Source organism: Penicillium canescens (genome assembly GCF_028828765.1).
Source record: "Penicillium canescens strain IBT 15451 chromosome Unknown utg000009l_segment0_segment0, whole genome shotgun sequence".
NCBI classification, from domain to species: Eukaryota; Fungi; Ascomycota; class Eurotiomycetes; order Eurotiales; family Aspergillaceae; genus Penicillium; species Penicillium canescens.
Genome location: NW_026703971.1, coordinates 1078536 through 1149750, shown reverse-complemented (window position 1 = coordinate 1149750; position 71215 = coordinate 1078536). Strand labels below are relative to the sequence as shown.

General features: G+C 48.4%; 9 protein-coding genes across 9 annotated transcripts; 2 read left to right on the top strand and 7 right to left on the bottom strand.

Annotated features, from left to right (window-relative positions):
* Positions 1 to 6636: 6636 nt before the first annotated feature.
* On the bottom strand, positions 6637 to 8277 carry N7446_011917 (Zn(II)2Cys6 transcription factor; the record flags this gene model as incomplete). The annotated part of the gene is made up of 5 exons (XM_058520659.1): positions 6637 to 6774; positions 6827 to 7252; positions 7301 to 7617; positions 7678 to 8173; positions 8233 to 8277. 5 exons carry the CDS (start codon positions 8275 to 8277, stop codon positions 6637 to 6639), a joined length of 1422 nt encoding a protein of 473 aa, XP_058366945.1.
* A 3344-nt stretch (positions 8278 to 11621) lies between these two features.
* N7446_011916 (uncharacterized protein) lies at positions 11622 to 16129 on the bottom strand (the record flags this gene model as incomplete). Its single annotated transcript, XM_058520658.1, has 2 exons — positions 11622 to 12196; positions 12298 to 16129. The coding sequence occupies 2 exons, from the start codon at positions 16127 to 16129 to the stop codon at positions 11622 to 11624; spliced, it is 4407 nt and encodes a 1468-aa protein (XP_058366944.1).
* A 4146-nt stretch (positions 16130 to 20275) lies between these two features.
* N7446_011915 (uncharacterized protein) lies at positions 20276 to 20563 on the bottom strand (the record flags this gene model as incomplete). The annotated part of the gene is made up of 1 exon (XM_058520657.1): positions 20276 to 20563. The coding sequence occupies one exon, from the start codon at positions 20561 to 20563 to the stop codon at positions 20276 to 20278; it is 288 nt and encodes a 95-aa protein (XP_058366943.1).
* A 10097-nt stretch (positions 20564 to 30660) lies between these two features.
* Positions 30661 to 32118, bottom strand: N7446_011914 (Endochitinase B1; the record flags this gene model as incomplete). Its single annotated transcript, XM_058520656.1, has 4 exons — positions 30661 to 31487; positions 31580 to 31725; positions 31783 to 31883; positions 31954 to 32118. 4 exons carry the CDS (start codon positions 32116 to 32118, stop codon positions 30661 to 30663), a joined length of 1239 nt encoding a protein of 412 aa, XP_058366942.1.
* Positions 32119 to 38844: 6726 nt separating this feature from the next.
* Positions 38845 to 39213, top strand: N7446_011913 (uncharacterized protein; the record flags this gene model as incomplete). Its single annotated transcript, XM_058520655.1, has 1 exon — positions 38845 to 39213. The coding sequence occupies one exon, from the start codon at positions 38845 to 38847 to the stop codon at positions 39211 to 39213; it is 369 nt and encodes a 122-aa protein (XP_058366941.1).
* An 11968-nt stretch (positions 39214 to 51181) lies between these two features.
* Positions 51182 to 51856, bottom strand: N7446_011912 (uncharacterized protein; the record flags this gene model as incomplete). The annotated part of the gene is made up of 2 exons (XM_058520654.1): positions 51182 to 51672; positions 51721 to 51856. 2 exons carry the CDS (start codon positions 51854 to 51856, stop codon positions 51182 to 51184), a joined length of 627 nt encoding a protein of 208 aa, XP_058366940.1.
* Positions 51857 to 53048: 1192 nt separating this feature from the next.
* Positions 53049 to 53954, bottom strand: N7446_011911 (uncharacterized protein; the record flags this gene model as incomplete). The annotated part of the gene is made up of 1 exon (XM_058520653.1): positions 53049 to 53954. The coding sequence occupies one exon, from the start codon at positions 53952 to 53954 to the stop codon at positions 53049 to 53051; it is 906 nt and encodes a 301-aa protein (XP_058366939.1).
* A 1565-nt stretch (positions 53955 to 55519) lies between these two features.
* On the top strand, positions 55520 to 57832 carry N7446_011910 (uncharacterized protein; the record flags this gene model as incomplete). The annotated part of the gene is made up of 4 exons (XM_058520652.1): positions 55520 to 56408; positions 56457 to 56637; positions 56687 to 56853; positions 56904 to 57832. The coding sequence occupies 4 exons, from the start codon at positions 55520 to 55522 to the stop codon at positions 57830 to 57832; spliced, it is 2166 nt and encodes a 721-aa protein (XP_058366938.1).
* A 2329-nt stretch (positions 57833 to 60161) lies between these two features.
* On the bottom strand, positions 60162 to 61055 carry N7446_011909 (uncharacterized protein; the record flags this gene model as incomplete). Its single annotated transcript, XM_058520651.1, has 1 exon — positions 60162 to 61055. The coding sequence occupies one exon, from the start codon at positions 61053 to 61055 to the stop codon at positions 60162 to 60164; it is 894 nt and encodes a 297-aa protein (XP_058366937.1).
* Positions 61056 to 71215: the final 10160 nt, after the last annotated feature.

Below are 71215 nucleotides of genomic sequence, written 5' to 3'. Positions count from 1 at the left end.
CCAGAAGAAAAGTGCCCGAGGTGTGTTGCTGCGGATGAGGAGCGGTTATATGATTGAGAAGCCCCTCGTTCTTCTTAGCTAACGTGATAACGTATTGCCCGAGCGACCGAATTGACCGAGCGACCCCACCAAAAATCAAAAAACCTTCAATCTATTCTAACCATTGCTACACTGGCACAAATGGAGACGGATGAGATATTTTGGCCCGCACGGGGCACCTGCGGTCTGAACACTGGCGATGTAGGCCTCGTTGACGGAGGGCTACAGCGCCGTGAGGGCTGCAGGCGGGCCCGTGGCACTCCGTATATTCTAGGAGGAAAAATAGCTATGCGGGAGCATACGTGGAATATACATGAGGGGGTTCCGCGGTGGGCGGGAAGAAACCGTCGCGGAGAGAGCCCGGCTCTCCCTCGAAACGGCGATATTCTTTTCGAGGGAGGGGAAGGCCAGGCGATATTTGTGTGCGATGTCCAGCACGGGATATCGTGGGCCCGACGCAAGGGGCTCTCACGCAACAGTCCCAAATAGAACCTATCATTTTTCACCACGACTAATACCACAAAAATAACTCAAATTTTGCTATTTAATACGTGTAGGGCATTTAACATAGGTATGACCTTTAATCCCACATCCAGAGCAGGTGACCTGCCGCCTAACCATAGGCATAGAGGGTAAAGCAGGTTCTGCAGGTGGTTCTTCAGGCACCTCTGGCAAAGATATATCTTCACTATCACTATCATCCTCAACAACCACATCATCCTGACCATCCTCCCGACTCCCGAAAATGCCCCTCTGGCTAGTAGACTTATGCCTGACTGCTCGTTTTTTGATCTGTTTCTTATTAGAAGCCTCCAATTGGTCGCAGCGATTCTGAAGGAAAATATGATGATGGACCACTTTTATGGTCATTTCATAGGTCCTCTCAATCTCCCGTTTGGTTGGTGAAGAAAGGATTGAAGAAGAAGATTCTAGACCTTTTTTGATCCGAGATTGCGATTTTGAGAATTTTGAGAGAGTCCAGAGAGTATTTGGATCACTATCACTGCCAGAAGAGAGTGGTCGCTTAGGAAGGATCTCAAGAGGAGGAAGTTCATCCAGGCATACATTAAGCTTTTCCAAGACTCTATTAGCATCAAATGGTGCTAATCCAGTAGCTGAAAAGCTATTCTGGATAGTAAAGGTCTTAAAAGCTCCCTTTCTTGCATCTGCAATCAATTCAAGGAAATCTTCCTTATCAATAGAATTGACTCCATTCCGCATCATGGTTGAAACCGCTCCTCCATAAAGCCTCTTTAAAACTGAAAAACAACCCACATCTAAAGGTTGTAAAAGATGAGAGGCATAAGAAGGCATACAGATCGCAATAATATCATTTTCTTCACAAATTCGATCGAATTTAGGGGTTAAATGACTCCCATGACCATCAAGGACTAAGAGGCAGTATTTCCCTACTCTTTTCCCAATATTTGGGATAAAATGAGATTTCAACCACCATAAACCAATTTCATTGGTAGTCCAGCCATTTTTGCTCACAGTCAGACGAGATCCAGGTTGATTTGAATCAAGGGGGATGCGTAGATGTTCAGGAAAGAATTTCCCCTTGAAAACGAAGAGTGGAGGGTGGACACTTCCATCAGCTCTAATACACTCAATTGAAGTCACCCACTCGCGATTTCCAGCTTGTAAGAGAGCTCTTTTTCCGTGGTATTCAGCTGAGGTAATAATCCTTTGTGTGGTACCAACTCCCATAGCAAAACCAGACTCATCAAAGTTGAAAATATCATCCGAAGTGATACCCCACTTTTCAACGGTATTTTGGACCAAATCAAACCATGGTTTGATAATTCGAGGGTCCTCTGAAAGAGCCCTCTGATAGTCGTATTTTCGAGATAATCGTGTGGACAAATTTGGATGTCGTTTGACAAAGTGAGATGCCCAATCTCTACCAACGATCAAGTCCAAGCCTCGGATCTCTCCCAACCGGGCGTATGCCTGTTTGTGTCTAAAAGGCTTGACCCGAGCACTTGGTCGTGTCAACTCGTCTCACAGGACTACCAGTTACTGAAACTTAGAAAGGCTCATCAGGGCAGAGACTGGACAGATCTATTCATACACAACATATACAATAGGCCGGGCAGCAATACTCTTAGACATCTAAGAAATGAGCTGTCAAAACGACCTCATGGAGAACACATCATCCTTGGAGATATGAACCCGCATCACCCGAGATGGGGAGGAACAGGGACCAGGCCCGATCAGGAGGCCGAGCAACTCCTAGAAATCGCCAATGAATGGGGACTCGAGTTGACGACCCAACAAGGCAGACCTACCTGGTCTCGAAACGATCAGTCGTCGGTGATTGACCTCACCTTCATCACATTCAACCTGGTCAACAGGCTTATCAATTGCGAGAGGGCGGATGACATCGAGCACGCATCCGACCATTTCCCGATCAGGACTGTGCTTGATATTATTACACCCATTGCAGTACAACAGAAGAGAAGAAACTGGAACGCAACTGATGATCAGAAACTCATCCAGAAGATCGAAGGAGGTCTACAGGCAGGAGGCCTATACCAGGCAGATCCGCAGAGGATAGAAGCCAAATGCCAGGAGCTAATGGGTGTGATCCAGTCAGCAATCGAGGAACCAACACCATGGGCAAAACCATCCGCGTGGTCGAACCCCGACTTTGACGACGAGTGTAAAGTTGCGGTCAAAGAAGTTCGTCGCCTCCGTCGCAGACACACGAGAACCAAAGACCCCTACGACTGGATGTGCTACTCGGAAGCACGCAACAAGAAAACGCGACTCGTCAAGAAAACCTTGTCAAGAGCGCACCGGCGCCGAGTCCAGCAGGTCGTTGAAGATGGCCCACAGGGTATGTGGCGATTGGCTAAATGGGCAAGAAACCGAGACGGGGCATATGAGAAGGGTATCACCCCTTCGCTGAAAATACAAGATCCCCAAATGCCTGGAACTCTCGCGGAAACAGTTGAGCAAAAGGCAGAGGCATTCCGGACTGCCTTCTTCCCAAAACCACCGCCAGCCGATCTATCCGACACAGATTCATTCCTGTACCCACAGCAAATCGAGTTTCCAGCAGTCACCGCTCAAGAGATACAGGAGGCGGCGCGAGGAGCGAAAGCAGGGAAAGCACCCGGAGAAGACGGTATACCAAACTCTCTCTGGCACAAGCTTGGTGATTCTAGAAACAGTGGTCCAGTTATTCAACGCATGCATAAACACGGGGTACAACCCGTCACATTTCCAGCGCTCAATCACGGTGGTGCTCCGGAAGCAAGGCAAAAGTGACTACCAGCTCGCAAAATCCTACAGACCCGTGGCGTTGCTGAACACGCTCGGAAAGTTTCTGGAGGCAGTTGTCGCGCGATGGATCAGCTATGCAGCAGAAACCAACGGTTTACTCCCACGAACCCATCTAGGCGGACGAAAGGGTATATCCACCGATCATGCTATCCACATTATCATCGACCGAATCAAAACTGCATGGGGAAAGGGCAAGCCAGTGGTATCTCTGCTGATGCTGGACGTGTCCGGAGCGTACGACAATGTCTCCCATGAACGTCTACTACACAACGCCATGAAACGACGTCTGGGACACTTCGTTCCCTGGGTGAGGGCCTTCTTGACCAACCGAAGCACACGGATCCGCATGCCCGAGGGCCCATCTGATCGAATCCCGACACCTACAGGCATCCCTCAAGGATCACCTATCTCACCCATTCTATATCTCATCTATAACGCAGACCTCGTTGAGAACTGCGGTAACGGTGTGACTAGCAACGGGTGGGTCGACGATGTTTGCTTCATGACAAAGGGAGACAGCGAACGCGAAACCATCAAGAAACTCAGAGCGGCATGCCGCAAAGCCGACCAATGGGCCGAGAAACATGCATCAGTTTTTGACCCGAAGAAGTATGCACTCGTGCATTTTGTAAACACCAGGGAAGTCGACCCACAATACACATCGCTTTCTCTACGAGGACACACGGTGACAGCGACGAGGACGGCTGAGCGGTACCTAGGCTATTGGCTGGATCCGGGTCTGGAATTCCACCATCACCGCGAGAAAGCGGTGGCCAAGGCCGGTGTCTCTCTCCACGCACTACGAAGCCTGGCAGGATCAACGTGGGGAGCCTCACTCTATGCAATGCGAAAGATCTACCAAGCGGTGATAATCCCGCAGATGCTCTTTGGGGTTTCCGCGTGGTATCAACCTATGCTCATCAGTAAATACAAGGCACGCACAATCAGTAAGCCGTTCGCAGCAATACAAAAACAGGCAGCATGCCTCATTAGCGGAGCTTTCAAAACTACGGCAGCGGAGGCACTGAATGCAGAGCTTCACCTACCTCCTATCTCTGTTCACATGAATCGAATGGTGAAGGAAACGGCCCTTCGACTACGAACAGGACCGGAATTTGCGATCCCGCCCACGATGTTACGACGCCGACCGGCAGACGAGAGAGACTGGGCTGGATGGACACCAATGGAGGCGCAGGCCTGGAAGACGGACGGATGCCTCACGACTCTCCCGGGAACTTTCGCGAGGAACTGGGAGAATCGAAAGGCATTCGTCCAGGCACCATGGCAAGCGCCGCCGGAGGTAATCATCGAGGAAAGAGAGGTTGCGGTCAACCACCACAACCAGATCCTGACCAAAGACCCAAGAGAAAGACCCTTGATACTGTACACCGACGGGAGCGGGATTGATGCAAGGATCGGAGCGGCAGCGGTCGTGGACCTTGAGGATCAACATGCTCATAGCCAGATGGGAGATGATAATACGTCCACCGTATATGCGGCAGAGCTTCGAGCCATTGAGATGGCACTTGAAATGATTCTGGACAGCACAGAGCCATGGGCTAAGCAGGCGAAGAACGGGGTAGTCATCTTTGTAGACAGCCAAGCAGCGCTGAAGGCGCTGAGGCGACCGCGGATGCCGTCAGGACAGGTCTATCTAGCAGGATGCCTCAACCTGATCCGACAACTTGCGGGCAGAAGCATTCGGACAGAACTCAGATGGATTCCTGCGCACCAAGGAGTCATTGGCAACGAGATCGTGGATCAACACGCAAAAGAAGCGGCGCAGGAACCGGACGGGCTGCATAACCCTCTCAACCGAGACATACGTCTCGCAGCCGCAGCGAGACGACGAATTCGCAGAGAAGCGAAGCTGGAGTGGGACAGAACGTGGGCGAAGGAAACGACCAGTCGTCCGACGAAACGCTTGATTGAAGCACCAACAAAGAAGACGCTAGAATACTGGACGGGCTTGCGCAAAGCGACGACATCGATTCTGATGCAGCTTCGAACTGGGCGAATAGGCCTAGGGGCTTACCTGAATCGTATCAACCGACGCGAAACAGCGCGGTGTGATTGCGATCTTGGTAGCCAAACAGTGACACACGTCCTGCTGGAATGCCCCTTGCACCAGGACGAGCGAGACTGGATGAGAAGCGCTCTCTCATACCAGGGAGTCGCTCTCCACCGGGACGAACTCCTCACACGATCGGAGACCCGCACAGTTATGGCCGAATTCATGGTCAAGACCGGCCTTCTAGGCCAATTTCAGACAGTCGATCCCACGGCTCTAGGCGAGGAGCAGGGGGATGACAAAGGAGCGGAGAGAATGACCCCTTAGACAGTGTGACGGAAGAAGAAGGATGGCGCCCGTGAGGAGTGCAGTGCCAGGTCCTCTGCATTCCCTTGATCTAAGCGAGCGCGCAAGCGGCAGCCGACAAGACTGGACGGTTGGGGAGAAGTGGACGTCGGAACGGTGTGGTGAAGTGGCCAGGGCCTCCCACCCGCGATCAGGGGTAAATGACGTTCATTTTGGCTTTTTGTTTATCATGTTTGCATCCGTGCATTTCTTTTGTTCAATTTACATCTTTCCATTCGAGGGCGATTGACCAGAACTTCGTACGAGTTTCCAACGGTCGCCCAGTGGGCTGGCGACCACTTTTTCCAGCTGTCGGCAGGCCTGACAGCACCCCCGCATAGCAGCATATATATAGAGCGAGCTACATCGGGCAAATGAATACATCATCATCATCATCATCATACCAACAGTAGAGCGGGTTGTTTTTTGGGCATGAAGGAGTAAATTGGCCATATCTCTCAACATAGGCAGTGTAAGAGCAGCACCTCTGATATCCATATCCAATAGCCATTTTTCAATCGATTGCTCTTCAATTTCAGAGAAAATAAAGCGATTGTGCCGTTTTTCAGAAGCAGCTTCACGCCCATTAAGGCGGGCCTTCAAAGTTGAGACTGGTAAATCAAAAGACCGCGCAGCAGCTGCAGCAGAGGGATATTTACCATCTTTTATAGCTTTTATAGCTAATAAAAGACGGCCCTCCTGCTCTATTAATTTTTTTTTTCGATCAGACCGTTGGGGGGCATGATTATTGGGGTAAACAAGATATGTTATTTTTTGAGATGGGTTTTTAGTGGGGCCGCTCGGTCAATTCGGTCGCTCGGGCAATACGTTATCACGTTATTGGAAACACGGCTTACCAATGGATAAAGCCACCATGGATTGCTTTTCGGCGGATATATAGATCGAAACTAGTGAAGCCATACTTTGGTAGGCTGCTCCCAAAAACTGCTCTAGGGTATACCAGATTGGTTGTCTGCATTCTCCGTGATATGGAAGATGGCGGCCATAACCGAGTAGTAGGCGAATCGAACAGCCGATAATTCAGATTGAGCATCTAGCCCTTTCCATGCCGGATGCAGACGGGAGACCTATACAATCAGTTACTGACGCAAGTCAATTAAGACGCAGTATTTTCCTCACGTGCTCGATTCTCTCTTGAATCAGTTGCATATCCGCCAACCAATGTTCCCGGATTCCATGCAAAGTTGCTAAATCACCTCCTATCGACATTGATGACCGCCCCTTAAGATACGGCACGACAGCAGCCTGGACCCCAGCAAGTGCCATGTGAATCTGGAAGAGGTCCGCTATGGGACGCCGATAGCTGAATAGGCCTAAAGTGAAGTGACCAATATGAATGTCAAGTAAAGTTTTGAATCTCCCCATCTTGAAAGCAAAGTTTGTATCTAGCATATAACACCAGGCGAGACAGTAATACTGCTCTTCGCTCAGAGAGCCTCCTGTCTTCATGACAGTGTCAAGGCCCAGGCATACACACACCCTGCAGGCAGCTTTGGTAAGCTCCCAGCATATAGCGAGGTCTCCGGATCCTTGATGGAGAAAAATCTAATTTCATTAGATGCAATAATTTCTTCTGACTATTTGAATACTCACACCGGAGAGGAGTGCCTGCAAGAGTCCGAGCGAAGGTATCATCAAGAGAGCTGTGTTCTGAAGAGCTGCTTTGGCTGCCGTCTGGAATTGAACCAGGCTATTTGCCAGTTCGTGGATCAGTTCACTGTCAATTCCAGCGTGGATGATGGTGGTCAGAAATTTAGAGGCCATGGCATTGACACAAACAGTGCTAATGAGCAAGTCGTGAGGGGACCTAGACCTATGAAGGAGGGTAAGTGCCATTTGCTCGAGTGTTGCACCACAGATATGCCTGAAGTAATCCCCAACAAATGAGCCAAAGCTATCCTCCTTGATATCTAGTAATACCAAAATCAGCCTGTCACATTAGTCGAGCTCTACCAAGTATAAAGACGTACCCTTTATCATCCATGCTAATAATTCAATAGAAGGGGTTTCTGTTTGCTTCTCATTGACAGCGACTTCACTGGCAACGTGCGCGGAGCCCTCAAAGCTTTCTGAGGGTTGAAAAGCCCGCCTCAACCCCGATTCCAATTTCTGGCGGCTATTGACGGGGAGCCATTCCAGTTTGTCTCGGTGATATCGAATGGTGACATGAGAATCATGATGGGAGAGAGACTTATCGGAGCCGGGAGATGGCCCACGATATTGTTGATAGTCCGGCCTGGGATATCTGTTGGATGTGACTACAGAATTATCGTGTGGTCCTAATGATAGATTTTGCGCGTCTTGGGATCTTGAGGTTGGTCGAGATGACTTCGGACGTGTTTCACCGTTGCTTTCTATCACCGCAAGCCGAGTGGTTCTTTTGATTCTTTTTATGACTCGCTGACGTGAACATATGGCATTCCTGTCCTGGCAGTTACCACATGGGTTACCTCTGTCACAACGGACCTATGTTTAGTCAGTGAAAGTTTCCATACGAACTTATTGTAAAATAATTCAATCCATACCTTTCGAGTGAAGCACGAGTCGCACTGGGGTTTGTTTGTAGCCATTAGTATTGTTCGCGTGGCAATAATGGGAGACAAGTACCACTGGAAAAGGTGTAGAATGATTCTTTAGTAATTGTTCTGATGACATAGTGGTAGCTAACGAGAGAGATAGGCGCAAAGGAAAATAAAGAAAAATGTGTTTTCCATTCTGTATTTTCAAATTGAGGAAATCACTATATACAGTCAACTCTCGCTTATACCACGGTGGGATATTGCACATTCTTGATAATAACACATCCCTTGCTTGGATGGCCCCTTCATTCCAGTTTTTTCCATATAAATTGACAGAATATAACACATTTTGTTTTACCACACTTTCTTCCTCTCAAATCTGCTTAGTCAGCGCAATCAACCAATCAGAATGCCTCAATCTACAAGCTCTCCTACCCTCCCGACCCCACCCAAGCGCGTCAGAATGGGACCAAAGCGTACCAAATTGGGTATATCAGACGCGCAGAACCAGGCACTACGGGCATTTTGGTCTAATACTAGCCCAAAGCCCACGCAGACTGCATGTGCTAAGTGGTTTGAGGACCAATTCAAACAAGTGATTGACCGGTCAACCATATCAAGGATCCTTTCATCCAAATACAATTATCTTGATACGGGCCCTGCAGGGGCAAACAAACGATCTTCATCCTCTCATTGGCCATTATTGGACCAAAAGCTATATGACTGGGCAGATAACCAAATTGGCAATGGAATACCAATAAATGGCCCTTTGATCCAAACTAAAGCAGCTGAGCTTTGGAGACAAATACCGGAATACAAAGATCGGACCAAACCTCAATTCTCTGAGGGTTGGTTAACTCGCTTCAAACAACGCCACTCTCTTCAATATCATACTTTCCACGGAGAAGCTGCCTCAGTCCCATCCTCGGTACATGATCAGATCAAAAGCACCAAATCGATTTGCAATCAATTCAAACCGTCCGAAATCTACAATATGGATGAAACTGGCCTATTTTGGCGACGTATGCCAAATGGTGGTCTTTCAAAGGGAAAAATTGCTGGCAAAAAGCTTGATAAAACACGAATCACTATTGTTGTTGCATCAAATGCGGATGGTTCCGATCGAGTCCCTTTATGGTTGATTGGCACAGCAAAACCCCTCGCGCACTCCGGGGGGTTAATTTCCGAGCTCTGGGATGTGTTTGGCGTCACAACAAGGCAGCATGGATGCGTCATGACATTATGGAGGACTGGTTGCGATCTTTCTATGGGCGTATTCCCTTAGATAAGAAAGCTTTGCTCCTTTTAGACAATGCTTCACCACATGTTATTGGACTCCAGCGAGCGCCACCACCACCCCGGATTACGGTTGTTTTTTTGCCAGCAAACGCAACTTCAATTTATCAACCCTTGGACCAAGGTATTATCCAAAACTTGAAGCACCATTATCGGAAGAAATGGATGCGCTATATGATTGCTTTTCTTGATCGTGGGATAGACCCAAAACAAAGAATGAGCATTTATTATACTGTTACCTGGGTAACGCAAGTTTGGAGAACAAGTGTATCAGACCAAACGATTATCAATTGCTTTAAACAAAGTACTTTGATTAGTCCAAAGTCTATACCTATACCTGAGTCCGCGCCCGAGTCCGCACCTGAGTCTGCACTATTTTCCGAGCCCGGATTGAGTGATGAGATTGAAAGTCTATATAATCAAGCAATTGATAAGCTTGGTGATAAAGATATTGTGCCATTTGACGAGTTTTTGAACCCTTCGGACGAAGACATGTTAGAAGATGGGACTGAAGGGCGAGATGAGACCAATGAGCAAGATATATATATTGCCCCAACAACCTCAGAAATTCAGGATATTGACATTGATGGGCCCCCACCTGAGCTTCTGTCTAATTCTGCTATATTGGACAGCCTCCAGGATATCCTACTATGGGTTTGTAGCAAAGAAAAGGGTACCTCGGACCATATTAGACAAATTGAGAGCTTAATCAGCGACTTTGGCAGGATTCAGATTGATGAGAAACGTCAGGTGACTTTGGATCAGATGATGGGATGGAAGACTAAATAGGTATTAGGGCTTAGAGTTAGCTTGTCAAATATTATGTCATCCTCTCACCAAAACACAACTCAATTATACCACGTAATTTGGCTTGGATAGTATGCTGTGGTATAAGCGAGAGTTGACTGTATATGGATGCACCAACCTCTAGGTATCGCTATACTGCTGAACTTTTCTCGGGAAGAGGCCTGCATATAAATAACTGTAAAAAATATAAAATTACGTTGTTGCATGGAATCTAAACATTATTGGCTTCCTAGGTATTCCAGATTACGCTTCAGAAAGGCGCACTCTCTGAAAATGACCCGGAAAATGGCGTCATGTAACAGCTAATTAAAATTGCATTCTGCGTTGGCTAATCATGTGCTCCGCAGTGGTTTCTCGAAAAGTGTGTTAGATTGTCAGAGGAAAGTCCAGAACAACGCCAATGGCTTGCTGTACCGAAATTAGACGTTAAGCGGAGCGGAGAATTCTTCCATTATCTTAAGCTTTGGATTCATTTGATGAAAAGTCAATTCTATTTATTTTCATGAGCTGCCGGGTGTCCTGGTAAAAACCAGTGAACCTAATCCCGGTTAACGTATTTCCCTAGCGAGCTGCCCCCCCCCCCCGAGCTGGCCACCCCAAAACACCATAGTAAATGCGATAAATTACAACATAGTATCACAACAACGGCAGGTTATAGGGACTTTTCCTTAAAAGCTAATGCTTTTTAGGTGGTATTTAGTCTACAACGGGAGTTTAAAGAATTTCAATAACTTAGTAATTGAGATATAATCAGATATTTATTGGTGACCTCACGCAGTCAAGAGGAGCAAGAAGAGTGTAGTTTGGCCATAACGGGTCACCTGTCGCTGCGGTCGTAGACCGTAGCGTCAGATAGGGCCCGTTCGCGCTCCCTTGTGGGGAGGCAATATGTCTGTATTGTAGTGAATTCTATATACAGAGGGAAGGCGGGAGGGACAAAATCAAGACTTGACTGCGTGAGAGATGACGAGCTACCCGCAGAGGTAAGGAACTGACTCTCTTGAGGCAGTTGTAGGAGGAAGAGGCCCTCAGTAGTGTCGGTGTAGATATCACGTGAGGCCACGGGCATTGTGAGGCAACCCCAATAAAACTACTCCCTTTACGAGTCGCGTTGGCAGCGGCCTTCGGCCGCTGCTACGGGGCGCGGCGAGTAGGATGGTAGGGAGTTTCATTCTTGAAATATCGATGTTATCGGACTAAATAAAAGTTCTCAACGTAGGTTCTATATATGTGAATCTCGAACGTCGGCATGGTGGCTGCATAAAGGTCGAATTTCGCCCCATTATCTGCTGTCACAGAGGCAGTAGCAATTCGTGATAAACGACATTAATGGTGTCTTGCTCTATGTCATTTGGGTCTCGGAGAATACGGATGTCTACGGCAGAGCGGACGCGGGATAAGCTAGTGTAAAGTTGGCCATGGGCGAAGACCGGCAGGGTGAGATCTAGCACAACCCGGTCCAGGGTGAGTCCCTGGCAGCTGTTGAAGGTGGTGGCATAAGCTAGACGCAGCGGAAATTGCCGCCGTTGCACCGTCCAATTCGCGCGGTGAGGCCGAAACTCGAATGTGATCCGTGGCAGGTAGAACGTCGGCGACTCGGTGTCAGGCGTGCATGCTCGTTGCAGTAACCGTACCTGCACGACATTTGGTAGCAGGTTAACCACCTGGACCCTCACGTTTTTGACCAAGTTTTTCTCGATGGAGAGATTCCGCATCACGCTAGCAACGGCGCCAATCTTGAGTGAGAGCTCATGCGGGGGTATTCCGGGCTCGTTCAATACCGAGAGAAGATCCGCCTCTGCACCCGTGGGGAGATTGAAGGTGGAATCGTCTAGTTCTTTAATCGTATCATGACTGTAATAGGTTTCTGGCGCAGTGCAAGGTTAGCCAGAGGAGCGTGAAGGGTGAGTTGCGTCAAGCGATTAGAATCATGTTACAGGGAATAGTCATTAGCAAAAGTCGGAATACCTGCACGCCCCGGTAACCGTTCTAAGATGAGCTTATTAAACAGATCAACGCGCGCGTTAAACGGGCTAAGGAATGCGTGCTGGACAGCAGCGGCGGAGGTAGAGACGGAATCTTGTGGGAAGAGGAAGTCTGCCGCAGCGTCAAGGTCGTCAAGATGCTGCAAGTGATGCAGTGGCACACTTGTCTCATAGGGGTGTACACCATCTCCTACCTGGTCCACCCATCTTGCGTATACCGGATCCCCGGCCTGTCGGACCGGGGTAGTCAGCCGCAGGACCTTAAAGTGGTTCCAGAGCGTGGAGGTGCGGATAGAGCTGTTGAGAGTTGCTGTAGGCCCAGAACTTCCGCGGACGACTGGTGCCACCTGACGAAAGTCCCCTAGTCCGATGAAGAGTTTTCCTCCAAATGGCAGGTCATTCCTCATGATATCTTGAAGGAGCTGGTCTGCACACTCCACGACCGCCTTCTTCGCCATCGGCAGCTCCTCCCAGATCAGGAGCGAGGCCTGGCGTAGGAGCTCTGCACGACCTGACTGGGGACTGACCTTAGACACCAAGCCCATGTCAGACTCCTGAACAGGAATGCCAAAGGCCGAGTGGGCCGTCCGACCCCGCTCGTAATGGATCACACTGAGGGCGGTGGTTCCAGTCACGCATACGATGCGCTCGTCTGCCCTAATGCGATCACACATGGCGCTCATCAAAAATGTCTTCCCGCGACCCGCACGGCCGTCGATGAAGTAGCAGCCGCCAATGTCCGATTGGTCTAGGAGATGATCGAAGATGCCTTTCTGATCCGAGTTCATCCTACCGTAGGCCTCCTTATGCCTCCCGCGGATAGATACCAGTTGGGTCTGGAAGAAGGCAAGTTCCAAATCCACCTCCGCACAACGTTGAACGGGCTCCGGTAGGCCACACTGTGCCAAGGACGATCCCTGTGCTGAGAGATAGCGTGCCAGGTCCTGCAAGGCAAGGTCTGTGGCGTGGGCCGTAGGGTGACGTAGTCTATAGTCAGCATTGAGATTGCCGTGGAAGCGGGACCATAGTTCCACAGCTGGAAATGGAAGGTTAGACAGAAGCTGGGCAAAGAGAAAGCGGAGCTGGGACGGGCGGCTGTAGGCTGTGATCGCTTCATTCATCGCGTACACGGCCTCGTGGTTATCCTGGAAGAGTCCTAACTCAGTGGCAGCCTCCTGGTATGTGGGATAGCAGTGCCCCCGGATAGTGCGGACATCTTCGAAGCTGTTCGTAGGCCGCACCTGGAGTAGTGCGCGTAGGTAAAACGTTTCCTTCAGACGAAGTGGGACGGTCTGAAGTCGGGTGATAATAGGCTGGCGGACTCGACGGCGTAACACCTTTTGGCATGGTCCCTTTTCGGTGGTGACAGTAGCAATGAGGGTCTGACCTCGGTGTAGTGGAACATCCAGGGGCACCGTCTCTAGGTAGTAAAGGCTGAAGAACTCGGTATACTTCAAGCCTGAGAAGGTTTCTGTGGATGGGCGTTTGAAGTACCACAACAGGTCGCTCATCTCGGAGTGACCCGGTTGGTTTCGATCGTGCATCCTCCCTAAGTTCTTGCCTTCCAGATGGACAGAGAGGCAGCGGACGCCAGGACGTTTGGAGACAGTATGGAAGTTGAGGATGCGGTAGACAGCCTCGGACGAAGAGAGGTAACGGGCGTTCATATAGTCTCTGAACTCATCTATTTGGTCGTCCTCACCGTCTGCCCGGGCATCGTGGAGGGCCCGAATACCAAAGCGCGCCCGATCGGGTCCTTTGAAGAGGTACTTAAACAGGTAAAGGAAGATCGTCGCTGTAGAGCACACGTCCGCATAGATATGGCAGTCGAGCAGGTGCACTAGGGCGGGTACATGAGGAGTCACCCATCGATCTTCCTGCTTGCGTCGGCGGTAATGGACACGACCAAGATCATCCATGTAAGTCTGGTTGTTGATAGGTTGAGGGTACTCGTAAATGCAGCGGCCGTCTCGGTTGCAGCGTGACGTGGACCGGTCCAAGTGGTTCTGTGAGTGCATGTGGAATCTGCCGATCGCTGCATGTAGGGCAGGGTCCTCGTCCGGATCTGGTAACTCGGCGCAGATGAAGCCATCTAGTTGGCTCAAAGGTAATTCATGTTGGAGCTTAACGACCAGATGCGCGTGTGGTAGACCCCGTTTCTGGAACTCTGTAACGCATATCTCGTACAGGAGGCCTCCAAATTTCTCCCTCATAAAGGCCTTCAGCCCACAGAGTCGTCCGTGGAATGCACGGCACACCACCGCAGGGATGTCTGTGAAATGTTGGCCTGGGAGCAACTGGGACTGAATCTCGGGCCAGTTAGGGTTTGTCGTCATGGTGAGGAACAGTGACGGCGTGGCCAGCTGTCGCGCGATCGCGAGGGAGTCAGCCACCTGGTCCGAAGCCCAGGCCCGGGACCCCATGAAACCGGCAGGGATTTTGTTCTCGAAGAGATCGGGGATGTCAGGATTTGGAGCCTCATCCATGGCAGCAGCTTGCATGCGTCGGCCCCGTTTGAGATAGTGCAGGCGCTCCTCCTCCGTCCGCGAGAACATGTCCACAGCATATTCACACGCCAAACGGCCATAGATCCGCATGCGTGGCTCGCCCAGGAACAGGTGGCGGTACCATTGGATCTGCGTGCAAGGTATGTTTTTCTGGGACTCGTCGAGAAAGCCCCAACCTCGCGTGCCATGTGGAAAGAGAAGTGGATATTGCAGCGGCTCGTACTGGCAAGACAGGGTTGGAACGAACCGTGGCTGCTGGCCACCTTTTCTGTAAAAGACGACCTGTCGCGGGGCTACGCGGCGGAGATTTTCCGTAGTGATAACTGCAGCGAGCTCACCACCCGCAGGCGGGATAGAGAGCTCAACAGCGAGGGCGACTGTTTGGTCCGGGACCTGACTGACGGCGTGCCGCAAGGTCCGCACATAGGGATTAACCAGACCGAGAAACTCGCGTATCCCATGTAGAATGTCATTAGGGATGTCATGATCCCTTGCCCGTAGACCTCGTTCGGACTCGTCATAAAGAAACCAGTGCATGCTGTGACCCATATCCGCGACATCCAGCAAACGGTGGTAGATCCGGCCTTCTAGGACCACGTTCGCTTGACCTTGGAATCGAACGAATTGGCCAGTGGTGCCGATGGCGGAGAAGGCAAACAGGTTATTGAGCCGACGGCTCATGGCAGACACACTGCCTTGATACCGGTCCAGGAGAGACTGCACAGCTGGCGTGAATGGTGGTAGGTGAGGTAAGCGTCTGCGGCCTCGCCGACAGCACCAGCCATCAGCCTCAGTGGAAAGAAGGAGCACACCGCAGAAGGAGTAGTCCCTTGACCAGTCCTGAGAGAAGGGCCGGACTGCAGCCTGGGCAAGGAGTTTCCACCATACTGGTTGCACTGGAATAATAGGCGGTTGACGGATATAAGGAAGCGGGGGCTCCCCTTGCGCGTCAGGGTTAACCGAAGCATGTACAGGCAGCGGACGATGCCGCCGCCGCCGCATTCGAGCTTTATGGCGGCAGTCATCACAGACCCTATACCGAGCAGATTGCCAAGGTCGCGCACAGCCCGAACAGAGCACACGCTGTTCAGAAAGGGCGGCGTCTGTAAACGACGGACGAACAGTAGGAGCAGCAGGAAGCGAAGACGGCACCGCGGTGGGAGCTTGGATTTTGGACGTGGACAGCCGGTATCGTTGCAGCTCCCGACAGCGAGAGCAAGTTTTATATCGACTGGACTGCCAAGGACGGGCGCAGCGAGAACATAACACCCGCTCCCTGATGCAGACGCCATCCGCAGTCAGAAGCATGGCGGGTCAAAGGCGTAGAGGACCTTCCCGGACGGGCAGCGAAAGGGTCGTAGAAGCCAGGCGCGGCATGTTCTCTGTAGAAACGGTGAAACGGTGAAACGCTGGCGGGTGAGGCCCAACGGCACATGCGGCTCGTCGGGCCACAGGGCAGGGGAGGGATCCTTAGACACGACCACAGACCGCCCGCTCTACGCCCACCAGCAATGCGAGACGGCGGCAGTGGCATGAATCACCCATGGAGCAGCGCAACACGCCCCACGCGAACACGCGACGGAGGTGGAACGTCCTCACGTGAGGCGAACACTGCAGGTGGTCACATGGGGTCCAATAAGTTTCTTAAAGTTTCTTATATTTCTAGCTCCTAGCAACGTAATTCTCGACACCGTAACATGTAGGTTTCAGATTTCGTCAAAATTAACATATAGTGTTGAAAAGCCTTATCAATGGCTATCGGCAAATAATTAAATAAAATAAAAACGTGGTCGTTGAGATATCAGTGTAGAACATATCATATTTACTATGGTGTTTTGGGGTGGCCAGCTTGGGGGGTGGCCAGCTCGCTAGGGAAATACGTTATGGCGTGTTATTTTAGTCTGGGAAGGGGAAACTGAGTTTCCAGAGAAGGCTTCGCTGGATGATGGGATCCAAAAGTTGGCCAGCGCCCCTCTCTGCCCACCAAACCCCGAACACATTGAACAACGAGCAAGTTTAAGGAAAGCTTATATACGAATTATTCTTCAAAGAGGAGCAACCATTTGTTCCAAGACCCAGTTTCGAGTATTTAGGGGCTTTATCTGCGGGGTTTGACCCCTATCACTTAGTTAAAGCTTCACCGCTATCGCCACCTAATTTATCACGGGAAATAGCGGGATTTTAAGTTACCGGAGTACTCCCTACAGGTACGACGTCTCCTGACCATCCGATCCTTCTATAAAGGGATAAAAAAATCCACCTTTCATTAGGGACGAACATTTGTATCTCCTGGTCATCCTAAGAGTCCCAAAATCCACAATGAGGTTCACCTCTTCGATTGCACTCTTCTCTGTTTTCTCCGCCGCATTCGGCTATTGGGTATACACCCCTAACTTATCTTCATTTTCTATAGTCTCCCTACAGAAATAATGACTAACAAATTAATATTAGAACTGCGTGGTTGATCAACCAACGCCTTGTTCTGGGGCTGTTGATGCGGGACCTTCAGTCAGTATACTTCTTGTAATTAAAGTACTAGCTAACATACCCCGATTTAATAGGAATGTGTAACAATCGGTCCGGGAAGGTGCGTTGGAAATGGAGATGACCACGGATCATACGATTGCAAAGATGTATGTGTCATGACCTCTCTGCGCCCGACGGCGGAAGGGAAAAGACTCGGGCGATGACTTAGTTCGGAAGTTATACAGAATGGAGATACAGAATACTAATTGGCACAATAGGATCACCGTTGCATTACCCAGGGAAATGGATGTATTCCATTCCCGGGGAGCAATAATGCCAACTGTTCTTAGGTGCTTTGTCGATGCTATCTGGCCAAAGAACCGTATCCCCTCGTCCGTCCTTTTGTCACAATTAGCATGGTCCTTAGCGGCATAGACTAGCACAATCTACAATGCATAATAATTGGCCAATGGCGTCTAATTGCAGTACCCAGGTGTTATAGTGTAATAATCTAGATAGCATTTCTAACCTACCGGTGCAGTAGAGAAAAATTACCATGAGTAGCCATGGAGATATATATTTACGTCTCAAATGTCAAAATCATCTTGTATTTTATGCTAAAGTCTCCAAATAATAGTCCGAAATTGGGTTTCGATCGTTCCTCCCCTCCGCATGCTCTTTGAACACTTTCGGTGGGTCCACTGAGAGCGATTCCTCAAGATGGAGACGAGACGGGCTGACCCTCTGCGTACTAATCTTTCTCGCGCAAATCCTCAGACTAAATAAACCTGGTAATTTACAAGGTTTGGTTGGCACCGGCCCATCCAGTGAGCCCACTTGCGGACAACCCAACAGCAGGCCTCGACTACGTTTGTTGTTAGGTTGCCGTGACACCTGAAGTAACTTATGCTCGTAGTTATCCAAGGGATGAGCTTTACAATTACATCTGGTTACCGTTGTTGAAATCATTTTATAGCAGACTGTAGCGGTCTGAATTCTCAAGAACTACTACGGCTAAAATAGGTCCGAAGTCTAGGCACATTCCGCTGCGTATGACCTAATAAGCTGCCCAGGGCCAGCAGCGGGGCAGTAAACATTGCCCACACCCCCGGGGCAACCTGTGCATGTCTGCGTACCAGCACCATCCATGTCAGTTCCACGCCCCGGACAGTTTACGCACAACCCGCTGTCCTGAACATTGTATACACAATTGGTGCAGTCCTTTGCTGCAAGGGCTGAAAGTGACAGTCCCAAAAAAAGGGCGATTGAGGTCATCAGTCTCATAACGGCAACCTAGTAATCAGTTAGAACCTTTATTTATTGAGGTAAAGTCCTCAGTCCTACCTTAGAGCAAGGTAGAAATATCAGCTAAGGTATAGGCGGTCGCAGGATGAGACGTTAATAGAGATAAGTCACTTGAAAAAGTATGTTAGTCTGAATGGTGCTTCATATTTCGAAGGCAAGAAGTCCGAAATTTAGGGATACTCACAATACGTTCGTGAAAGCTCAAAGCTATTCTAAAATAACACGAACCAGAGAAGCAGTATGTGTCCGATTTGGTTAGGAGACCTGATTATATAGGGGCGAAGGTACCTACTTCGCTTATTTTTCTTCACCAGTCCCAATTTCTCATGTCTCACAATAGGAAGAAATGATTCCCAGTTGAAATCTAGATTAAAATTTGACTCCCTAAGCAGTACGCTATTCACTCCTTTCCAATGCCCCGGTATCAAGATAAAACTCTCGGTAGTGGGTCCTAAATTGAATATTTGGAGGGTCAAATGCGCTTTAAAACAGCAAGCTTGGTTAATGGTCTCTATCACCGAGTTGACGCCACAACGTTGCGTCGAAGATCTAGGCGATCTGTGCGCAAGACAAAACCGTCGAGCTACTATTATCGAAGAAATACCAACGTAGACGGATTCTTTAGAGTCAATTGCATAGAATTGAAGACTCATTTTCTAAAACTTGCGCAGTTCTACAGTAGGGTGCATTACCGTGGTGGGCTCCGTCATTGGGGGTGCAACTATACTGGGTGAAGTCTGCGCCCCGTTTAACAAAAGCAAGTGTCGGAGCAAGCTGAGAGAGTGGGCTAGTAATCCTATGACGGATAAGGGCGAGGATGAGGGCAAGCGGAACCAATTTTGGATGCAAAGGTTGATTGATTGAAGAAAGAATGAATATCATGGGGCAGGTCGAAATTCATGGATGGCTCAGGTACACGGTGTTACGACAACCGTAATATCAGGGAAACCGAATTACTCGATAGCGAAATACAAGGTCCCTGCGTTTTATCGAAGAGAGCAACGATACACATATTTGCACCGCTTATCACATATCTATTACCACCCATGACCTTCCCGGCCTGATTTTGAGAGCTTTCAAAGAGCCAGTAAATAGATACCTCAACTATTGACGCTCGACCTCACCTGTTGCTCACCCTAAATTACTCAGTGATATGCGAAACTGAATGACAGATGAACCTCGAAACAAAATATTGCAGAACCATCTAGTGTATTCTGGATACATTGGGTGCTAGTAGAGCTGATTGAAATTCTAGCGTGACGTTTTTGCGACTGTATACCATTTGAGGCACGGGAACGCGATAATTTGATTCCAAGTATTGCTATCAACTGATGTTGGGGTAGCAAATTTCGTGCCATATCACTCTAGCTACCTAAAGTGAATATCACTAGCTCGTACAGACCACCACCCATGCTTCTTCTTGGCGACGGCGCCACGGCGCCAAAAACGTTTGGCGGGAGTTGCGGTCTTCTATCCTGCTCCGAATGGCCTCGCGATGCTTTCTTATTGCAGTGGATTCACCAGCGAACGCTGGAGCCAGATCTGTCTTTCCCACAGCTAGCCTTTTCGTGAGACACCCCATCGTCTTGCCTACCAAGCCACGTCAGGCACCGCCATCTCTTGTTCTAGTTTAGCGGACTCGGATCTGGTTTAGTGGCCCCCAGAGCAGTTTGACGCCTCCGGCTATCCCCAAATTGGGATCTGCCACCTCCAACCGCCTGCTAGCCTCACCTTTGGACTATATAATTTCCAGTGCGTCGCTCGATCATCCTCCTCTCTTTGACTGACCATCCCTCTCTTTCCCATCACGCCCAGCGGTGATGTGATACCGTAACTCCGGATCGCACGGCATTCCGTTCCCGGGGCCTCCCGGTTCCAGCTGATTTCTTCGTCGTCGCCTAGACGTCTCCTCTTCTCTCGGTTGCCTGTAGATGGATCCATCCTATCCTTGCTCAGATTGGGCCGCTGCATTGCTGGTCCCAGTTTCCCGCGATATCGGTGGCGGAAGCGAGCCTGTCATAACCAGTCATAATCAGTGTGGTCCGGGGTATAAAGTGTAAAGCGAAAAAAAAGTTTGGATGGCGGGAGCCGGTCCACTTGCCTTTCGTAGTCCTCGGAGTCAATTTCGTTCGACGCCTGGCTAGATCATCCAATCTGCAGCCTTCGTCAAGCGTAGCGCTTCCGGTGCGGCTGCGGTTGTGGCCAGGAATCGCAGAGATATCCTTCCTTGTAAATCTAACTAGTGAAATATACAGATATACCTGGACGCTGTCTTCTGCTTGAACGGCAGTCGTTGACGGGCCACCTATTGCTGTGACATATCCTGCGGATGCAAGAGTGAGACGAAACGCTCTACTCAGGCGGGATCTTACCGAGAATTGCATAAGCACGGATCAACGAGGACTCCGTACACTCGTAAGGAGTGCATCGAAAGTTGAGGCGTTGTTGATTCTCAACGAACGTAGCGCATCAAAAAGTGAGGGCTTTTTGGTCTTCAGAACTTTGAAGTGGTGCGAGTAGTGAGAGTCTGATACCGGGTCACCAGGCTAGGCCAAAGCTCATAACACACAGTAGTCGGCTTTTACCTGCCACACACACCACACTATAACCTTTTAAACTCAACAACCTTACACCTTCCAAATCACTTTCTGCTGGTCTTGTTCGCTCGTTTCGGCCACTTTCGCAACTTGCCCGAGCATCACCATGCCCCCACGTAGCGCACACGGCTGGCCAGAATGGGAGGAGAAAAACCTTCTCCCATGATTGGATGCCCATCCGGAGCTGTCGTGGAAAGCCCTCTCCGACGCATATTATGAAGTTTCTTTTCACATGCCATCCACGTATAGTAGGGGGTTTGGAGGTACCCAAGGGTACATTTATGCGGCCCACGCGGCTGACTGCAAGGAAGAAGTCGAGATGGCGATGATGAAAAGCTCGATCTCTTGAGTGTCAGTACTGTTGACATAATGTGGGAAATTGTAATTACCTCGAGTGCAATCATCCATGATTTGCCTAGCATACCTATGATGGCAACCATGATGATGATGATGATGATGTATTCATTTGCCCGATGTAGCTCGCTCTATATATATGCTGCTATGCGGGAGTGCTGTCAGGCCTGCCGACAGCTGGAAGGTGGTCGCCAGCCCACTGGGCGACCGTCAGGGAACTCGCCTTGCGAATTTCTGATCAATCGCCCTCGAATCGAAAGACGTAAACTAAACAAAAGAAATGCACGGATGCAAACATGATAAACACAAAGCCAAAATGAACGTCATTTACCCCTGGTCGCGGGTAGGACCAGGGCCCCGCTTCAACACACCATTCCCACGCCCTCTTCTCTCCAACTGTCCAGTCTTGTCGGCTGCCGCTTGCGCGCTCGCTTGGATCAAGGGAGTACAGTGGACCTGGCACTGCACTCCTAATGGGCGCCATCCTTCTTCTTCCGTCACACTGTCTAAGGGATCATTGTCTCCGCTCCTTTGTCGTCCCCTTCCTCGCCCAGAGCCGTAGGGTCGACTGTCTGAAATTGGCCTAGGAGGCTGGTCTTGACCATGAATTCGGCCACAACTGTGCGGGCCTCCGGTCGTGTGAGGAGTTCGTCCCGGTGGAGAGCGACTCCCTGGTATGAGAGAGCGCTTCTCATCCAGTCTCGCTCGTCCTGGTGCAAGGGGCATTCCAGTAGGACGTGTGTTACTGTTTGGCTGCCAAGATCGCAATCACACCGCGCTGTTTCGCGTCGGTTGATACGATTCAGGTAAGCCCCTAGGCCAATTCGCCCAGTTCTAAGCTGCATCAGAATCGATGTCGTCGCTTTGCGCAAGCCCGTCCAGTATTCCAGCGTCTTCTTTGTTGGTGCTTCAATCAAGCGTTTCGTCGGACGACTGGTCGTTTCCTTGGCCCACGTTCTGTCCCACTCCAGCTTCGCTTCTCTGCGAATTCGTCGTCTCGCTGCGGCTGCGAGACGTATGTCTCGGTTGAGAGGGTTATGCAGCCCGTCCGGTTCCTGCGCCGCTTCTTTTGCGTGTTGGTCCACGATCTCGTTGCCAATGACTCCTTGGTGCGCAGGAATCCATCTGAGTTCTGTCCGAATACTTCTGCCGGCAAGTTGTAGGATCAGGTTGAGGCATCCTGCTAGATAGACCTGTCCTGACGGCATCCGCGGTCGCCTCAGCGCCTTCAGCGCTGCTTGGCTATCTACAAAGATGACTACACCGTTCTTCGCCTGCTTAGCCCATGGCTCTGTGCTTTCCAGAACCATTTCAAGTGCCATCTCAATGGCTCGAAGCTCTGCCGCATATACGGTGGACGTATCATCATCTCCCATCTGGCTATGAGCATGTTGATCCTCAAGGTCCACGACCGCTGCCGCTCCGATCCTTCCATCAATTCCGCTCCCGTCGGTGTACAGAATCAAGGGTCTTTCTTCTGGGTCTTTCATCAGGATCTGGTTGTGATTGTTGACCGCAGCTTCTCTGTCCTCGATGATTACCTCTGGTGGCGCTTGCCATGGTGCCAGGACGAATGCCTTTCGACTCTCCCATTTTCTTGCCAAAGTATCCGGGGGAGCCATAAGACATCCGTCCGCCTTCCAAGCTTGCGCCTCCATCGGTGACCATCCAGCCCAGTCTCTCTCATCTGCCGGTCGGCGACGTAACATCGTTGGCGGGACAGCGAACTCTGGTCCTGTCCGTAGTCGAAGGGCCGTTTCTTTCACCAGTCGATTCATGTGAACAGAAATAGGCGGTAGGTGAAGCTCTGCATTCAGTGCCTCTGCTGCCGTAGTTCTGAAAGCTCCACTGATGAGACATGCTGCCTGCTTTTGGATTGCCACGAAAGGCCGACTGATTATGCGTGCCTTGGAATGACTGATGAGCATAGGTTGATACCACGCGGAAACCCCAAAGAGCATCTGCGGGATGATCACCGCTTGGTAGATCTTTCGCATTGCATAGAGTGAGGCTCCCCACGTTGATCCTGCCAGGCTTCGTAGTGCGTGGAGAGAGACACCGGCCTTGGCCACCGCTTTCTCGCGGTGATGGTGGAATTCCAGACCCGGATCCAGCCAATAGCCTAGGTACCGCTCAGCCGTCCTCGTCGCTGTCACCGTGTGTCCTCGTAGAGAAAGCGATGTGTATTGTGGGTCGACTTCCCTGGTGTTTACAAAATGCATGAGTGCATACTTCTTCGGGTCAAAAACTGATGCATGTTTCTCGGCCCATTGGTCGGCTTTGCGGCATGCCGCTCTGAGTTTCTTGATGGTTTCGCGTTCGCTGTCTCCCTTTGTCATGAAGCAAACATCGTCGACCTACCCGTTGCTAGTCACACCGTTACCGCAGTTCTCAACGAGGTCTGCGTTGTAGATGAGATATAGAATGGGTGAGATCGGTGATCCTTGAGGGATGCCTGTAGGTGTCAGGATTCGATCAGATGAGCCCTCGGGCATGCGGATCCGTGTGCTTCGATTGCTCAGGAAGGCCCTCACCCAGGGAACGAAGTGTCCCAGACGTCGTTTCTTGAGGTTGTGTAGTAGACGTTCATGGGAGACATTGTCGTACGCTCCGGACACGTCCAGCATCAGCAGAGACACCACTGGCTTGCCCTTTCCCCATGCAGTTTTGATTCGGTCGATGATAATGTGGATAGCATGATCGGTGGATATGCCCTTTCGCCCGCCTAGATGGGTTCGTGGGAGTAAACCGTTGGTTTCTGCTGCGTAGCTGATCCGTCGCGCGACAACTGCCTCCAGAACTTTCCGAGCGTGTTCAGCAGCGCGACGGGTCTGTAGGATTTTGCGAGCTGGTAGTCACTTTTGCCTTGCTTCCGGAGCACCACCGTGATTGAGCGCTGGAAATGTGACGGGTTGTATCCCGTGTTTATGCATGCGTTGAATAACTGGACCACTGTTGCTAGAACCACCGGTATCTCGATAAGCTTGTGCCAGAGAGAGTTTGGTATACCGTCTTCTCCGGGTGCTTTCCCTGCTTTCGCCCCTCGCACCGCCTCCTGTATCTCTTGAGCGGTGACTGCTGGAAACTCGATTTGCTGTGGGTACTGGAATGAGTCCGTGTCGGATAGATCGGCTGGCGGCGGTTTGGGGAAGAAGGCAATCCGGAATGCCTCTGCCTTTTGATCAACTGTTTCTGCGAGAGTTCCAGGCATTTGGGGATCCTGTATTTTCAGCGAAGGGGTGATACCCTTCTCGTAGGCCCCATCTCGGTTTCTTGCCCATTTAGCCAATCGCCACATACCCTGTGGGCCATCTTCAATGACCTGCTGGACTCGGCGCCGGTGCGCCCTTGACAAGGTTCTCTTGACGAGTCGTGTTTTTCTGTTGCGTGCTTCAGAGTAGCACATCCAGTCGTAGGGGTCTTGAGTTCTCGTATGTTTGCGACGGAGGCGACGAACCTCTTTGACCGCAACTTTACACTCGTCGTCAAAGTCGGGGTTCGACCACGCGGATGGTTTTGCCCATGGGGTTGATTCCTCGATTGCTGTTTGGATCGCTCCCATCAGCTCCTGGCATTTGGCTTCTATCCTTTGCGGATTTGCCCGGTATAGGCCTCCTGTCCGTAGACCTCCTTCGATCTTCTGGATGAGTTTCTGATCATCAGTTGCGTTCCAGTTTCTTCTCTTCTGTTGTACTGCAATGGGTGTAATAATATCAAGCACAGTCCTGATCGGGAAATGGTCGGATGCGTGTTCGATGTCATCCGCCCTCTCGCAATTGATAAGCCTGTTGACAAGGTTGGATGTGATGAAGGTGAGGTCAATCACCGACGACTGATCGTTTCGAGACCAGGTAGGTCTGCCTTGTTGGGTCGTCAACTCGAGTCCCCATTCATTGGCGATTTCTAGGAGTTGCTCGGCCTCCTGATCGGGCCTGGTCCCTGTTCCTCCCCATCTCGGGTGATGCGGGTTCATATCTCCAAGGATGATGTGTTCTCCATGAGGTCGTTTTGACAGCTCATTTCTTAGATGTCTAAGAGTATTGCTGCCCGGCCTATTGTATATGTTGTGTATGAATAGATCTGTCCAGTCTCTGCCCTGATGAGCCTTTCTAAGTTTCAGTAGCTGGTAGTCCTGTGAGACGAGTTGACACGACCAATGGCTCGGGTCAAGCCTTTTAGACACAAACAGGCATACGCCCGGTTGGGAGAGATCCGAGGCTTGGACTTGATCGTCCTGGCCTTGGGTTGATCCATCAGCAGCTGCTTTTGGTGGGTAAATTAGCTGGAAAGTTGCCGTCGCTGGTTGGTGCGTTGTGTGTTGCATTTCGTTCTTCCATGGCCCCTGCACCGCGACGACGTCCGCCGCGAGGACATTTCTGTCTCTGAGGAACGTTGCCATCACTGGCCACGATTTGTGTACGTTGTATTGAAGAATCTCAAACGATTTCATTGATGAGTTTGTTCGTCATCGCTTCGTTCGCTGGCCTCGTGCCATACTTCATCATTTGGGTCTTCGATTGTTGGTGCATCCGTCGGAAAAAGCGGCGGAGATGATCCAATCGGTATCGCTTGCCGCTGCGTGTATTTCAGAATCACCAATTTGCGGTATTCGGGGCTCTCGGGGTCCAATTCCCCCTCGTCATCAGGCCCGGACGTGTTACCGGCCTCATTGACAGTGGTGACCTCGTTGATGAATTGGGTAAGTCGGTGTTCTAGGCTATCCTGCTGAGTGTCAGGTTGAGGGAGATTGGCCGGAGTGGGTTGAATGCTGAGCCATTCATTGTCGTCTGGTTGCTCGTCCATGGTGTCGTCCGGCTCGCCTGTGCGGCGCCTTTTCGAGGCCGCTTGGAACCTTGTTGACCCTTGGCATGCCAGCGGTATCACTGTTGGTTTGGGATTCTTTGGCCTCGTTCTTGAGCCCTTTGGGCGGCCAGGGCCTCTTTTGAGCTGAGTAGGCTGAGTCGGTTCAGTGACCTCCTCTGGTAATGTTTCTACTTCTATCGCTGCAGTCTCCACGTCCATTACAGCATCCTGGGGGTTCCGTGGGGGCTCTTCCCCCCGTTGCCCCTCCGGAGCGTGTATCGACGCTTCGAGTCCATTCGAAACCATGGGGTCTGCCCTAGTCGAAGGTGCTTCGTTGCCGGTGCTTGCCGTCACTCGGAGGTGCATAGGAACGCGGTGATATGCAGGGCAGTTGGCCAGCGCTTGCTCGGCTTCGTTCATCGCTTCAACCTTCACCGGACATTCCCGACTTGTAGGGCGATGCCCTTCACCACAATTGGCGCACTTGACTGGTATCGCTTGCCCCTTCGTCGACGGACACTCCCAGGTCGGGTGTCCGTTGGCGCAGTGACCGCATTTGAAGAAGTTGGAACAGTGTGACTGGATATGCCCCGGCTTTTGGCATTTTCTGCATAGCTTTATCCGCCCCTCACGACAGAATCGCGATGTATTGTGAATTTGCTTCCCCCACACGACTCCCGAGATGATCGCGCGATTAGCCACGACTGGGCTGGTGAACTCGATCAGGATGGAGCCCTCCGCCCTCTCCCCCGGACGGGTCAGCCATCCTAGATACTGGATCTTAGCGCCTTCGCCCCAATTGTTCTGCGCGAGCAGCTCAGCCGCAACGTCGGCCATCGTCTCCGGAGTAACCTTCATCGATTTCACGGGGATATGGTACGCCACCACTCCCCAGGACGGTTCTTGGATCACCGAGCCTGGTCCAAAGGCTCTCAGCCACGCAGCATGTTTGCGGAGGACCTCTGCCCCCGCAGCACTGCTGGCGATCATTGCCACATCCCCCGACGGCAATTTTCGAGCAGCGACAAATGAAGCCTGTCCGGCCAGTACCCCTGAATTCTTCTGACGGGCATTTGATACCCTCTGTCGTTCAGCCCTCTCGACCAAATCTTTTGGTGTTAATCCACGGACTTGCTCGCGGTTCGTTCCGACCTTGACGATGACCTCTCGGTCCTCGCGAAGTTCGATTTCCGGTACTCCTAGAGACGATGTGCCGCCGCTCCGGGTGATAGGAGCCGCAGCCGTAGCCAAGTCGCGCTGCCATTCTTTGGCCCGGAAGTTGCGCCACGCTGCTGCAGAGTTCGCCGCGGGGGTAGATAGTGCCGTCGATAATGTGTTCGTTGTCTTTTCAATAGTATTAATTCGCTGGTTCAGGCGTTCGGTGCCGGCGTTGATCTTGGTCAGCGCCTCAAGCACCTTGGCCATCCCCTGACCGTCTCCCCGTTGGGCGTTTAGTGCGTACTGGCGGACGGCACGAATATATCCAGTGACGTACCGGTCCTCTGTGCCATTGTTCTCGATGTGGTTAAGCACCCGGCGGGCCCCTTCCGCGATGTCGTCCATGGATCGGGGCGGATCCGCGAGGGCCGTGGTTTTTGGCGTTCCTCTCCTGTCAGGGGGCAAAATCTGTGCGTTCGCACCCGTCCCAACCATCGCTGCCATCTCCCCTATGAAAAGGGTATCAGGCCGTAGCGCTTGAGGTTACGATTACGATGAACTAATTCACGAGGCCGTGAGACCTCTGATTGGCTAGATATTTCAAGAAAACGTTTTTGCCAAGAAAGAGTTGTCCCAAGTGAGATCTACGTGGCCAGATACTGCCGACGAAGCCAAAATCTCGCCACAGGCTACCACACCACCTGCAGAGAGGCGTTCTCAAAGACCACGAAAAACATCATATGCCGATATACTTGCACAGTCAAAATACGATAGTTGACTAACATTACTGGGTTTCCTATTTTCCAAGATGTTGTGGTTATTAGTCAGATGATTTCTATCTCCTCATTGGTCAATGTTCCCTTGCCTTCCAAGTACTAGTCAAGCAAACCAATATGACTCTAACTTCTTGTACCTGCCTTTCCTTTTTGATCGTTTCAGGGCATTAGCGTGCGAAGCGCGCGTCACCAGTATTTTTGCACTTCTTGCCCTAGACCTGGGGGGCTGTCCAAGGTATTAGCAACTGCACGTGACATAAAGGGGTTGAAAAGGCAGTAGTGTTTGGCCTGCCGATCTTCGTCACCCGCTGTACCCCAGTATATGGTGGCACTGATACGGCATGCATTGGTGATACGCGATACTAACCGAATTCGGATGGGAGGCGGCCTGCCCGACAACTCCTCAAACCACCCCGCGGGCCGTGTGGTTCCATCTTGCGGCCTATTGATGGATAGGGTCTGGTGCTTTCGAGAGAAAGGAGATTATGTTGTTGGACCTAGATAGTTGTGAGAGACACGCTCGTACTATTGATGTCTAGGGTACGCGCTAGGTAAATTTGGGAAGCGATCGACAAGAGCGCTTACGGAGCTAGGAGAAGGTTCTTTTCTCATCGTCGATTGCCGCTGGGACCGCGTCAGTTGGAGCTATTGAGCCTACTCGTGACATAGCGGGATATTGCAAAGACTTTAGCTAGGAAGAAGAATTCAGTCGACGACGCGATTTGGCAAATGGAGGCTAAAATCAGAATAAGAGCGAGGTAGCCTCTGGTTCAAGATACTGCGCAGGATGCCAGTCAGGTGAAACCGTGTCTCGGTTGGGGCTAATCGCTCGGATAAGCTTTGGGACTCACTATCTTCCCGGTAGTCACGAACTGAGAAATCGATCTGTCCCGATTATACAAGCACATAATCGGACCCTCACCGCCCAAGGTAGCAACAAGCTTTTTTAAAGATGAAGATAGCTCAGGTTGTTAAACGTCGGAAGCGGACGGAAGAGTTCATTTAGTCATGGGCAGACCTGTCTCTGACCGCTAGTGCTAGAGACGGGTATAAAGACCCTCTCGCCATTCACCTAACATTTCTTGCCCTTCATACATTACACTTTTAGTATACAATTCTGCGACCAGACACTAGTTGTGAACGTCTTTTCAGATTTCTTCTGGTGAACTCCTTTTTCCTCGACAACACAACATCAAAATGGTCTCAATCAAGATTTCCTGTGCAACTGTCTTCGCCGTACTTGTTGCCCTAGTCCAATCCTCTCCCACTATCGTCTCTGCGGTTCTAGATGAACGCCAGTGCCTTGATTGTGGTTATGCTGGACCCGTATGTTATTAACCTTCCTATAGCCGAATGTTTTGTATTTCATCCTTTGCTGACGTTACATTTAGTGCTGCACTGCATGCAATTGGATCTGTCAAGATCCGAATAACTCAGACACTTGCGCATATGGCTGCAGTGTGGATGCGTGATTGGATTCATGGATAACGCCTAAGCCTCGCCGTGGCCCTTGGCTCGTCCACAGGCAGCCCGGCCCGGCTTGGACAGCACCCAGGTCGCCCGCCCACAGGATTTTTGGGCTTGCCCCTTTTTGGCTTCCTCGGCATAATTAGGAATTCAGGATGAATAGATCGCTAATTCTGCTTGATATACTCCTTTTTAATATTTGTTTCGCTTAGACGTTGACACGGCTCGCCAATACCACCCGGATACTCTGTACCTGCTTTCCGTATGGTTTTGTATGGTAAGAAGGGCCGGTTCGGGATATCGGCGTCGTAACACGCCCGACTAGCCCCGAAGGCTATGAGACGCCTTCAACAGCGACCTGGTAATTAATTCTTCAATAAAATCGTTTAATTGGCTCCTTCAGTACTAGCATGTACGAGAATCCTTCGACCTGCTAGAATCCACTAATTGCATGCTCTAAAAACAACGCTAAATGTGCCCCCCGAGCGGACGAGGGATAGGTGACAAAAAACACATGGGAAACAGCAAGGATTATGAAGAGAGCATGGAAAAGCCAAATTAACAAAGTTGATTGAGCAGTCTATTAGTAAGAAGAGACAATGGCGGCCATGGGGAAAGAAGGAGGGAAAGATCTGATAGGACCAGAAGGGCTTGTAAAAGGCCCGAAACTGGTTGTGACTGTGATTACCTTCAGGCACACGTACAAAAGAGAAAAGCAGAAAATGATAAATGGGAAAAAACCTCTCTGCAATGATTAACGAAAGGCTGGAAAGCGACTAGACGTCATTGAATCCAGGTCGAACAAGACGGAGAACACACAAGATCAGTAGGGTGGCTGGCCATGCCTGGTATTAGAAAACCTTGCAGTTAGTCAACCAAACCCATTTTGAAATTCCTCAACATGGTGGCTGATTTAATTGCCAGAGAAGCCATCCTTCAGATTAACATATGTGCTGGTGGGATAGTTCAAGTTGTTAAGAGACTGATCCAAAGAGCCAGCGCCTCCAAACAGAGAGACAGTGGTGCCGATGAGACTCAGAGTATCGTTTCGGTCCATGCTAACTTCCCACCAGGCGGTGCCAGCAAGACCCAAACACTGAACATACTCAGCCTTCAGGGCAGCTATCTCAGGAGTATCATAGCTAACCAGGTATTTCTGCTTGGCGTCGTAGCTGTAGCTTCCACCAACACGAGGAATGTTGACAACCTTAGCGTTGAATCCTGGTAGGGGAAGTGCGTTGTAATTCCAAAGCCCTGCGGTACCAAGACTGCCCTGTGTGCCGCCATTGGAGAACTTATCCCCCACGCCATTAGTGCCATTGAAGACACGACCGTACAGCGGGTTCTCCAAAACGAGCTTGTTGGGTGGAACATGACCGTTAAACATGTAAAACTCAAGGCTCGAGTTTGTATCATAATCAGTTGCACGTGGATTGCGGACATCCGGGAACAAGTTTGACAAGCAGCCAGAGTAATTGCTGAATCCGGGTCCCATGTAGTCCAAAGCCATAACAGTGTAGAAATCGAGATACGGGGTCATGCTAGTGAGGTCTAACATGACAGCCTTGTCCTTGTCCGCTGGAGAGGCATAGCTGATCTGGAATGGGGATGTAGCGGCGGTCTTCTCCGCTAATTGGTCCAGACTCTGGCGCAGACGCTTGAGCAAATCCACCATCTGAGCCGCTTGACTGTGATCTGCGACGTACTCATAGTCGATATCAATTCCATCGAAGCCGAGATCTGCGACAAATTGGACGGCCGTATCAACAAAATTCTGCCGCTTGGTGCTAGATACAAGCATAGGGGGAAATTCTCGCGGTAGCTCCAGCCACCGATGGAGAGCATAGTTTTGAGATGGCGGTGCTTCTTCTTCAACAGGAACATCTGCTTGATATTCCCATATACATTCTCTCCCGGTGTAGTGGTATTATCTCCAGGGTACGCATACTGGAGATCGGCCCAAGTGTCACTCAATATACTATGTATAACGTCTGTTAGCTAGGCCTACTCTCTAAAGACGTGGATGTGTTCATACACGCTGCCAGTAGTAGCGTTGACGTTGGCGAAAGCATAGACAAGATGGGTCAAGTTCTCTGCTGGAACATCGGTGATGAAGTATTTGGCTCCGTAGATATCCTGTATTGCGAAAGCACTATTAGCTAAAAGCTCGTCAGGGAATGAAAATTCAGCGTGAGTTCGCTCGTACCCAGTTGCCGAAGTAGGCAACGGCTTTCATCCCACCGTGGATTCCACCGCGGTTGCCGCAAGAGATTTCAAACTTGCCATCTCTATGATAATGTCTAGGCTTCTCATGCTGACCCAAGACACCGACAACAGCGACGAGAAAAGTGGAAAGGGAGCTGAGACGCATTTTGCAACAGTGATGTTCTAGGCGAGGTCTTCGGTTTGAAATGATCAGTTCAAGGAATGACTAAGGTAAGTATACAGGAACAAGGAATGAGTGGACGGTTCAACAAAAGTAACCGGGCGATACTGTCCTCGAAACTGGTGCAAATGCGACCCTTTCATAATTTAGTGAATATGGGGTTTCTTAAGATTACAGTCAACCTTGTATGCAATTCCCCTGTTGGATCCGGCAAAAGAAACACAGGTAGCAGCCATCGGACGCCCCGAAAGGCTCGATTCATCTTAAATAAAGTTCAGGAGCAAAGGTAAGCCCGGTTGACGCACCACTGGAGCTCCATGAAAGTGCGGAGCTAATTAGAGCAGATGATTTATCCAGCCGAAATTTCTCCATCGGCATAACATTGAGTTCTAGAGGAACTTCGGGTGGATATATGGGAATAAATTACTTCAGTTTTAGGTAACGGATCCGCAGATCTTGCGACCAAGACCAATGGGTGGCGCGATGAAAAATGAGGAAACGCAGATAAGGTATCTCTCTTACTTTTCGGTACGGAGAGACCTTTTGTGTGCCTTACTAGTCACCGCGTACGTACTCCGTAACCGTAAGCAAAATTGCCAAGAAGCCAACAGGTCCTACACACCTTATTCAAAATGCTCGCCATTCTATTGGCCGGCTATGGGCCTTTGATTCGAGTCGGAATGATGGCTAGTAAGCACGCGCCCCCACAGTTGTGGAGTAGCATCTGTACCTTGTGGTAGAAGTTTATTCATCGAGCGCTATACACCACAAGCAGCGCCACAATCCATGAGCGTAAGCCCCGACTCAGTTCATACCACCTCCGTACTCTGTCGGTATTATTCGAGTCTAGGATTGTCCTAGAACCTCGGGTTCCTTTTCCGCGCCCACTGCATTATCTACGGAGTGCCCAATTTTCCGACACTTAAGTAGAAGTCATCTGAGGGGTTGTCTCATTTATTAATACCCTACTGTTGCTATGACTTTCGCTAAAAGTATCTTTGTCTATCTTCCTCGTAGCTGTAGTGGAGCATTTACCAGCTACTTCCGGGTAGTTGCATCCAGTTGACAGCTGTTCTGTCTCTGCACTTGCCTGTGTTGTGATATGAGGCTGGTGCAGATCAGGAACCATGCCGAACCATCGGAATTAATCCCGAAGTATGTATACGAAGAACCAAGTTGATTTGGAAATCCTTCTCGTTATAGCCTCCCTCATGTTTCCCTCTGGATAAATGAAAATCCATCTTCCTTGGAACTACAACAAGACCAAGTGGCTCTTAAGAATTCTTAAGACTGCAAGCAGGTACAAAATAACGGCCCACTTCATCTTCGTGGTTTTTCGCGTTGAAAAGGCGCGCTGCGCTCCAGAAACAGTGGTGTTTAGAGTTCATGGCCAAACACGGCCAGAGGCGATCGAGAAATCCGCGTTCCAGAAACCGCGGGTTTTCGAGTTCACGACCAGCAGAACTCCGAAACGGTCACTCTACCAGGGGATGAACTTAAAATGTGCTTAACAAATTTATTGCCACGCCCATTTTGACGCCTGGCATGGAAGGGAGGGAGCTTGGTTCTTTCAAACAATTAATGGTGTCCGAGGAACGCATCAAGTCTTGGTCTGTTATGACAGGGAATTTCTGATTTTGAGGGCCAACAGAAAAAATGAATGTCTGCTTTGGGAAATTTGCCAAATGCACAGCGTAGCTAGCCTGAGCTTCTGGCCTCTAAAACTTTTTTATTTTCCTATTTTATTTTCACAGAATAATAAGCAAGGAACCTAGGACAGGAAGGGGACTTGAATTGGAGGCCTTAGGAATATGGCAAGAAAATGGGCACAGCTTGGTTGTCCAAGAGGATATCGTCCTTGACGGGCAGGTTGAAGTAACTTCTGCAACTGGGGGGTGCCTGGGTATTAGGAGATGCGCGTGATTTAGAGTGGAGACTGTTGTCTAGCCAATCTTGTTCAATGAATACCCTACTTCTTTCACTTTTGTTTACAGTCAACTCTCGCTTATACCACGGTGGGATATTGCACATTCTTGATAATAACACATCCCTTGCTTGGATGGCCCCTTCATTCCAGTTTTTTCCATATAAATTGACAGAATATAACACATTTTGTTTTACCACACTTTCTTCCTCTCAAATCTGCTTAGTCAGCGCAATCAACCAATCAGAATGCCTCAATCTACAAGCTCTCCTACCCTCCCGACCCCACCCAAGCGCGTCAGAATGGGACCAAAGCGTACCAATTTGGGTATATCAGACGCGCAGAAACAGGCACTACGGGCATTTTGGTCTAATACTAGCCCAAAGCCCACGCAGACTGCATGTGCTAAGTGGTTTGAGGACCAATTCAAACAAGTGATTGACCGGTCAACCATATCAAGGATCCTTTCATCCAAATACAATTATCTTGATACGGGCCCTGCAGGGGCAAACAAACGATCTTCATCCTCTCATTGGCCATTATTGGACCAAAAGCTATATGACTGGGCAGATAACCATATTGGCAATGGAATACCAATAAATGGCCCTTTGATCCAAACTAAAGCAGCTGAGCTTTGGAGACAAATACCGGAATACAAAGATCGGACCAAACCTCAATTCTCTGAGGGTTGGTTAACTCGCTTCAAACAACGCCACTCTCTTCAATATCATACTTTCCACGGAGAAGCTGCCTCAGTCCCATCCTCGGTACATGATCAGATCAAAAGCACCAAATCGATTTGCAATCAATTCAAACCGTCCGAAATCTACAATATGGATGAAACTGGCCTATTTTGGCGACGTATGCCAAATGGTGGTCTTTCAAAGGGAAAAATTGCTGGCAAAAAGCTTGATAAAACACGAATCACTATTGTTGTTGCATCAAATGCGGATGGTTCCGATCGAGTCCCTTTATGGTTGATTGGCACAGCAAAAACCCCTCGCGCACTCCGGGGGTTAATTTCCGAGCTCTGGGATGTGTTTGGCGTCACAACAAGGCAGCATGGATGCGTCATGACATTATGGAGGACTGGTTGCGATCTTTCTATGGGCGTATTCCCTTAGATAAGAAAGCTTTGCTCCTTTTAGACAATGCTTCACCACATGTTATTGGACTCCAGCGAGCGCCACCACCACCCCGGATTACGGTTGTTTTTTTGCCAGCAAACGCAACTTCAATTTATCAACCCTTGGACCAAGGTATTATCCAAAACTTGAAGCACCATTATCGGAAGAAATGGATGCGCTATATGATTGCTTTTCTTGATCGTGGGATAGACCCAAAACAAAGAATGAGCATTTATTATACTGTTACCTGGGTAACGCAAGTTTGGAGAACAAGTGTATCAGACCAAACGATTATCAATTGCTTTAAACAAAGTACTTTGATTAGTCCAAAGTCTATACCTATGCCTGAGTCCGCGCCCGAGTCCGCACCTGAGTCTGCACTATTTTCCGAGCCCGGATTGAGTGATGAGATTGAAAGTCTATATAATCAAGCAATTGATAAGCTTGGTGATAAAGATATTGTGCCATTTGACGAGTTTTTGAACCCTTCGGACGAAGACATGTTAGAAGATGGGACTGAAGGGCGAGATGAGACCAATGAGCAAGATATATATATTGCCCCAACAACCTCAGAAATTCAGGATATTGACATTGATGGGCCCCCACCTGAGCTTCTGTCTAATTCTGCTATATTGGACAGCCTCCAGGATATCCTACTATGGGTTTGTAGCAAAGAAAAGGGTACCTCGGACCATATTAGACAAATTGAGAGCTTAATCAGCGACTTTGGCAGGATTCAGATTGATGAGAAACGTCAGGTGACTTTGGATCAGATGATGGGATGGAAGACTAAATAGGTATTAGGGCTTAGAGTTAGCTTGTCAAATATTATGTCATCCTCTCACCAAAACACAACTCAATTATACCACGTAATTTGGCTTGGATAGTATGCTGTGGTATAAGCGAGAGTTGACTGTATATCCAACTGCTCCTGCTGTGTCAATGAGCGATTAAGTTAAAAACAGCGAGAAATGTAGCCATTGGAGGTATTTCGTGCCAGAACCGAGTCGTTGAATTAGGTGGCACCAAAATCTCCGGTGCAGTTAAGCTGTGTCCAGGCAATTAGTTGAAATGGAGCAAAAAGCATCTTAAACTCGTCAGCGAAGCCGCGAGGAGGAATATTCTATTTACTACGTTGATGGCAGGCTGAACATCAAGTCCAGGTCTCGGCGCAGCCGCTACAGCCGTAGCTATAGCTAGAGTGATCATTGCGGCTAGTATCATGGTTTGCATGCTTAGCAAACGAGGACCTGCGGTCGACCAGGTTAGGGGCTGCCCGGTTTATATCGGGGCGGTAATGACGTCAATGAGGGCAATGACCGGTCGGTCGGTCGATCGGTGAACAGGAGGGACTTTGAGCAAATAATAATACCAACTTCTTTCCGCAGGCAAAGAAGCCGAGGACCGATAGTACAGAATTTCGGTTGGCTGATGGAAGATTATAATCAGTTATCCTACGTGTTCTGGCGCTTTGTGAGCCTCAAAAAGTTGCGGTCCAACCGGGTTTCCAACCGGCCGATAACAAGCAAAGCCGAGCGGTGTCGTTTGCATATTGTGGAAAGACATTGTTCACTTCCAGGTCAAAATATAGCTTCACGCTTAACCACCTATACATGCATTTTTGTGTTCCAAGGATGTAATATGATTCGCGTGCGATCAATAATATCGCTTGAGGTAAAGCGGAAATGCTTCCATGGGCCAATGATGTCTACCTCGCTCTACATTCTCCCGTATACTTTATAACCGGTGCCATTTGGGGCTTACTTACTTCTGAAAGCCTTCAATCGACCTCTGGGCGCACATGAATATGAATTGGTTGATTGGCACTAAACTGTGGATAGATGCAAGGTATGAGGAGCTCATGATCTATTTGTTTCAGATAATGATAATGTGCCAATTAAACAGATCCAAGAGATGTTTTCATCCCTCAAAATCTTCCCGAAAAGTAGGCAGCTCTGTGCCTCCTGTGGAGTGTGCTGAATCTACAGGACGAAATGCACACACCAGCCTACCCGAGATCGGCACACTTCGCTGCCAGCTTTGCCATGGCCCTCGATCGTCTTTCTATCATGTCAAGCACCGAGGAGATCCATTAATGTTCCCTCGAGAAGGGATCTGCTCAAGAAGGCGGACCGGCTGTGCGGCGAACAAGGCCAGGCTCCAAACTTTCCATGGTGCCCTCCCTGTGATACATGAACTGCCGGCGGAAGATACAGTTACCAATGAGCTGAAAATTCAACCATTGTGCTGAGACCGCGTCAATCGAAGAGGCCTCCACTAGAGGCAGGCACAGCGGATTCGACGCGCGGCGGATTTGACTGAGGCGGTGAAACCAACCTATGCTATTAGGGCGCAGAATGACGCTGGTAGAAGTTCATAGTTCGGTGACTGTGATCGTAGGCTTTCAGCGCCCCTGTGCCAATCTATTTTCCACCCACTTCGAGTGGTTGCTCATTTCGACTTTTCCAGTTTGCGTATCGTTTTCTTTGGGCAATGGATACTGTAGCTTTCGGCTGTCCGTTGGCAATCGTCGTACTTGGTGGATAAGCTTATCCTCCCCTGCCCCTGAGGCTTGGTGTGCTGGAGCCTGGCAGTCTACTGCAGACTTGACGCTGCCAGAAAAATCTTCGTCACCATCCGGTGCAGGGCTCATATCGGGGTCGAGAACGATCAGCTGGAGATTCCTCCCTGCGTGTGGCTGTACAGCTTTCGTCACAGCCCCACTTATTGATGGACCTGCACATACTGTATGGGCTGTTAGCATGGTAGCCGCAATGTTGCGCCTTTTCAACGAGCGATGATGGTAGGATGTTGGACTGGGGACACTCACCCGCTACAGCCATAGCTCCGCATCGGTTATCGAGATGCCGTGCAACTTCTTCCTCGATCTTGATAGAGCCAAAAAAGTAACAAAGCATTGCGTTATGCTCGTAGGAAAGGTTTTCCTGGGGGCTTGACTGAGTACGCGGGCAGTAGATGCTGAATCGCAAAATCTGAAGCACGGTCAGATCGCAGCGCCCAGGATGAGCTGCACTAGCAAAAAGCTCACCTTGAACGATCTCCAGTCGCGATTGAAAAGGTCTTGCATCCATTTATTTACCCATTGAGGATTTTCTGTCAGAACTTCAGTCAGCAAAGGTGGCTTTCAGACTTCAAAGTACTTGTCGGGGATAAAAACATGCCATCTTTGCCAACTTGTCGCTTCCAGAGAACCTCTAGTTTTCGCACCATCACTTCACGCTTGCGGCTGGCCTCCACCAACATCTCAATATATGAAAGCGCTCGGAAAAACCCAATGTCCTCTACCACGAAGAGGATGGTACCGAACCGATAGAAATCCAGCGGGTGTCCGTAGGGTCCGAGTATGATGGCCGACTGCTTGGCTGGAGATCTCAGTGCTTCGTGGTACAGCTTTCGTGCAAGCCCGGGTCGAGACTCTGCTACCATACGGACTATTCTTTGAGTTGGTCCATCTTCCCAGAATGCAATATAAAACCGAGGAAGTTGAATGATCAGGGGGCACCCACGCCCCAGTACTCACAACATTATTCAGTGGATCTACCGCAAATCACGCAACAATCCAGCCGCCTTGAAAATGAAGCCCAACCGACCTCCATGTTGCAGCGACATTGTCACCCCTCCAAAAGACCATATGTGCAAATGCTAGAATTGTCACCCACCGTTATCGAACAAACAAGCGTCGACCACGACACTGAATGCGCACCCGTCCTGCCCGCGCATCGTAAGAAATACTCTAAGGAAGAATGTTATTACACCTGGCACCAGCGCGTTGTTCTCCAGAAAAGTTGGGCCACTGTCCTCAAGAACTTCAACAGCCGATTCCCGAACCGTCAACGTCTTACTGCCAAGCGTTATGCCTATGCCGGGATTCAGAACAAAATCAATCGTTTCACCAAACTGGAGAACTTGCCCAACTATCGAGACCGATTCAATGACGCTAATGCTTCCTTGACCGATAAGGATTTCATCAAATCTTGCACGAATGTTTGGTTCCCTTGGATGGAATGAGTTCCGCTTTTGACATGGACTTTGTTACTGGAAACATCAAGAAAAGGCCAGACCGTGGTTATATGTTTTAATGATGCTGGGTACCGCGCAGAACCAAAGAAACTTTATTCAAGAAGGTCGGCCATATCATTCATATGCCATCGCCGTCTGTCTCGTGAAGCCAGGAGAATGATATCATGTTCGTCGTGGGAGAGAGGGGGATCTAATGTAGAATAAGGCCAATGGTGCTCATATATCTGTCTGCTGAAAAGTCCCATCGGATCTGGTATACAGTTGATGTTGTGTTGTGTTTATGTGTCATGAACGTTTGAAGCAGCATATTATGGTGATAATGTGGCATCGATACCCAAGCCAACCTCTGACTGACGAAGAAGATCATTCCCTTCTTTGGTAATCTGTATTTCCTCCATGAGACCAAAATCGATAGCACATGTAACTTGCTCATTTGGACAAAGAACCTGGCGTACTCAGAGCTTCAATGTCTGCCGTCCATCTCTGGATCATTTGGGGAGCTTGTACTTCAAATATAGAAGGATGCTTCGCCATATAATCCTGCACAATGGCCAATGACTGCAGAACTTGTATCTTTTCAAGATGCGCTGCAAGTCCAGCAAAATCTGCTTCCTTAGAGTCTTGGTTCTGGCTGAGCTCAAGGAATCCACTCGGCAATGGAGCATGGATATCTGGTGAAATAAGTGGGCGGCGCACATCGTGGGGATAGACTGGCCGGTCGGTGACAAGCGCTTCAGAAGCATCGCTGAGTAGAGGCTGCAATCCATTCCACTTTGGACTTGCAAAGTCCTTTGAAGATGAAGGAGGACAAGACGCGAAGGTTGGCTCGTGACCGCTCGAGCAAATATCGGAATCCGTATATTGGCTGAAGGGCGCGGAACTGCATTGTACGGCCTTTGGGTCAGCTTGGGGTTTGTTCAAGTAACAGAAATTTCGCAATCCAAACCTCTCGCTTCCGGCTCTAGCTGAAGAAGCTATGTTGACGTCCAATTCTGGTTGGGCGACCTTTGACTCGTCGCTTCTCTCTTGTGGCAGCCGTCGGCTCTTTCGGCGCTTCCGAGGCTTTAATCGCAACGTGTCATCGAAATCGTTGGTTTCAGGGCGGTCTTTCTTAGGTCGAGGTCGGATGGCGCGATATTTGGGGGACGAGGGTGGGGGAGAGGGAGAGACCGCGCGTGGTGCTGCCAAAAAGGGTGCTGGAGGAGGTTGTTCGTAGTCGAAGTCGTGAAAACTAGTCTCAAGGAACCTGGTGTCCACTACCGGAGGGTATATCGGAATATATTGCGGGGAGGTATATGAGCTTGGGTAACTGATCTGACCAAATGAGAGCTGATCTCTAGTGCCCATGTTGATCCGGAGTGGAGGCTTTTGAGCGGAGACGTGGGATTCCCCTAGTATATGAGGAAAGGAAAATCTCAGGGTATTTCTTAGCAATGAACAGTATATCAACAATGGTAATAATGGAATTGATGTTTTCACGTTGCCGGGGAGTACTGTAGGATGGGTCTTTATAATTGACAATTGGGGGGAGGAGATTGGCGCTTCTTCTCGGTCACAGGGCATTGCATTAGTGAGTGCCTCTAACTACATACGACCTCATGTTCGTATTTCTATTGGAAGCTAGCGTAGACGAATTAAACTTTGATTTTGGCAGTCTGATTGACGCTCGACTGCCCAAATCCCAGATGAACATTACTTGTTGTTGCGAGATTGACATTAGGACTGGATCTATCTAACGAAGTCTGGGTTGGACTGCAGGGGTTGGTGGGGACTTCCATGAAGGGAGCGCCTGTGCTGAAGCTGACGGGGATTTTATCGTAATACATGCTACCAGAAAATTGAGTTAGCCTGAATTTGTGTGCCCAAGAAGACTGTGAAGGACAGTTACCTGTAAGTAATTTGTGAAGGAGGCTGGACGAGTAGATGAAATTGTATCCTGCCTCCCGGTCAATGCGCCTGATAACCGGAAGGAGCGATTGCTTTTCCTAGACATTAGAATGGGCTCGCCCCCTGACTGAGAGAATAACAGTGCCTGCATTCATCGCTGGTGAAATACCCTAGTAACAGAATACTGAATTGGATGTAAGAAGGCTGTTTCTCTCGCCTTCCAAACTCAGCCATATCTCCTTCGCTAGTACATACCGTAGACGTTATCTGTTCAATGAAGATGCCTACCAATTTGGGACATGCATTGCTCATCATTGGCTACTTTCCCTCACTAGTCTGAAGCCCCATGGACTTCGGTTTAGCCCCTCTTGCACTAAGGGTCGTATTGACCGGCACATTGACTGGCGCCTCCTACAGCTAGCACTTTCGCTGCAGGTCCACACAGCGGTTTTACAGAGACTCCTTTTCAACTGTTATCACGGTGTATCCTTAGGTTATGTACTGCTAAACTATGGTATTAAGCGGCGCCCAGATGAAAACCTCCACCTTCATTGCGCACTATAATGGTGTTGCTTATGGTCAAAGCAACGTTTGGATACACTTCTTGCATAAAGAATCATCTCATCACGTCGGGTTGTTTATGCGCCCATTGAAAGACTGTTGTAATTCCAGGCAGCATTGTGTCTTCTCAGGTGGTACTACATAAGGACTCAGTTGATGGGCGCCCACATGGCTTCATATCGGTATTGAAGACTTTCTGGATAAAGAAAACCCATGATAGTGTTTCTTTGTCTTTTTTGGTAACCTCGATGTCTCTCCAGGAAGTGCAAAATTTCCTAGGGGAAGCGTGATCATATTCTCCGTTGAAAAGATGGAATAGAACTGCTTTCATCTCTTTGACTTGTTAGTTGGCGTAAGCAATAGGCTTCATGCTTACTTACCACGGGCATTCATCTCGCGAGGACGCGTGTATCTAACTTCTTCTGGCCACCAACTCGGTCTCTCCACATATGGTGGCCGTTTAGCATTTGTGATAATAGATATCCACTTATTAAGAAGATCACGACACATTCTTGAATCCAGGCTATTGAAGCTTGCTTGATAAAGTTCCTTCAAAGTTCGAGGGGCCCGGGGTCGCTTTTGCGACTGCACTCGGCGACAGAGTACCCTTATGACTTGGTTTGCTATAGCGATATGCTTCCCCTTGGCATTCCTGAGTACCTCTGAGTACATAGTATTAGTAGTGTTTTTGAGAGACCCTGGCCTACATACCGTTTCCGTTGTTTTTGCTTTCCACATGCACCGCAGTATTTGCATCACAAACTGGGAGGCCTTCAGTATAATTCACCACTGCCAAAGTAGTGTGCAAATTTGGATTGAACTTTGAAAGAATATCTGGAATGAATTGCGAGAACTTGACTTGATGTATAACCGGCGTTTCACTAAGACCAGTTGTTGCGCCTGTGATCGAAAACGCTCTTCGCCTTGTTAATAAATGGAAAAAGATTCATAGAATGCAGACTCACACGCAATTAATGCTGGCGGTAGAATGGTCAATGGGGAGGTATCTCAATTAATGGCATGAAAACATACTTGTCCTGGAAAATAACCCTGGACCACCCAACCGTCGGGTTCTCAACTAAGCACTTTGCCACGCACGACTGTTCCAGCAATTCATGAATCAATCCGGATCTCCGACAAAGCTTTTGCTTTTTCAGTTCCACAAGGGCACTGCATTCAGGATACCACCTGTCGATATAAGCACGGTTCAACGCAGGGTAACTAATTACCTACTTCCATATCCTGTTGGCAAATGTGAAATGCTGCCACTTTAGATAGAAATGGAACCCATTTAAGTCTGCCTGAGGCCCAGCTTGCGTCAGATTTGCATCGATAATGTGACAGAAGATGTGGTCATTCATGTGAGACTCGCCGATGTGGCAGGGGTATTCCTCATCGGTCTTGTCAAACTGGCCAGAGAATTGTCCGGGCGCATGCTTAGTCGCTTCAATGGGGGTAAGGGTGTACGCCTCTGATGGCTTGGTGTGATCTAGGCGGGACGGTTGGTTGTAACTGCGCTCTTCGACATCAGACACCACGGGTAGAGCTGATGGCTGGTAGTACGAATTCGAGAATGTAGGAAGAACTGGAGGCATAAAGTTTTCAGTCTGGGAGGATCTTCAAACGAATGTCAGCGGGGCACTACGCAGCCCAGTATTGGAGGGCATTTTACTCAGCTCTCTCTGACTTGCCTGTTTTTGAGATTCAAGGCCTGCCGGCGCTCGCTGTATGCCGGTAAATCCCCACGACATGGCCTCATATTGATCTCAGTGACGTTTGTGGGGTTTGGACTAGGCCTGACAAAGCTCGCTGCAATGGTATTACTGTTGTATGATTCAAAGGAGAGGTAGGACTCGACTTGCTGGGTTCGCAAAATGCTGCAAGTGCTGAGGCCCCCTTTTTCGTTGATCCAGGGGATCGAGGGATTTGACCCAGGAAATCTGGGAGCCTTCCAGTGTTCTTGAACTTTTTGTGAAAGGTCAGTATTTGGTTCGTAATAAGAACGGAAAGCTCATCGTACGCCGTTGGATTTGGCCGTCCAGAAGCTCTGGGTCGGGGCCTTCGTGACCTTTTACAAGGAAATCGGTGAGGTTGGCTGACTGTTGAGGGTATATCTGAGGTCTGTAAAATTGGGTGCTAGGTACCGGTTGAGAGCCAGCATTCTCTTGAGTAGCCCAGTAGGGATCGAAAGGTGTAGGCACGGTAAAACTTAATGTGGTACTATTAGTATCCATGTTTAAGCGACACGCCAGCAAGAAAGAACCTCAGGATGCTGGTCCGCATTTAATACAGGCGAGAGAACAGCGGTAGAGTGAGAATCCACTAGTCTTAAACTAAGCAATGGCTGCATAGAGTGAGATACAATTTCTGGTACCCTTGACGCACAGGCAGTGCTCGCGCGACTATTGGGTACCACAAAAGCAGTCATTATTTGACGGGCCTGCCCTTCTTTCGCCTGCTCTGCTCCACTTTCCAACCCAGTGAGCATGTGAATTATAACTACAGTTGAAAAGCCTCGTTTATTTCCGGTGGGCTTTTCCATTCTATCCTGCATCAAGAGACGATGTGTAGTCCCTTATGTTTCTCTCATTTTAGTTTTTCCGGATGAGATTGCTTTACGCCAGGGAATATGACCAGGGAATATGGCTTTGTATATACAAACTATAGTCTGGAACCATTTCCAACCATGACAAATAACGGTCGAATAGCTCACTTCGACGGCTTGTCTGAATGATCCAATAGAGCTGCGCTGTATTGTATGTAACCTTAAGCGCTCAGAAAATAAGGTAAAAAAGATTGCCGCTCTATCCCTGACCCATGAGGGTCTTGGAATGTCCCACTGCGCACTGACGCCAAATTAACTCTTCTTTTCAAAAAGATGCAAATACCGACTTTTTGAAAGACTGTGTATGTAGTAAAAGTGGGACGCAACTCGTGTTTCTGATTGGTCAAGCAACCCCTTGCTAGTATGTAATATAATGAGGGCCCGAGAGCATCCCATCCCAGCACATAAAAGGCGACCAGCCCAAGAGTCCGAAAGATACGTCTTGTCAGTGAATAGCTTTCCACCACCCCCCACCCCCGCCTTTGAAATGTCGATAATCTCCCTAAATGGCGTAAGATCTCAATGATTTCCTCTACTCAGCTATATACTGAATGATACAGTTTCTCATCCCCAAAGCAGGTCTCCAAAATAGCGCAGCAACGACGCTGATAGCGCAACAAGTGTGGCATCTAGGCACAAAAGAGGTCAAGCGAACAATAAGGCGGCATCACAAGCCCAATGCTCGAATTGCATCCCTGGTCTCTCCCTGCCAGGCCCTCAGAAAGTACCAATACCGGTCCTGGGTCAAGCGCAGAGCTTTGGCCAAAAACTGTCTCCTGAACAAGTATGCGCATTGTGTGGCAAGCAAACTCACTGATCGTGCTTTGGTTATGCTTTCACTCTTCGCCTGGCATTTTGACTCGAGAATGGTCCCTCTCTCTCGAGGTCTTATTCAATTCTTCGCCAAGCCTGACGACCAATTTGAATCGATTTGCGCATCGATTCACCTCAGCTACACCAAAATGTACGGATCGCTCTCGTTGGCGGACTTCAAAGAGAAATTGAGCCATCTATTAGGGTTTCTAGAATGGCACGTGATCAAAGGCGACGCGGTCTTGTATATCTACATGGGGGTTCAAAAGTATCTTCCCACTCCACTTTTTCGGGTCCCTATGCAAAATATATATATCACTTACACTGTATATAGCACCACTATTTTATGGTCTATAATATTATAATTAAATTTTAGGGTTGCTTAATAATAGCACTTTCGAAAATTCGCTTAATATTTGGTGTAATACCCCTTAGCCTTCCTCACTGCCTGTAAACGTCTTCCCATGCTCAATATTAGCGAATCTATCTTTGACTAATCTAATGCCTTCCAAGCTTCCACTAGGCATTTTTTAAAATATTTCTAGTCTGCCTCCGACCTTCCTTAGCCAATAAGCTCTAGAAACATCGCAAAAAGCTTCACTTTTAACCAGCGCCATACCGGTTCAATTGGGTTTAAATCGGGTGAGTACGCGGACCAATCCTCGACGTATACTCCGTGAGTTTTAAACTAGTCTTTCGTGTCCTCTGCTAGATAAATCGTCGCGTTATCTTGCTGAAATACTAAATCAGGGGTGTAGATTAGTATCAGACCTTTTTCGAGCGTCAAAATATATGACTTTGCAGTATAACCCCTTCCCGACCGCGATTCTTCGTCCCGTTCTATAATTATTAAATCTATTCGACCTCCTATCCAGATTCCGGCCCAAACCATTTGTGAAATATCTTTAACGTGTACTTTCGTATTCACAAGATCGCGGCGAAGACCCTCAGAGTCCGTACGGAAGCATTATTGTGGTCCAAAGTTCGAGGTTCGCTGCACCGAACACTTGTCAGAGAAGATCCACGATTAGAAGCTTTCACGCCGCTATTTTCGCGCAAATCTTAGCCGTTTCCTTGCAAGAGAGGGCTTAATTAGTATCTTCCTTTTCGAACGCTATTTTCCGAGTCCGAATTGCTTCAAAACTCGCTGTATAGTAGACCGAGACGGATAACCGGGTGTCGCAGCACTAAGCTGTTTATAGGTCCAAAAGGGGTGTCGGCGCGCTTATAAATAGAGGCAAGTAGAAGCTCGAGAGCTTAGCATAGGGGGACGGCCGGTTCGGGGAAGGCTTTCGAATAATTGATGCTCCTCGAAGCGTTTCAACGTATTGTAGATCGTCCGACGGCTACATTCGAATTCATTAGCTAGCTTTGACTGCGAAATACCATTTTTATAGCCAAATATAATAGCTGACCTTTGCTCAGTAGATAGTTCAGCCGTTTTACGACGTTTTGAACTTATTTCCAATAAAATCGGACATCTAGGGGAGGTGTAGGAAGAAAAATAAAATAGTGGGTTGGTTGCCGGGTCAAATTGTAGTGGGGCAGTGGGAAGATACTTTTGACCAGTATCTGTAGTTTCTACTTTGACACATGGGGCTTTTCCTGCCATGACACTCCAAAAGAGTTTTGAATATATTCTCGTGCCCTGAGCGACGATCTAATTGCCAATCTACCACCGGAGTCTTTCATATAAAACGTAGTAAACTTTATCCTCATTTTCGTGTGTTCTTATCCTGTGCTCCATGTGCCATCACATGTGTCGAGAGGAGCAATTCAACTGTTCGAATGGCTCTCTGTTGTAGCATTGCGCTGTTACTTTGTCATCGTTCGGCAAGCCCTTCGGGACATACGACCACGACTTACCCCACTTGATAAGCATTAATCTAGACTTTAATCACGGCCAACAACATTGCGTCCATTGTTTCTCTACTGGGAACTGTGTCCATATCAGTTAAGCGCCTGCAGCTTGCGTTCACGCGTGAAGACTCACGACAGTTGCCAAGCACGAAGTCAACTGAGAAGCATTGGTTATATGAGCGACGTCCGGGGCCATCTCCCAATGGAAGATCACATTCAGCAATTGGGAACCCAATAGCCACACGGTAGCATCGAAGGAATTCGGGAAAGTCTTTCTTTGTGATCAAACCAAGACCTTTGTGTATATCATCTCCTCCTTCGCCTTGCCCTGCCTCCCGACAATGGCGATAGCATGCAGCGATGTCCGGAAAGAGCTGGTAACATCGAGGACAGATATATTCCAAGTCCGATTGCCCCAGAGCTTTCAGCAGAATTGCCAGTTGCCTTTCCACGTCAGACATTTTGAGACAGAAGAGACATGAGCAATTAAAGGAAACAGTCTCACAATATTACGCAGATCTCTTTATACAGCATGGCGCAGCATTGCCAACGCATCTTCAGAGATGGTAATTATTGGTTGATTTACTTGCAGAGTACCAAGAACTAGCGGTAGCAACGCAGAGTAGTCTTCTGTACGGCTTTTCATGGTGCCCTGATTTCATACGTATAGAGATCGCGTGGCTTCGAGCTTATGGTCCTTGAGTCAACTATCGGCCCGACGCAGGTCATAAATTGCAGTTGCTCTTACATCCTGACATACTGAATGCCCGAGTTATTTTACATCAGCTGCATGAAACCTCTCATCGTGAGCGGGCCTGGATTTGGAGCCGTCAACTCCGTGGGGATGCATTCTATCCTATACCCTTTTAGCCACCTGAGTCAGCAGTACGGGAGGATTCAAACCATCTATAGGTATCTCCCGTCTTCACGTATCGACAATGCCTGCTCGCCACAATCCATCAGTTACTGCGGAGAGTCTGCTCCACAACCTATCCGCTCGAATGGGACATTTTTTAAGATTTCTGGAGGGCGACCTCACTCCAGCTATAGTGGAAAGCGAGGCAACACAAGTCCCGAGTGTAGTGGATTTGATTTCACATGGCGCGAACTCACGCATATGGATCCTGCACCTACAAACCATGCTTAGGTGGTCTTCTCTAGCTTTAGAAGAGGAGGATTGGCTACAGATACAAGGATTGAGCGTTATTCCTCCAGGTAGTCGTATCCGCGGTGCCTGGTTGATGCCGTCTTTCCTTCGTCATTTGGGGCGGTCAAACGATTCCAATGCTTGCAGTGCCCTTCAACAAGGACGAAAGCTTAGGAGGTTTGAGAATTAGTTCGGTGGGGGCATTGCACTTCTGCTGGTCCCAGTTCTGCCTACTTTCCGCCGATTGTCCCTTCGCGAAGAAGCTAAAGCCATGCAGCTTCTGAGAGCTAGCTATGCCAACATTCCTTTTCGCGCACAGCGACTTCTCAATCTAAAGTCCAAGTATCAAGCATTGGTAGATACTCATGTCTTTGCTTTATTTTCATAACTAACACAATTCTTTGCCTAGGTTCCGGGTTTGACGCCTCCGATATCCTAAAGCGCGAACCGCTCAAATCGCCATGAATTCAAAGACCTCTGGGCCAAGCATGTCAGACGCCATTGGGTCACCACTGTTTCCTAGCCAAACAAAAGATCCCCCAGTAGGAGCCTCTATCCCCATTCTGACCGACCCTTTCACAAAAAGGATTTCGTTTGGCCGCAGCTTCCGCACAACTGGTCGGGTCTCCCGCGTTGCCTCTCTCGATAGATCAGGGGGTATAGCTTGAAAGTGACTCTGGTTTCGTCGTTTTCCGAAAGATCCCGAAAGACAGATACCGCATTACGAGATGGGTGCGCAAGCCTAGTACCCCATGTTGAGTGGCCTTCGAGAGAGAGAACGATAACGGGACCTCGACGAAGAAGGGAGTCAACTTCGCCTATGGCCTCGTTGATTTTTCGAGAGAACTATGATTTGTTAGTCTTGAATCAATATACTGCGTTAACAAACACACCGCGTCGCTTTCCTCGGCACCGCATCGCAAAAATCGCCGACATGTGTTTGCATCACTCCTGCCATACACGACTATACCTTTTTCTACTCTCGGTCGCAAGTAGAGAGATCTCATAACTGCGGATTTTATTTCGGTTCCGTCAGAGGAGGCCGAGAAAACCACATAGCCAGTGATCTACATTTCCGGTGGATGCTGTTCATTGTAGCGAGGCGTTCTGGTCTGTGCTGTTGTCATGTTTGTGTTCCTCTGCCAGGTTCAAGCAGTCTAACTTGATTGAGGATAGTCGCAATTGAAATTGGGAGGAAGGGGGATAACCAGGAGGGACCGCGACTGGCTTTTATATATTTGGCATGTCGACAGTAAAGCCTTCTGGCTTTGGAGATTAACACCATTCTTCTAGTTCTTTTCAATTCCTTTGAGAGCAGCAGCAACTGCGATTGGTCCATTACATTGCCCTTAACGGGACGTGTGCTGGCAATGATTGTGTTTAGGAGGGAGAGAGTTGAAGGGGCGTGACGCGAAGCTTTATGTGCCTATTACCTTGAGTTATACTCCCCTTTTCTTTCGATCAAAAGGGCTAGATATCTAAATAGCCTGCGATAAGGCGGCTCCAATTGTGTGGCATAGGTTTTTAAGGTAGACTCCTATTTTGGAGATATGCATAAGGTAAAAGAGGTGTTTCTTTTAATTCTATTGCATTTCCTTTTAAGGGCAACTTTTGTGAAAGGATCGTTTCTTTCCCCTTTTCCCTCAAGTTACATTCAAATAGGTACTAACAGAAAATACGTCCGGAATTCAGCCTAACAGAGAGTTCATACAGTGTACTCTCCAAAGTTATTTGAGTCTATTATTATGGTTAATAAATTGATACGGATGCGAGTGAGTTGGCTAACCAAAGTAACCGTCCTCGTATCGCTTCTCACGCTGCCTAATAGATAGCATCTCATACAGTAACTTTAATTCAGTCTCTCCCTCGATTTTGGCTCGCCTGATCGCACTATCAAAATATGCGACGGGCTCTTGGCGTACCCTTTTAACAAGCTGAGATGCTTCTTTGGCTTCTTTGGCTTCTTTGGGGTTTTTTGGCTATATCAGTTACGCTTGCATATAATCATGAAGATGGTAGGCCTGACCTGGTTTGGGAGAGTTGTCTAGTTGCTTCTTGCTCTTGCGAGATCTTCCCCGCTTAACTTCCGGCTTTCTCGATAGATTGGCGTGCCTGATAGAAATCCGAGCTACTTGGTTCTCTTCTTCGTCCCAAGTCAATTACTTCTGCACATTATCATGAAGATTGTAGGTCCCACCTTGCTCAGGAACGTTTGATGCTAGCTTTGGCCGCTCTAGTGCTTCCAGAATCTTTTGGCGACTTGCCCCATTCAGCATTAGAAACACCGAATGGTAATACTCAGTCATTTTGGAGGTGTCGCTATAACGAATAGATTTGGACTCGAAGGAAGAGGTCATCCCGAGAAAAGTTTAGTATGTTCGCGGGTTCTGTTGTCTGGCACCAGCGGCGGAAGGATGGCAAGAAAAGTGCACGAAGTATGAGGAGTATCCAGAGGGCAACGAAATGAGGAGTATATAATATCCATTTATACTAAAAAAGTCAAGGTTCTTGAATAGATCGTATAAAGTGGTTTATAAATAGATGAAATCTAGAAGAGTTCTCTCAATCCAATTGTCTGTTAAGCAAAGGGTAATGTAGCTTTTTTTTAATCTAGGGGACCGAGTAATCAGCCTGTGAGGTCATTATTCGACTATTTGGTCATTTTGCAGGTTTCTGATTCTGCAGCATGAGAGGACTCACCCTTGAAAACCGCCTATACGTAACTCACTTCATTCGACAATGCCTGATAACCACAATCCACCTGTCACTGCGAAGTGTCTGCTTGACGGCCTATCCGCTCAGATAAAATAATTTCCAAAGTTTCTCAGAATGGCTTCACTCTAGCGAGAGTGGGGACTGGGGCACACAGTCAGGTCACAACTGGAGTGGATCTGATTTCACGAGGCGCGAGCTCACGCACATCGGTCCTACGCATAACGTACTGTTGCGGTAGATAGATATTCTGGACCTCGATTCCCCTGTTCTAATATAATTGCCCTGTTATATACTTTTCCAGCCTTTCTACAGTAAAGTTTAGGAGGAATTTTAGAGAGAAGTAGACCTCGAATTAATAGCGAGATTGGCTATTCAGTGTAAATAGAGGGTTTTGAAAAGGTTGTAGCAAGCTCGACCAACGTTCCAAACCTAGCTGCTGAGCCTGAAAGATCATCAAAAGAGACCTGTATTGCCCATTGACCACATTCAGTAACCGGTGGAAGCGTTTCGAGCACCCCATATTTCCCTGGCAGGTCAAGTCTCCCGGCATCGCTGATGACGTCCCCGTCCATACAGAAGCAGATCCTCCGCTCTAGAAGTGCAATAAATGTAAGTGCTAACGCAATGGGGCAAGATACGCCGGGCTGGACTGTGGATTGCACAAGATAGCGGAGGTAATCTCCAGTTGCAGTATGCATGGCCGTGTATCGAGAGGTCACTATCAGAGCCGCATAGACTTCAGGTACTAGGAAAAGACACAATTCCTTTTTAAACAAACTTTGGCAGTCTCTCAGGAGTGCTGCGCTATTGACCGAGACAACATAGTTTCCCCTTATCTTCCAAATTACCATAGTCGGGACTAAAGAATATCAGCTTAGCATATAAACAGGAGTGTAATTCTACAAACCGTCATCAACTTCAGCGCAGTGTATTCCCAGAGGAGCTACATCGAGCCCCGTGAGATGATCTGGAGCCTCCGCATCCTTGTCAAGTTCGTCTTTTAAGTCCTCGTTTAAGAGTGACAAGGGGTCAACGAAGTACATAGAGATTTGATGTGGCTTCGCAATAGATGATAGGAAGAAGAGACCCGATTGTTTATTCTCAGGCAGCGGGGTGGGGCGCTACTTCAGCCCAGGGTTGCTAATCTGGAGTATAACGTTAGAATATATCATAGTAAGGAGGACATCTTTGGAATCATACTGACTGTATTACCACCCTCTGATAAAATACTCTATGACTCATTGAGTTCGAAATCGCCAAACTCCCCAGATAATGATAAGGGAGTACACAATCACCGAAGCAAGTAACAAAAAGAGTATATAATCATCCATTTGGATATAAGTCATAAGAAAAAAACATGTGGAATGACAACCGATATATAGTAGCTGCAAACCTCTTTACCGCACATTTTATCCCAAGTAATATAATGTTTCAGAAGTCAATGGCATTAACTGCGCGTTCGATTTCGAGTCTCGTTGTAGCAAGATCATCGTTCCATATGCCGCTTCCCAGGCATTGACCAGAGATTTGGGGAAAATATTGGGGGCTCATTCTTGTAACGTTTGATGACACCTATTCGGTTAGCGGCTTTTACCAAATCCTCTTTCTTTGAACGTACAATCTTGGCTCATATTTGGTCTGTATGCCGTTAATATGTCGTTAATATGTCAAATTTCACGCAGAAGGGAAGAAAGAATGGGATATACCTTCGCTTGGTTTCAGATTTTTTTAAAGATAGAGTATGAGATGGAAGATGTTCTAGAGGCGCCGTGCGATTGAAAGAGGCCGAGTTTAGTAACATGGGCTTAACAGATTTATACTGCGATCGAATGACGGCCCTCGAAGGAACACATAAGCGGTCTTCAGTAGATAAACGACCCGGAAGAATAATTGTTTCACCGCTCACTGAAGATCGCCTGGAGTTGCAACTGGTAGCGGGTGTCTGGCTCGCTGTTTCCATCAGAATATGAGACCTCCAGCATGCGAAGAAAGTTGAAAGTATTTCCCTAGCACGCATCTTGAACTTTTGAAATCTGTTAAGAATCAATATGCGTCCACCTTTGTCTAAATAAGCAAGGGACGCTGGGTTTCCTAGCGCGATTAAACTAATTGCCGACCCAGAAAAATCGCAAAGCTTAAGAGACAAATTTTTTTGCACTGATATCGGTGTGAACAACACAACAACCAAATCCTATGCAAGCCGCAGAAACTGCCGAACTACCTGATCCCTCCCTACTACTTCCTTCTGCCGATGATCAGACCACATATTGCCAGGCTCAGTACACCAATGATTGCTGTGATCGGCCGCCCTCTTATAGAATCCTTGATTGAGAGAAGGAAGCGAGTCGATGGTGTTTGACTGATAGGAGATGAGAAGGGTAAATCGATGGATTCCAAGGCCTGCAATAGACCGTGGGCGCTGCGAAAATTGCCATTCCAGCAATCTTCAATGATGCAACCAAGCCAGATACCTTGTGTGCTTGGTAGATATTTCCTTTCTGGCCAGTAAGCTCGGCCATCGGTGGGAGAGTTATCCTTGTAAAGGTCGATTTCACACTTGTTGCCCGTGACAATTTCATACATAACTGCGCCAAGAAGGCCAATATCAACTTGAGTCGTGTAGCCATTATCATCCACAGACTGCATGTCGGAATCTAATGAAAACAGAGAGGCTTCGGAGAAATCGCAAAATTTGAGAGATAGATCGGAATCGAGAAGGAAATTTCGGCTAGCGATGTCTGCGACAAGCACACATCTGTCATGAATATAGGCGAGTGTCCCAGCCATCTCATGAAACCATGTGAGTTGGAGTTCAAACGAAGGACGATATGTTTTAAGATAAGCCCGAAGATCTCCGTTAGCCATATAAGCAAGTTGAGTGGCTTCGGTTGAAAACCCGATGCAACGGACAATACCACTAGAACGGTGATCTCCGGGGTTTTGCAGGCGACGGTAAACATCCTGCTCGCGTCTAATGCTCTCGGTGTTCACTTCCACATCGGAGTCTGAGCTCCAAGGATATATTAAGGGGACTTTAACGGCCACACCGTTTTGAAGGAGAACGACCGCCGTGTTCCCATTTCCGAGGACATGCTCCTGGGCAATTGAATTACCCTGATCATCGAGAAAGGGTGAGGACATAGCACAGAGAAAATAGATAGGCTGGACTGGTTTGGTTATAAATCAAGGGGCTGACCCGAGGTCTTAAATACAGTCATCCGATCACGTAATCATCCCAGTCCTTTCAATTAACAATCCAACTATCCCTTCGTGACACTGGCGCGTACATAGCTTCATTCGGATGATTCCTTAAACAAGCCAGCGAGATAATTTTCTGGCTTACCGATGATTCGGACAATTGAAGCCGCGCCTGGTCGAGCTCGCCTGGGTCGTTGGAGTCAAGGGATTGCACACACTGCCCCTCTGCTCGGCCGGAACACACCATTGGATATGGTCTTCGGTGGGATCGAACTCGATGCAATTTCCTTTGCTTTTCCCTTTGCAGTCGGGGAATCTAGCGGGGGTTTTCTTCCTATCCCAGCACATTGTTGCTTTTTGACGGTCAGTCGATCCTCTCAAGAACGAACTTGATGGCCATACCGGATTGGATGCCTACCGATCTCTTGAAAAGTCAGGTGAGGTGATTGTGATCTGATAATTAAAATCTCAGCAGAGGATGGCAATGCCTTTAAATACTTCGCGGCGTCTCAGATGACCAGCTACGGGACTGTTATTGAAGGATCTCATATATCGTTGTCCCAGAGTTGTTGGTGGGAGGGATGGAAGTGGTATTGCTTACTTCGTCGACATATGCAACGCAGTCGCAATACACTCGGCCACCGTTTCCAAAAGAATTGATATTTATGGTTCTTTGTAGGTGCGAGAATCATATTTTTACAATTGACGCTTTCAACAATAACAAGTAAATATTTTAAAATCTACTGATAGTGTTCGAACGAAATTGTTCACTTAAAGAATTGTAAATTGGCTGATAATTTCGAACGTTGGCTGTAGCTGTAGTAAATAGAGAACAATAATCGTAACCCCGAAATTTTTATTTAGGTGCCACGGGCCCTGATGACGGCGACGATAGGAGGACTGACTATCAACCCAGTTACTGCTGTTGAGAATTAGGAACTAACCGGATTAGGGGCACCCAGTTGGGTGCCCCTAATCCGGTTAGTTCCGCAGATAGCTAGTGCTGTAAAAATTGGTGATGAGGTAATGGTCATCTGACCAAAGCAAGCTCTCTTTCAAAGTGATTGCTTCCGCTTCCACGAAACTCAGAACATCCGAGGATTGTCCTCGAGAGTCGAGATAGTCAGCCATAGTTTGTCGAAAGCCATATGTCTTTTTGCTTGGAGGGAAGGCCAGAGCCTTCAGTATCTCAACCCGAGCGCAAGTGGTGGTATTAGCCTTGTGATACAGAAAACGGCCAGCAATAGTTTACCTATCCCGAGGGTCATGAGTAGTTATAAGGGATTTTTGCAAGGTAATCAAACTGCGGCGTGATAGAACTTACACACCTATGTGATAGGACATGCAGGAGCGCACAGCACGGACCCGTGGCCCAAATGCCCAATCACTTGATGCACTTGACGCAACCCCTGTAATATCACATTTGGGAGGAGAGAGGGGGCCCCGAAGATAGGGACCTCGTCTCACTCGCTCCATGACTTTCTTTCTCTTGTCTATTCACTGCGAAAATGACTCGCCAGATTCCATTTGAAGGTGACGACACTGCTTATATTCTGTTTCTTGAAGCGCGAATCTTTCAGCTCGAAGACACCCTTCACCGTTCGTCTCGACAACAAACCCACATTGGAACGCCATCGAGAAGCCAGGCGGAGTTGAACGGAGTCCATATTCAGAGCGAGGTCTTTGACATACCTCACCCCAACTCATGTCAAATTCCGACTGCATCGGAAAACCGAAGCCACGACGGTGGCACACAACTTACCTTAGAAAATCCTGATGAACAGCGACATCCATGCAAAGACGACGGTGATCCCGTGGCATTCAAAATTATTGAATACAATCCGAACGCTCACCCTGATCCAGATGGAACCGACAAATGCGCGCAGGAAGAGCGTAAAAAGCACCAACTCGAGACACTATCAAGATTTTCTAACTTCCTTGACAATTTACCCCAGTCGGACGTTTGGAAAGTTTGGGTTTCAGCTCTTGATGACGTCGAACGCAGAAAGATCCTAAATGCACTAGTACAAAATTATGGCTCGGGTGCATCGAGCTTTTCCTCACTGGAAACTCCTAAGGAATTGGCAAACGGTTCATCCAAGTCGACAGATATTGTCGTCTTGTCTGAATATGCCGAGTTTATGACATCGTGTGGCATGGTGAATCGACATTTATCATGCTTTCGAAACATATTATTTTTTTCGCTTTGTGCGGTTGCACTGAAAATAGTTGAGGACAAAGATGGCGTGTACGCAGTTATGCGGAAAGTTATCGGATCTGATACTCCTTCAAAACAACTTCACAAGCTTGTTCGTGGCGCAAAATGGGCGAATCGTCTCGTATACCTCCTATCTACAACGAAATGGGCATCTAGAAGCTGGGATATTCTTTGTGTCGGTATGACGAGCATATTTATGTTGTCTTTGACAGGCTAACTCTGCCAAGCTGAGCATCCCGTTAGCTTTTATGCCCGATTCAACGACTGTTCTATAAAGCCTGAGGAGGTATTGAAGATGATGAGGACTAGTTTTCAAGAGGACTTCTTGTCTGAATCTGAATCCACGAGCTCGCCTACGCCCTTTGCAATCCCTTTGATCATAAAAAGAATCTTCAAGGATAGTGTTTCGTGCGTCATGTATTTCTTTCTCCAGCTTCTTATAACTGATATCTTCTAGGCTGAAGAAAATTTGCCAATACCTAGGGTACGAATTCTCCTGGGTCAATTCTTATCAGACCTCCTTCAACCATGCATTGGAGTGTCATTACTCCAGAAAGAGGCCGGCATCGACAAGATACAGGCCGTCAAAAAGGCACTGTCAGGATCGCTCTGCTTTGCCACCGGGTAAACCTTCATTTTTAGTTTAAAAAAAGGCCATCAACTAACAACTTCAGAGAGCGACGGCCAAAGGGCCCAATGCCCGTCTCCTAGTGCGGCCAATAATTCAGCTAGTGGTTCTCCACTGCCGGAGATATCAAGTATTCCAGAAATATCGTCGGTGGGTATACTGGAACTGGCATCAGCCCAAGGAAACCAATCTGATGCCGGTGATGCCTGGGCTGCGGGTGATGTTTCTACTGGTCACTCTTTGGTCAACTACATCCCTCAGCAAGATGCCAACGATGCCTGGGCAAGTTCGGCCGAGATGGGACTAGTCTACTTTCCTCCCGATCAGCCTTCAATCAATGAAATTCCTCAGCCTGACGCCAACGATGCCTGGGCAAGTTCGGCCGAAATGGGAGAAGTATACTTACCTTCCGATCAGTCTTTAATCAACTACATCCCTCAGCCTGATGCCAGCGATGCCTGGGCAAGCTCGCTCGGGATGGGAGAAGTATACTTACCTTCCGATCAGTCTTTAATCAACTACATCCCTCAGCCTGCTGCCAGCGATGCCTGGGCAAGTTCGGCCGGGATGGGACTAGTCTACTTCCCTCCCGATCAGCCTTCAATCAATGAAATTCCTCAGCCTGACGCCAGTGATGTCTGGGCAAGTTCATCTGCCCAAATGCTTGGGGACATAAATCTCGGCTCGTACCTGGGCAATGATTTAAGTGCTACCGTCAACATGGTTGATACATCAACGAGGGACTCGGAATCAACACGAAAATCTCAATCAGATTCAATCGCTTTTGGAAGAAATACAGAGGGGTTGATGTCTGTACAGCGATCTGCGGGAACGTCAAGGGACAACTGGATAGCACAACCTGCTGTCAATGGCAACAGGGTGCCACCTCTTTTGCTATGTTCTTCCTTGCAACCTCAGAGCCACCGAAATGAGTCAGAAAGTGGGCAATACTCTCGCCCGTTAGCAGTGAATTAATTTATATTTTATCATCTATCATCCAAGATGCCACCTAAAAGTAAGGGTCGGTACACATAACTAAAGGCAGCCATAGGCCAAATTATTAATAATCATACAACATGACATCAATTCGGGCTCAACAGAATAAACAAAGATGTACCCCCTCCACCTTCGGTCAACTGCATGTCACTATCGCCAGAGACGACAACATAATCTCCAGGCGATAATAAACCCTGATTTATTTTTGGAAATCCATTATTATGGTCCATGTATTCTAACCCGAGAATCACCAAGTACTTTCCAGGAAACGGGCGCTCAAGCTTCCCTGCCCTTTTTGTCCAAACGACGGGATAGTAGTCCGCCACCGCACGCCACGGGTCGTCGGAAAAGATAATGCCTGTTTCGCTGGAAATGGACTGTAATTTCGTTTTATCCTTTAAAGAAAAGAAAAGGCTTAGCATTCACATTGCCACCAGGGGCAATCAAAACATACCTCGAGCAAGCATTCCACGACAGGGAGCACGTCATCTTTGCTCCTGGGTGAGATGAACAGCCATGGGTATCGATCATGGGATGTCCGGGTTATCTGTGATCTCACTTTAGCAGCTGCAACAGCTGCTGCGGTCTCCAACGGCGACGTATATGGCATAAGCACAGCTGGAGATCATTCGATGAGAGTGCCAGGTGCTTTAAAGAATCGCTGCTGCGAATATGGGCTGAACAAATGGATAATGCAGTTAGGGTATGGGAGCAAAGGTAAATGCCTATGGGCGGCGGGGTGATGGCGGGGATCGCAGCGAAGGTCGGGCAGTCATACGGTTATGTAAATCACATGACTGTCACATGATCAGAAAACGAAAATCGTCAAGTGGACTCTGCCCGATCTAAATCATCTGATGCTGCCAGCAGCCCTATCCGAGTCTTGGTAGCCAAGATTCTGATGTACGCCATCAATACTTTAGTAAATCAAAAATTTAGTAAGATGCAAATCTAAAGGCTACCTGACATTTCCATATTACTCGCCTATCGCAAGATTATCCTCATAGAATGCCCAATGCCTCCGGATAAACGCCTCAAAAATACAGCAAAAAAAACCCCCTCAATAAGGTTCAGGTCTGGTAAGTAGGGAGGCAGGGTACGTTACTTTCACACCCGCATCAGAATACATTTTCTCTATCCAGTCAGAAAGGTGAAAAGAGGCGTTGTCCATAACGAGAACAGATTCAGGTTCCGGCCACTTTCCACAATGCTGTCATCTAGAGTAACGCGTGGATGACCAGACACGTGCCGGGCCGGCCCGTCGAGCTCCGCCGTCAACTGGCTGGCCAACGAAAAGGGAGGGATTGCATCCGATGCCATGGTCTCATCCCAGCCTGGAATTAGCGATGACAAAGCCGAAACTTAGGGCCTTGTCCTCCGTTTGGTACTAGGATGTTGGGACTAGGATGTTGGGGGTAGATTACCTCCAAAGTGTTCTTTTTTTCCTTTCCATATCAAGAAACGAGAATCAAAGCCCGAAGACAAAGGGTACTAGAAGAGGGGGTGTCATACTAATATTCTAGGGCCCTCGCTATGGGGTTAATTATATTAGTTCCAATATCAATACGACAGAAGGAATGGGCCAGTCTTTGAGCAAGTCTTGTGAAAAGTTAAGGCCAGCCACCCCAAAATGGTCATTTACAGTACGCAATGAAAAGGAGCTTCACTTCTGCCCTTATAATCCCTCCAGTCGGTCATGGGAAGGATTAGTTCCTGAATCTGTCTTGTATGCCGCCGCAAGGCTTTCGACCTGGACGACAACTTTGTCGACAAAGTATTACGCAGAAGGGGAGGTTTTACCGATCCGTGGCTTCCATATGGATATGGCCCGCGTTGGAGGTAATCCCCAAGAATGTAGTTTTTAGCGGTATGTACTGGAGAAGGTTAAAGTACATGCTTTGTTTTAGACGGTAGTTGGCGCGCTCTTAGTCTTGCTTTCTCGACGCCCACACGTACTCCAGTATACTTGGGTCGCAGCACGACTTCTTCTCGGATGTCGGTCCAAAAATAAGCTCGTCACCTCCGACCATGGTCGTTGCTCGTCTCTTCTTAACTCTAGCAAAAAATCTACCTCTTCTGGAGACCATCGCAAGCGCCTCCTGCGCTTTCGCTGGGCTTCGTTGCGACCATCACGAGATGGCGAGTGTCGTGGCAGCTGGGTCGACCGCCCGTCTCCATCCTCACAGACTGTAGATATATTTCGCTTATGGCGTTTTCTGCGTCCCATCTGTCGTGAGGATGCATTCTGAGAAAAAATCTTCAAAGCGTGAAGACTGTTGTGAAGACTGTTGTGAAGACTGTTCAGGAGTCATTTCAGACAGTGACGGCATAGAGGGCAATGAGAAACCTCTGGAAGGAACGTCATGAAGTAGGCTTGTCGAGGACCGCGAGTTTGGATACGGAGAACCCCGCGACCGAAAATCTCTTGTGTTTGATCTAATGAGACAGCCAAACCGCCCTCTGAGGGAGTTTGGGACTGATTAGGGTATTTTCCGACGATATCATTGCTCGAGGCTAAGGCGTTTCCCTTTGCCCTCTTCGACGTTTTCATTGGGCGCCTCCTTGCCTTGGAATTAGGTGCACCTGACGACGCTGAATAATTGCTCATCGATGTCCGTGTTACTCGATCTTTGTAGAGGTTGTCACTGTCGTTGTCGCTGTCGCTCGAGCGACTACACCGTCGTGTTCTGCTTAGAGAGTTCTCCTTGGCCCTTGCAACCACTTTATTGTTTCGACGGACAGGGATGACAACGGAAACGGCAGGAAATTGCTCTCGCCGGGCTGGTTTTGCCTTTCGTCGCGGACGAAGAGATGGAGAGTTTGCCAGTGTGGCTTGCGATTGGTTGACCGAGCGAGTATGAGGTCTAAGACGAGAGAAGGCACGTGCTTGACTCTCGGTGAGTCTGCCTCTTATATCCTTATCCGAAATAGCCTCGCTGATCGAGGGTTCATTGACCTGGACAATTTGTGTGGTCACCCCATCCCTTGTAACATCCGTCCGGTCCCCATGGTTTTCTAGCCCGGATGTGGTGTCATATACGACGGATTCATCTTGTAAAATGGGCTCACTGCTAGGCCGTGCTGGTACATCTGTCGGAGTTGATTGCAAGACACGCTGGCTATTCAAGCTGACTTCGGGCGGATACAACTGAGGTTCTGCCGGGATCAAAGCCGTATCTAAGTCACCAAGAGACTGTCCCATTTAAGGGCATCGGTCTGGATGATCCGGTGGATGGTATTAGCTTTATCGCGGTTCAGCAATTGATTCTGACATACCAGTTATTAAGTATGTGTGATCGCTTTCAGACACGTCAGTGCGACATTCGTTTCGGAGCCCTGAATCGAGGTGGAGGTCCAAGTCTGTCTCGTGCATTTCCTGGATGCTCTGTGTCACAGCTCTCTCTATTTCGGTATCAAATTCACTGCCTGCACGTGAATCCAAATTTTCCGTCGCGGTATCTCGCGATTCCAGAGAGACATCAGTGCTGGCACCGGATGCTGAGCTGAAGGTCGTTTCTTGAAAATACTGTCTTGGCGGGAGGGCATGGGGAAGCGTTTGAGAAGCCACAGAGGCATTATAGGCCCTCCAACAGGAAGCAGGGAACACACGAGAGGAGGATTTTGTAGGAGGATGAGAGTAGAAGCTAATGTTGTCAAGGCTGATATACATGGCGGCGAAATGATGGCAAATGGAAAGTGACCAGCGAAATGGAAGAGGAGCGCGGACGGCTTATAAAGTATCTGAAATCACTTCTCAAAACAATGCCAAGTCTCCTGAGTTACATTGGGATCCATAAGAAATTGGACCCACAAGCAATGAGATAGTTCCATTGTCGGAATCTGCCTCGCTCAGAGACCATGGTCAATTACCATCTCATGCACAAGCACACCGATTCTCCGCGGCTCCATCGGACTGTTCAGACATGCGGACGCCTTCGTAGACCAATTCCCTAGATTGATCCCTCTAACTTTTCCGTGAACTATGGCGAGCAGTTCCACGTCAGCCTCGCAGAGCCGTAATCCGCAATATCTCGGTTGCTAAACCGGCGCAGTCCCCTGCAAGCGATGCATCGTCCGGTTACCGTTACGAGTGTGACCCAATTATTGTCCCACCATTCGGATAACTCCGCGGCCATTTCGACAGATCATCACGTAGCCCGCTCGAGCCTTCTCACAAGTTATCATCTGTTGGGAATGGAGCGCCTTCGGGCCCACACCGGATGATGGGAACCTGGGGACGCAAGAGGCATTTTTGTCATTGGTGGCTACGCTGCGCTGAGCAGATAACAACACCACATGCCTATCGAGAGATCATAATCCTGCCCCGGAGATGAGACACGGGCTGTATGCGTTTCCCCAAATAGGAAAGATTGCTCCAAGAGGTTTGAACCAGGCTGAAATAGGTAGCTCCCAATGGCCAAGAGACCATTTGGGGGCGGCCAATTTAGGCAGGCAAAAACACCCCGCGAGCCATGCCGCATGCCTCGATCTATGAAAGATCAGCGTCTCACGCGGCGGATGTCGAATCAGTCGGTAGCTGCCAGCGACTTCGCAGTGACACGAGTGGGGAGCGAAGGGGGCGAAGTACTCCTTGTGGGAACGGTCATTTCCGAAATGCAGGGGGCCGGAGCAGTGACGTCCGCGGTCGCGAGCTGAGGAGAACGTACGGCCGTGGGAAAGTAGAGAGAGATGGTCGAGCGACGCACCGTCTAAACTATATATAGTTGACGAGGGTCCCCGAGGGCGGCGACTGGCAGCAGTTCCCGTTGGGGCATAGCGCGAAACACCATACCCGATGTGGTGACGCTAAACCAGAACAGGGCTACACGGGACGAGCGCTAAACCCAACGTGGGGGGTTGCCGAAAACGGCCCCCCTCTGGTAAATACGACTTGTACTCGTGGTTGCCAACAAAAGGACCTCTTTGACCGCAATTACTACTGTGGTTTGTGGTTTCCAGAGTGGTTGGCAGCGTGTGTTACGTTTGACCGAAATGTGCGTCGTTGCAACTGTCTCTACATCGTCGAAAGGTTCTCGGGGTAAGAAACATGCGGCCGGATGAAATATCGCAACTCGAGTGCTTCTAGAGTGGCAGTAGGTTCAAACTCTCCAGGCTTAGTTAGCAACTTGAAATATTTGCTGCACGCCCCGCTGAAGTTGTTTATGGTGGAGGACTGTCACTTATAAGCTAGCCTTGAGCAGACTCACTTGAAATTACTATCACCAGAGAATTCGCAATTAATGGATTTTTATTGTCGCCGGTATCCAGAAACATGACAAACCACAGGCATCTTCTGGTACGTGCAGTAATTTGACTGGTTAGAATAAAATTCCAAGCGCGGTTGAAGAATCTTTGCACCTCCAATTTGCCCAAGAAAATGGTGGAACAAATAGTCATTTTTCGGAGTTAGTGTAAGAACAAAGTGTGAATGAACATGACCATGAGATGAAATCAAAAAAGAGGACTAATCAGCTTCCGCCCATTGTTGCGGATATCCGCTGACCGTCCGAGGAGGAGAGCGGCAAGCGGCTCGGGGCTCATTATAGGTGCATCGACCAACAACAAGAGGGGAAAGAAAAACAGTACCACAGGATAAGAATTTACTGCACGTATCGTACATCGCAACTCCTGGTCGAATATCATACCTCGAAGTTTGGCGGTGCTGGACGGTTCGACCGTTTTCCCGTTTCTGATGACCAGACCTGGTCTTCTTCGCGCTGTTTCCGGGTGAGGTAGATGAGTTCCGTTCTCACTGCAGCGAAGGAAGACCATGTTTTTGATGAATTAAGTGAAACCCCCCTTCGGGGGACCAGAAAAGCCCAATCGGTTACTCCTTTTTCTGCCGAACGTACTAAAGAGAATGAACGGGGGTTATCAAAGAAGCAGGATATTGCGTGCGGTGACTTGCGGGAGTAGTTGCCTAGGAAAGGGAGTTCAGCGATGCCTTCTTTGAATCAGTCAAACTGGCACAGTGGACTCGACCATACATGTATCGTCTGCAAAGGTGCACTTTTGACCTGGAGGGAGATATAAAAAGAGCTCCCTACAGGCAGTATTCTGGCCCCAGCTTGCTCCCTATCTATACCACGTCCACATTATAACCAAACGCTGAAAGTATGCGCCTTAACTTACCTCTCATCCTTGGAATAGCCACATCAGCTTCTGCTCTGTGGTCAGTTACCTACTACACCGCAAGCGATTGTTCAGGGCCAGGAAAAGAGATTGGAGGCTTCGAAGCTGGGTGCCAGACTCTAGAAGCCGGCACGGAATCGGTAATGGTCTCTGTTGACAGCGGCAACAATATTACCTTGAGCATGGATATCAACTGCAACACTCCTTACGAGGATACCATTCCGAGCGAAGTAACCGACCGCTGTGTCAATGCCGCTATCCGTTCCTTTCTATCCTTTTGATCGTAAGTGGTGTAGTACTTTCTTCACCACATACAAAATCTGCAGACTAACACTGCAAGGCCAATTACAGTAAAGCACCAAACACGTTGAACAGGGTGCAAAGCTCTCAATCTAGAGGGCAAGATGGGCTTCTAGAATCGGCTTGTCTGTTATTCTAGGTATATGACAGATCCTAGTTACATGTATCCAGACTCCTTTGTTTCGCTCATTCAAGATCGACGCAGCTATCTCCACCGAGAGCCCAAGTACAGTCGCGCTCGGAACGAGTTACATCATTTTGTTCTTTTCTTGTATTTACGCTGCACGGTCATGTCTGAGATCTTATTGAGGGGTTGGTTGCCCTATTGTGGGTCACTATAATCAGTGGGATTGTTTTCGACTACAAATTGTCTGCCTTTTCCCTTCCTTCTCGATGGTCCCCTCTTCTTAAAGCTTGCTGGGCCGGGCCATATCATCAGGTACGACCTTGCCACTCTCTCACGATGCACTTTGTCCTTCCTTATATGGTGGGCCTGGCGTGGCTAGCCAACGCTACCTACATTCCCTACTTGACCAAGGCCAATACGACTAACTTTGCTACTCGTGATGTTAACGGATATCGTTCCGTGGCATACTTTGTGAACTGGGTATGAGTTTGAACCGTATTTACTCCACCACTAAATCAAACTAACTTATCACCATCAGGGCATCTATGCTCGCAACTTCCAGCCTCAGGATATTCCTGCCGAGAAACTAACCCATGTTCTCTACGCATTTGCCAATGCCCGAACCTCTGGTGAGGTGGTCCTGTCGGATACTTGGTCGGACACCGACAAGCACTACTCCACTGATTCATGGGCTGATACCGGGAATAATGTCTATGGTTGTGTCAAGGAGCTTTTCCTACTCAAGAAGAAGAATCGAAACTTGAAGGTTCTTTTGTCGATTGGAGGCTGGACGTATTCTTCCAACCTCAGGACTGCCTTTGAAACTGAGGGGGGACGCCAGAAGTTTGCTGACAGTTCCGTCGAGCTGCTGAAGGACTTGGGCTTTGACGGTATCGATGTTGACTTTGAAGTAAGTTTGCTAATTCGTTGACAGTGTTTGATGCTGATATCAGACAGTACCCTGCCAATTACAACGAAGCGGACCAATTTGTTGATACCCTACGCCGTCTTCGTGAGGTATTTCAAGCTTCTCTTATTGATGACTCTGCTAAGACTATATTTTTCAGGCCTCGGATTTGTACAGCTCTGCCAACGCAGATGGTTATCATTTCTTGCTCACCACTGCATCCCCTGCGGGTACGTGTCGTTTCTTTCAAACATTCTAGTTATGCCAACCCAAATTCTAGGCCCTGCCAACTACCAGCGAGAGCATCTCGCCCAGATGAATCAGTACCTTGACTTCTGGAACTTGATGGCCTACGATTATACCGGAAGTTGGGACACCGTTGCCGGCCATGATGCCAACCTCCACGCATCCAACAGCAACATAGCCAGCACTCCATTCAACACCGACCAAGCGATCAACTATTACACCTCGCACGGAGTGGCCTCTTACAAGATTGTCCTAGGTATGCCTCTGTACGGCCGAGCTTTCACCGACACCAAAGGACCTGGCCAGACTTACAATGGTGTTGGTGGTGGTAGCTGGGAAAATGGGGTGTGGGACTACAAGGCTTTGCCTCAGCCCGGCTGCGCGGTCACAAATTTGGACCAGGAAGCTGCTAGCTACTGCTACAATTCGGGCTCACGTTTGTTCATCAGCTATGATACCCCTGAGATTGCGCGTAAGAAGAGTGAATATATCAAGTCCAAGGGTCTTGGTGGTGGTATGTGGTGGGAGCTCAGTGGTGACAAGCAAGGTGATGACAGTTTGATCGCCACGGTATGTTTAACTCATATACCACATTTGATCATACTAACTTCGAGCCTTGCAGGTGGTAAATACCCTTGGAGGTACTGGGGCTCTGGACAAGAGCGAGAACCAGCTGAGCTATCCTATCTCCAAATACGACAACCTGAAGGCTAGCTTCTGAGCTTTTTTATCTTCCTGTGGCTATCTAGTCCATGAGACATACTTCGCTAACCCAAGGAGTGGGAATTTGTGACTTTACATTGTGCGATTATCGATCGCAGCATTAGAAGTAGTCCAAGGCTTCTCCTGTTTTAACTACAGGAAATGAAAATGCTTTCGCTTCTCTTGTTTTCATGGAATATCAATAGCTTCCTGTAAGTTGATCGGGGAATCTGCAGAAGCTGTTCGATCTTTTGCTGTAACAAGAGCGCAAAAGCACCACACTCAAATTAGATGTCACATTGGGAAAATAGGACGCTATACTGTATTCAATCTCTTTTCACTATTCAACAGTAGGTCTCACTGATATCTCAAGTATCTCGGGCCGTAGCCAGGAATCAATAATTATTTCCCCTATATCGTGATTTCGGTCGGGTCATTATTCTCCTTGAATAGCTATTGTCTTGAAAACCGAACCTAAGGTCGGCTTTCAGCTGTTACATTACCGCCGATCCGTTGGGCGCATAATTTACTCTCTAGCCAACTCAAAGTTGCCAAACGTGCATGGTAAAAGCCTCTGTAAAGATATCCAGTCTCAGTTGTTGTCACTTTGTTCCACACAGCGGGGTCTCGCTTTTATGTTGGGTGGTATGAAGGTACATGGCCTATCCTCCTGCAGCGGAACGTGAGAATAAAGTTGGAATTACATCGTCGTGGTTAAGGTCTTGCAACGGCATTAGGCGTTGACAGTATTGATTATGGACCTCTATAGTCCGTCAGACAACAAATAAATCGCACAGAGTTACGCTTTGCTACCCTGACCAAGGAAGATGTATACGTGACATTGAAGGCTTACTTCAGGACATACTGTTCTCATTTACTTGTTTCTGCGCGTTCAATTTGACATCGTGCTTGGTGCCATCTTCGGGCCCAATCACCGTTCATCTGTAGATTAAAGCGGAGGTGAGTCGCCTTTATCCCCGACGATAATTTGAATCTCAAGGTGCATGGCCACGGGTTTCTCCTGCTTTTCCAGCATCTGCCAGACTTTCAACCAGTTATTTGAGGGCAAGGTGCAAGGTAACCGAATATTCGAACTCTCGTCTGACTACCATTCTGTACTGACCACTAGAGCTGGCAACGCTAGTGTCACGGGTCCGCCTGCGTGCCGGGTTGGCAATAGAAAAAGATTCAACAAAGATACGGTGAGCAACGATAGGTCAGCAACGCACGATGGTGAAACAGTGTACATTTAACAACGAGCGATTAAGGACGCTCACAAGACGGGAAACGGTGAAGAGTGAACGGTTAACTGCAAATGACCAACAGACAGTTAGGATAAATGGTAAACAGCAAATGGTTAAGAGCAAACGGTTAAGAACAGAGGGTTAAGAACAGAGGGTTAAGAACAGAGGGTTAAGAACAGAGGGTTAAGAACAGAGGGTTAAGAACAGAGGGTTAAGAACAGAGGGTTAAGAACAGAGGGTTAAGAACAAACGGTTAAGAACAAACGGTTAAGAACAAACGGTTAAGAACAAACGGTTAAGAACAAATGGTTAAGAACAAACGGTTGAGAACAAATGGTTAAGAGCAAACGGTTAAGAACAAACGGTTGAGAACAAATGGTTAAGAACAAACGGTTAAGAACAAACGGTTAAGAACAAACGGTTAAGAACAAACGGTTAAGAGCAAACGGTTAAGAGCAAATGGTTGAGAACAAATGGTTAAGAACAAACGGTTAAGAACAAACGGTTAAGAGCAAACGGTTAAGAACAAACGGTTGAGAACAAATGGTTAAGAACAAACGGTTAAGAACAAACGGTTAAGAACAAACGGTTAAGAACAAACGGTTAAGAGCAAACGGTTAAGAACAAACGGTTGAGAACAAATGGTTAAGAACAAACGGTTAAGAACAAACGGTTAAGAGCAAACGGTTAAGAGCAAACGGTTAAGAGCAGACGGTTGAGAACAAACGGTTAAGAGCAGACGGTTGAGAACAAACGGTTACTGTAACCCTGGAAAGGGCAAGTATATTCTTCACACCTGCAAGATGTGTAGTAGATTGTGCATAGCCCATTCCCAGTTTAGCCAGATAGCGACCCCATGAAGGTTACCCGTAGCTGATACTGACGGAATTTGCCTTGTCTTTTGCGATATCTGACTTTGCTGTACCGAGGAAGCTATGCTTTCCAACAGCCCTCAGGAAGATGTAGCCACCTATTTTCTGTCTTTTCTGTTGAGCTTATTTTTGCTAGCCAGCTTAGGATCTGTCTCTAAAACGCGTGAGGACCGTCAATGTTCGGTGAATCAATGCGGCCGATCATGAAACGATTTTGAACTGGATTTTCTCAAAACAAACCAGGTCCCACTATTATTGAAATAATGCAGCCAACACGGCTCAGATAATAACTTCTATGGATAGAGGATTTACATACTGCTGGTGTTCAATAGTGTACTATGTTCAAGGTTGGTATCAACTTTGTGACACAATTCACCACTCATACATCACCAAAAGGTGCTGGAAAATATAATTAAATAAAAATAAAAAATACAATTAAAATTAAATGTGGGGATGTGGTTTATTTGGATAACTCCACTCCGAGCACACATAGATTCGCATTTCGTGACTATAGCGTCCAAATTGATATTATCTTTCAATGATAATGGAATGAAGATGTCTCTCCCATGGTAAGGCCTTCTTTACCCGGGCCCTGTCACCGGTTTAAAGGCTTTCTATCCCATCTACTTCGAAAAGCCTTCGCCTCGTTGTACCTATACTGTATATGCCATAAATTACTCATTTCATAAATTTCTCTGTGACAATATATTTTGTCAACATGGAAACCAGCTATCGCTTTTCGAAGCCCCGAAGCACACTCGTCCACACCAACGGCTCTGTCGACCCGAGACTCCATTTATGCGGCAGTATCATCCTACTCTGCTTTATCTACCATATGTCTCAGTGCCCTTCGTCCATAAGCAATACGGCCACAGTTTTGGTTTCTCTCTTAGTCAATCTCATTTGTTTTGGGACTTCTACCTTTTGTCACTACGTGTTGGATTCGGGAAAGCAGCTCCCTTCTTCCTACTTCCTGCTGGACCACCTTGGAATTATTCTTCACATATGGGGGACATCTGTATCAGCTTTACTTTTAGAGGCTACTGATAGGGGGAAGAACAATTCCATTCTCCTGGGAGTCACACTGGGCGGGGTGGTCTGTGTCACTTATTTGATAACCTGGCCAAGAGAGAAGAGAGAACGAGTGCTGGTGATTGGAGGGTTTGGAGCTTTGGTTTTATGCAGCGTCTCACTCTACAACGCTATTTTTTCTGGTATATCTCGACTGACAGCCTCTTATATCTTTATGGCTTTGGTTAACGGCATCGGAGGGTGGTTCTACTCTCATGGGTCTATTCAAGTCCTGACTCAACGTTCACCTAAGCCCTATACTGTGTCGGGGCATACGTTGATGCACCTATGCTCCCTCATTGCATCCATATTTCACGCTTCAATCTTGGTTTCTTCTGTTTGTATCTGACAGATTTGAGCCCTTAATCACATTAGATTTCGATTTCGGCTATTTCTATGAAAATTCGGTCATGTTTGTTGATAATGTCGATGGCACGTAAGATCCCAATCAGCTCGGCGGCGTATATACCGACCATCGGCCTGTCAGCTCGACCTGAACCTGTTATGAATCTGTAATCTCTAGGCTATCGTCCAGCGCTATGTCAGTGTGCGTTGGAACCAACGGAAGGCTAACTTGAGATTAAGTGGTCTGGGTAATACTCAGAGTGGACTCCATGAACCTGTGGCTTATTACGCAACTATGCCCTTCCTTGAATGCTCAAGCGAACTGGTCTTGCCATATCACCTATTCTCATGATACTAAATCCATTAAATGTCAGACTTCGAAAGGTTGAAGTCATCGCGGGTTGTCTGCGGACTAGTTCCCACTGTCAAGCTCCAAGGAGAGGGCCAGCCTCGTATCAGTATTCGACTTAGAGGTAGAGAACACTTGACGGGTATTATCATATCAGCAAAGGAGCAGATAATGTCAGCGCACGGTTCACGTGGGGCAACGGATCAGGTCGCGGTTGAGGCGGTCTGTCGCGGTCGAACCGATTATCATTGCGGTTCAACTGTAAAAGCAACCGATTGCATTAGTTTACCCAAGGGCCAGTTCCTACAAAATAGGTGACAGTAGTAGGTCAAGCGAGACTTGCGCTGACCCGGTCTAGACGCCGAACCACCAAACATCAATGGGCATTCGGCCGTTTGCTTGGACAGGAATTAGAAGTGAAATTGATCTCTTGCGTTTACGGTACAATATCCGTGTCGAGCTTTCACTGCGTTTGCACAAGTTTGCCAGCAGGAGTACAACCAAGTTCGAAATCGCCATTTTACATAATTTCTATTTCCGTACATGCTAATCTATTTTTGATTTGGCTAGTTTCGAAACATCGTAGAGGAGCTGACTGAGTAGATTATTGAAATACCTATACATTTGATACCACACATCAGCGCCTCTCATTGCCCATTCACACCCTTGGACACTTTCCATTATCAGCACCCTACTGTGCGGATCGGATACATGAAGGTGCTGGATATGACGGCTCGTGCCGAGCGCTATTTCTTATGACGGGCCCTTCTATCCTTCCTCGCCTCTTTCCCGAATTTCGTCATCCCTGAACCAATTCCTCCATTGCTCCACCCATGCAGCGCAGGCTTGCGCTCCATATCAACAAAAATCAAGTCGCACAACCTGATTTCGGTTGGGAGCAATAACGGAATTGCCATGTTAATACCTCTCCCTGGGTCAGTGACCCTCCCGCAGCTGCTCCTCACCGAGCTACTACGGCACCGTAACATTTACTTGCCCAGGAATACCAGATTAGCCACATTCATGATCGACACGAAAAGCCAAATCAAGACGGCGAGGATCGCTGT